The 72089-nt window shown below is 43.0% G+C and overlaps 2 protein-coding genes across 3 annotated transcripts; both read right to left on the bottom strand.

The window, feature by feature from the left end:
* Positions 1–31863: 31863 nt before the first annotated feature.
* LOC106566037 (potassium voltage-gated channel subfamily A member 2) lies at positions 31864–40139 on the bottom strand. Its single transcript, XM_014133843.3, has 2 exons — positions 38964–40139; positions 31864–38120 (listed from the first exon to the last, which is right to left on the bottom strand). The coding sequence occupies exon 2, from the start codon at positions 37979–37981 to the stop codon at positions 36497–36499; it is 1485 nt and encodes a 494-aa protein (XP_013989318.1). The 5' UTR covers positions 37982–38120; positions 38964–40139; the 3' UTR covers positions 31864–36496.
* A 6659-nt stretch (positions 40140–46798) lies between these two features.
* LOC106566038 (potassium voltage-gated channel subfamily A member 3) lies at positions 46799–58142 on the bottom strand. 2 transcript variants are annotated; one of them, XM_045691886.2, is made up of 3 exons: positions 55516–58142; positions 49853–49956; positions 46799–49671 (listed from the first exon to the last, which is right to left on the bottom strand). In XM_045691886.2, the coding sequence occupies exon 1, from the start codon at positions 58024–58026 to the stop codon at positions 56476–56478; it is 1551 nt and encodes a 516-aa protein (XP_045547842.1). In that variant the 5' UTR covers positions 58027–58142; the 3' UTR covers positions 46799–49671; positions 49853–49956; positions 55516–56475. The 2 variants fall into 2 exon arrangements, with proteins under 2 accessions (XP_045547842.1, XP_045547841.1); XM_045691885.2 differs by having other exon boundaries at positions 55531–58142.
* Between the last annotated feature and the right edge of the window lie 13947 nt (positions 58143–72089).

Below are 72089 nucleotides of genomic sequence, written 5' to 3'. Positions count from 1 at the left end.
AGGTGCTGAAAAGCTGCATGTTCTGGACAACAGAGGGACAGACGGACACTCCTGTCCTGTTCTTATTGTTGTGATAGGTATTCTATCACCCCACTGACTGAACACATCCCACCTAAGGCAGGTATGGTGTAATTTCAATGGTATGTCTCACATGTGCAGTGTTTGCAGTGTTTTGCAGTGTTTGCAGTGATACACTGTCTCACAGTTTGTGTTGCTAACTCCCTGTGTTCAATAAAATTATCAAATCAAATCCAATTTTATTTCTCACATGCACAGAATAAACTGGTGCAGACTTTACTATGAAATTCTTGCTTAAATATAGTTACACAAGAGGAGTAAAATAAAATATACAAGAATGGAGATATTTCCATGGAGAACCAGACCAATGTGCAGGCGTATGAGGTAGATATGTGCATGAAGGCAGGGTAAAGTGACTAGGCAGCAGGATAGATAATAATAAGGTATTTGAGGTAGATATGTACACGAAGGCAGGGTAAAGTGACTAGGCATCAGGATAGATGATAAGAGTAAAATAAAGAACATAGTAGCAGGAGCATATGATGAGTAAAAGTGTGTGTGTGTGTGTGTGTGTGTGTGTGTGTGTGTGTGTGTGTGTGTGTGTGTGTGTGTGTGTGTGTGCGTGCGCGTGCGCGTGCGCGTGCGTGTGTGTGTGTGTGTGTGTGTGTAATGTTTGTATGCATGTGAGTTGATTTTGTGTGGGAGTGTCAATGTAGTGTGTGTGAGTGAGTGTTTATATGGTGAGTATAAAAAGTATTTTGAGTGTGCGTAGAGTCAGTGCAAGATAGAGTCAGTGCAAGATAGAGTCAGTGCAGATGGTTTGGGTAACATTCATTGACTATTTCTGTTTGAGGTGGCAGGTAGCCTAGTGGTTAGAGTGTTGGTCTAGTAACTGAAAGGTTGCAAGATCAAATCCCCAAGCTGACAAGGTAAAAAGCTGTCTTTGTGCACCAAAACAAGGCAGTTTACCCAAAAGAGCAAAAAAAAGTTAATAAAAACAATATGGGAATGAGGTAGGTAGTTGGATGAGCTATTTACAGATGGGCTGTGTATAGCTGCGGCGATCGGTAAGCTGCTCAGACTCCTGATGCTTAAAGTTAGTGAGGGAGATAAAAGTCTCGAACTTCAGCAATTTTTGCAATTCATTCCAGTCATTGGCAGCAGAGAACTGGAAGGAAAGGCGGCCGAAGGAGGTGTTGGCTTTGGGGATGACCAGTGAGACATACCTGCTGGAGCGCGTGCTATGGGTGGGTGTTGCTATGGTGACCAGTGAACTGAGATAAGGCAAAGACTTATAGATGACCTGGAGCCAGTGGGTTTGGTGACAAATATGTAGCGAGAGCCAGCCGACGAGAACATACAGGTTGCAGTGGTGGGTGGTATATGGAGCTTTGGTGACAAAACGGATGGCACTGTGATAGACTGCATCCAATTTGCTGAGTAGAGTGTTGGAGGCTATTTTGTAAACGACATCGCTGAAGTCGAAGATAGTCAGTTTTACGAGGGTATGTTTGACAGCGTGAGTGAAGGAGGCTCTGTTGCGAAATAGGAAGCCGATTCCAAATTTCATTTTGGATGGAGATGTTTAATATGAGTCTGGAAGGAGAGTTTACAGTCTAGCCAGACAGCTAGGTATTTGTAGTTGTCCACATATTCTCAGTCAGAACCGTCCAGAGTAGTGATGCTAGTCGGCGGGCGGGTGCGGGCAGTGATCGGTTGAAGAGCATGCATTTAGTTTTACTAGCATTTAAGAGCAGTTGGAGGCCACGGAAGAAGAATTGTATGGCATTGAAGCTCGTTTGGAGGTTTGTTAAAAACCTCTTACATCTAGATGTTCCGCTAGCGGAACACCGCTCCAATATCCAATGATAGGGCGTGGCGCGAATTACAAATTCCTCAAAAATCCCAAAACTTCAATTTTTCAAACATATGACTATTTTACACCATTTTAAAGACAATACTCTCCTTTATCTAACCACATTGTCCGATTTCAAAAAGGCTTTACAACGAAAGCAAAACATTAGATTATGTCAGGAGAGTATCCTGCCAAAAATAATCACACAGCCATTTTCAAAGCAAGCATATATGTCACATAAACCAAAACTACAGCTAAATGCAGCACTAACCTTTGATGATCTTCATCAGATGACACTCCTAGGACATTATGTTATACAATACATGCATATTTTGTTCAATCAAGTTCATATTTATATCAAAAACCAGCTCTTTACATTAGCATGTGATGTTCAGAACTAGCATACCCACCGAAAACTTCCGGTGAATTTATTAAATTACTCATGATAAACGTTGACAAAATACATAACAATTATTTTAAGAATTATAGATACAGAACTCCTTTCGGCGAAAGCACATTTTGCAATATTCTGAGTACATAGCTCGGCCATCACAGGCTAGCTAATTTGACACCCACCAAGTTTGGGGCTCACTAAACTCAGAATTACTATTAGAAAAATTGGATTACCTTTGCTGTTCTTTGTCAGAATGCACTCCCAGGACTCCTACTTCAACATCAAATGTTGTTTTGGTTCCAAATAATCCATAGTTATATCCAAATACCTCAGTTTTGTTCGTGCGTTCAGGTCACTATCCGAAGGGTAACGCGCGAGCACATTTCGTGACAAAAAAATTCAAAATATTCCAGTACCTTACTTAAAAGCATGTCAAACGCTGTTTAAAATCAATTTTTATGCTATTTTTCTCGTAAAATAGCGATAATATTCCAACCGGGCGACGTTGTATTCATTCAAAGGCTGAAAGAAAAACATGGAGAAGTCTCGTGAACGCGCATCTTACTCTCACTTTCCCCAGGCTGACCACTTACAAACTCTGCTGCTGTATTTTGCCCAGAGACAGCAGACACCCCATTCCACTTTCTGGCGGCTTTAGAGAGCCAATGGAAGCCTTAGAAAGTGTCACGTTACAGCACAGATGCTGTATTTTCGATAGAGATGCAACAGAAGGACAACAAATTGTCAGACAGGGCACTTCCTCTATGGAATCTTCTCAGGTTTTGGTCTGCCATATGAGTTCTGTTATACTCACAGACACCATTCAAACAGTTTTAGAAACTTTAGAGTGTTTTGAGTGTTTTAGAAACTTGTGAGTGTTTTCTATCCAAATCTACTAATTATATGCATATTCTCATTTCTGGGCAATAGTAGTAACCAGTTTAAATCGGGTACATTTTTTATCCGGCCGTGAAAATACTGCCCCCTAGCCCCAACAGGTTAACAGAGTCGAAATCCTTTGTCAGGTCGATGAAGACAGCTGCACAGTACTGTCTTTTATCGATGGCGGTTATGATATTGTTTAGTACCTTGAGCGTGGCTGAGGTACACCCGTGACCAGCTCGAAAACTGGATTGCATGGCAGAGAAGGTACGTGGGATTCAAAATGATCAGTGATCTGTTTGTTAACTTGGCTTTCGAAGACTTTAGAAAGCCAGGGCAGGATGGATATAGGTCTGTAACAGTTTGGGTCTGGAGTGTCACCCCCTTTGAAGAGGGGGATGACCGCGGCAGCTTTCCAATCTTTAGGAATCTCGCACGATACTAAAGAGAGGTTGAACAGACTAGTAATAGGGGTTGCAACAATGGCCGTGGATAATTTTAGAAAGAGAGGGTCCAGATTGTCTAGCCCAGCTGGTTTGTACGGGTCCAGGTTTTGCAGCTCTTTCAGAACATCAGCTATCTGGATTAGGGTGAAGGAGAAGCTGTGGAGGCTTGGGCAAGTTGCTGTGGGGGGTGCGGAGCTGTTGGTCGGGGTTGGGGTAGCTAGGAGGAAAGCATGGCCAGCCATAGAGAAATGCTTATTGAAATTCTCGATTATCGTGGATTTATCGGTGGTGACAGTGTTTCCTAGCCTCAGTGCAGTGGGGAGCTGGGAGGAGGTGCTCCTATTCTCCATGGACTTTACAGTGTCCCAAAACATTTTGGAGTTAGAGCTACAGGATGAAAATTTCTGTTTGAAAAATCGAGCCTTAGCTTTCCTAACTGACTGTGTGTTTTGGTTCCTGAGTTCTCTGAAAAGTTGCATATCGCGGGGAGTATTCAATGCTAGATCAGTACGCCACAGGTGCTAAACAAATCAAAATATATTTTATATTCGAGATTCTTCAAATAGACACCCTTTGCCTTGATGACAGCTTTGCACACTACTGGCATTCTCTCAACCAGCATCACCTGGAATGCTTTTCCAACAGTCTTGAAAGAGTTTCCACATATGTTGAGCACTTGTTGGCTGCTTTTCCTTCACCCTGCAGTCCGACTTATTCCAAACCATCTCAATTTGGTTGAGGTTTGTTGGATTGTGGAGGCCAGGTCATCTGATGCAGCACTCCATCACTCTTCTTCTTGGTAAAATAGCCCTTACACAGCCTGGAGGTGTGATGAGTCTTTGTCCTGTTGAAAACAAATGATAGTCCCACTAAGCCAAAACCAGATGGGATGTCGTATTGCTGCAGAAGGCTGTGGTAGCCCTGCTGGTTAAGTGTGTCTTGAATTATAAATAAATCCCAGACAGTGTCACCAGCAAAGCACCATAACACCTCCTCCTCCATGCTTAACGGTGGGAAATACACATGCAGAGATCATCCGTTCACCTACACCGCGTCTCAAAGACATGGCGGTTGGAACCAAAAATCTCCAATTTGTACTCTAGACAAAAGGACACATTTCCACCAGTCTAATGTCCATTGCTTGTGTTTCTTGGCCCTAGCAAGTCTCTTCTTCCTATTGGTGTCCATTAGTAGTGTTAGCTTTGCAGCAATTCGACAATTAAGCCTGATTCACACAGTCTCATATGAACAGTTGATGTTGAGATGTGTCTGTTACTTTAACTCTGTGATGCATTTATATGGGCTGCAATTTCCGAAGCTGGTAACTCTAATGAACTTATCCTATGCTGCAGAGGTAACTCTTGGTCTTCCATTCCTGTGGCGGTCCTCATGAGAGGCAATTTCGTCATAGTGCTTGATGGTTTTTGCAAGGGCATTGGAAGAAACGTTCAAAGTTCTTGAAATTTTCCAGATTGACTGACCTTCGTGTCTTAAAGTAATGATGGACTGTCGTTTCTCTTTGCTTATTTGAGCTGTTATTGCCATAATATGGACTTGGTATTTTACCAAATAGGGCTATCTTCTGTATACCCCTCTTACCTTGTCACAACACAACTGATTGGCTTAAACGTATTATTAATTTTTTTTACTTATTGTATACATCATGTTGCTGCTACCGTCTCCTATGACCAAAAATAACTTCTGGACATCAGACAAGCGATTACTCACCACGGACTGGAAGAAACCTTTTCCTCTAATGAGTCTGATGAGAAGGATATCCTGCTTTCACTGGAACAGGCCCAGATCCACACCTTTTGCGTGAAGAAAAGACCCCGGAAAAGGGGACGCAGGTCGGGCATCCTTCTGAGAAGCCGGAGGCGAGCGAGTAAACTCCCAATGACTTCCATTCTCCTTGCTAACGTGCAATCGATAAAAATTAAATTGATGACCTATTATTAAGATTATCCTACCAACGGGACATTGAAAACTGTAACATCTTATGTTTCACCGAGGCGTGGCTGAATGAGGAAACGGACAATATAGAGCTAGCAGGATTTTCCATGCACTGGCAGAACAGAGACGCTACCTCTGGTATGATGAGGTGGGGGTGTGTGTATTTTTGTCAATAACAGCTGGTGTGCGATGTCTAATATTAAGAAGTCTTGAGGTATTGCTCGCCTGAGATAGAGTACCTTATCTTTTTAAGGTATAGGGGGCAGTATTTTCATTTTAGGATGAAAAGCGTGCCCAGAGTAAACTGCCTAATACTCGGGCCCAGAGTCAAATATGTGCATATTATTAGTAGATTTGGATAGAAAACACTCTGAAGTTTCTAAAACTGTTTGAATGATGTCTGTGAGTATAACAGAACTCATATGGCAGGCAAAAACCTGAGAACAATCCAACCAGGAAGTGGGAAATCTGAGAATTGTAGTTCTTCTTTTGAATCCCTATCGAAACTACAGTGTCTGTGGGGTCACGTTGCACTTCCTAAGGCTTCCATTGGCTGTCAACAGCCTTTAGAAACGTGTTACATCATTCTCCTGTTACTGGGCAGAGAATAGTAGCTCAGTCAATGAGTGGACTGCCTATGGACAAAGGGCTTGGGTATGCGCGAGCCCACGAGTGTGCCGTTCCTTCTTTTTCTCCTGGAATGAATACGCTATTGTCCGGTTGGAATATTATCGATGTTTTATGCTAAAAAGACCCTAAGGATTGATTGTAAACAACGTTTGACATGTTTCTACGACCGGTAATGGAACATTTTGACTTTTCATGTCCTGATTTACGCTCGCGCATTATGCCTTTCGATAGTGATCTGAACGCACAAAGAAAACGGAGGTATTTGGACATAAATATGGAGTATTTCGAACAAAACAAACATTTCTTGTGAAAGTAGGAGTCCTCGGAGTGCATTCTGACGAAGATCAGCAAAGGTAAGAGAATATTTATAATACTAATTCAGAGTTTTGTTGATGCCAGAACTTGGCGGGTAGCTGTATAGCTTGCTTCGTTGGCTGAGCTATGAACTCAGAATATTGAACAATGTGCTTTCTCCGTAAAGTCATTTTGAAATCTGACAAAGCGGTTGCGTCAAGGAGTAGTGTATCTATAATTCTTTCAATAACTGTTGTCAATTTTATCAACGTTTATGATGAGTATTTTTGTAAATTGATGTGCACATTCACTGGAAGTTTTGGTGGGAATACATTTTCTGAACATCACGTGCCAATGTAAAAGGCTGTTTTTGGATATAAATATGAACTTTATCGAGCAAAACATACATGTATTGTATAACAGGAAGTCCTATGAGTGCCATCTGATGAAGATCATCAAAGGTTAGTTAATATTTTAGCTGTACTTTTGGTTTTTGTGATGCATGTCCTTGCTTGGAAAATGGCTGTGTGGTTTTTCTTGTGAAGTTTATGTCCTAACATAATCTAATTTTATGCTTTCGCCGTAAAGCCTTTTTGAAATCGGACAATGTGGTTAGATTAACGAGAGTCTTATCTTTAAAATTGTGTAAAATAGTTGATTGTTTGAGAAAATGAAATTATGAGATTTTTGCTGTTTTGTATTTCGCGCCATGCTATTTCACTGGCTGTTGAATAGTGTGTACCGCAGGTGGGACGGTAGCGTCCCACGTAGCCCTGAGAAGTTATGATAAGTTTTCAACCACACTATCTACCAAGAGAGTTCTCATCTGTACTATTCGAAGCCATCTATTTACCACCACACTAAGACCGCTCTCAACCAACTCTATAAGGCCAAAAGAAAAAAAGAAAATGCTCACCCAGAAGCAGCGTTCCTAGTGGCCAGGGACTTTAATGCAGGCAAACTTAAATCAGTTTTACACATTTTTACCAGCATGTCACATGTGCAACCAGGGAAAAAGAAAATCCTAGACTACCTTTACTCCACACACAGAGATGCAAACAAAGCTCTCCCCCGCCCTCCATTTGGCAACTCTGACCACAAATCTAACCCCCTGATTCCTGCTTACATTCAAAAACTAAAGCAGGAAGTACCAGTGACTCGCTCAATACAGAAGTTGTCAGATGATCCGGATGCTACACTACAGGACTGTTTTGCTAGCACAGACTAGAATATGTTCCGGGATTCATCCAATGGCATTGAGGAATACACAACCTATGTCATCGGCTTCAACAATAAGTGCATCGATGACGTCGTCCCCACAGTGACTGTATGTACATATCCCAACCAGAAGCCATGGATTACAGGCAATATCCGCATCGAGCTAAAGGCTAGAGCTGCCGAGCAAGAGACTAATCCTGACGGTTATAAGAAATCCCACTATGCCCTCTGATTCACATTTTAGTAATTTAGCAGACGCTCTTATCCAGAGCGACTTACAGTATTGAATGCATACATTTCATTTCATACATTTTTTTTTTACTATTATTATATTTTTTTCTTCTGTGCTGGCCCCCCGTGGGAATCAAACCCACAACCCTGGTGTTGCAAACACCATGCGCTACCAACTGAGCTACAAGGAAGGCCATGAACCACTAAACACGCAAAGGGTCAATACAGGACGAAGATCGAATCGTACTACACCAGGTCTGATGCTCGTCAGACCTCGTGGCAGGGCTTGCAAACCATTACAGACTACAAATGGAAGCACAGCTGTGAGATGCCCAGTGACACGAGCCTACCAGACGAGCTAAACTGCTTCTATGCTAGCTTTGAAGCAAATAACACCAAAACATCCATGAGAGCACCAGCTGTTCCGGGAGTCTGTGTGATCACACTCTCCACAGACGATGTGAGTAAGAGCTTTAAACAGGTCAGCATTCACAAGACCGCAGGTCCAGACAGATTACCAGGACGTGTAATCCGAGCATGCGCTGACCAACTGGCAAGTGTCTTCACTGAATTTTTCAACCTCTCCCTGTCCGAGTCTGTAACACCGACATATTTTAAGCAGACCACCATAGTCCCTGTGCGCAAGAAAACATAAGTAACCTGCCTAAATGACTACCGAAATGTAGCACTCACGTCTGTAGCCATGAAGTGCTTTGAAAGTCTGGTCATGGCTCACATCAACACCATTATCCCAGAAACCCTAGACCCACTCCAATCTGCATACCGCCCCAACAGATCCACAGATGATGCAATCTCTATTGCACTTCACACTGCCCTTTCCCACCTGAACAAAAGGAACACCTATGTGAGAATGCTATTCATTGACTACAGCTCAGTGTTCAACACCATAGTGCCCTCAAAGCTCATCAATAAGCTAAGGACCCTGGGACTAAACAGCTCCCTCTGCGACTGTATCCTGGACTTCCTGACGGGCCGCCCCCAGGTGGTAAGGGTAGGTAACAACACATCTGCCACGCTGATCCTCAAAACAGAGGCCCCTCAGGGGTGCGTGCTCAGCCCCCTCCTGTACGCCCTGTTCACTCATGTCTGCGCAGCCATGCACGACTCCAACACCATCATGAAGTTTGCCGATGACACAACAGTGGTACTGTAGACCTGATCAAAGACAACGACGAGACAGCCTATAAGTAGGAGGTCAGAGACCTTGCCGTGTAGTGCCAGGACAACAACCTCTCCCTCAATGTGATCAAGACAAAGAAGATGATCGTGGACTACAGGAAAAAGAGGACCGAGCACGCCCCCATTCTTATCAACGGGGCTGTAGGTTGAGAGCTTCAAGTTCCTTGGTGTCCACATCACCAACAAACTAACATGGTCCAAGCACACCAAGACAGTCGTGAAGAGGGCACGAAAAAAACCTATTCCCCCTCAGGAGACTGAAAAGATTTGGCATGGGTCCTCAGATCCTCAAAAGGTTCTACAGCTGCACCATCGAAAGCATCCTGACCGACTGCATCACTGCCTAGTATGGCAAATGCTCGGCCTCCGACTGCAAGGTACTACAGATAATGTTAACTTTCACTGCTATGCGGATGACACACAGCTGTACATTTCAATGAAACATGGTGAAGCCCCAAAATTGCCCTCGCTAGAAGCCTGTGTCTCAGACATAAGGAAGTGGATGGCTGCAAACTTTCTACGTTTAAACTCGGACAAAACAGAGATGCTTGTTCTAGGTCCCAAGAAACAAAGAGATCTTCTGTTGAATCTGACAATTAATCTTGATGGTTGTACAGTCGTCTCAAATAAAACTGTGAAGGACCTCGGCGTTACTCTGGACACCGATCTCTCTTTTGACGAACATATCAAGACTGTTTCAAGGACAGCTTTTTTCCATCTACGTAACATTGCAAAAATCTGAAACTTTCTGTCCAAAAATGATGCAGAAAAATGTATCCATGCTTTTGTTACTTCTAGGTTAGACTACTGTAATGCTCTACTTTCCGGCTACCTGGATAAAGCACTAAATAAACTTCAGTTAGTGCTAAATACGGCTGCTAGAATCCTGACTAGAACCAAAAAAATTTATCATATTACTCCAGTGCTAGCCTCCCTACACTGGCATCCTGTTAACCTGTTGTGGTATAGGGGGCAGTATTTTCACGGCCGGATAAAAAACGTACCTGATTTAATCTGGTTACTACTCCTGCCCAGAAACTAGAATATGTATATAATTAGTAGATTTGGATGGAAAACACTCTAAAGTTTCTAAAACTGTTTGAATGGTGTCTGTGAGTATAACAGAACTCATATGGCAGGCCAAAACCTGAGAAGATTCCATACAGGAAGTGCCCTGTCTGACGATTTGTTGTCATTCTGTTGCATCTCTATCGAAAATACAGCATCTGTGCTGTAACGTGACACTTTCTAAGGCTTCCATTGACTCTCTAAAGCCGCCAGAAAGTGGAATGGGGTGTCTGCTGTCTCTGGGTAAAGTACAGCAGCTCTGTTTGTGAGTGGTCAGCCTGGGGACAGTGAGACTGAGATGCGCGTTCACGAGACTTCTCCATGTTTTTCTTTCAGTCTTTGAATGAATAGAACGTTGCCCGGTTGGAATATTATCGCTATTTTACGAGAAAAGTAGCATAAAAATTGATTTTAAACAGCGTTTGACAAGCTTCTAAGTACGGTAATGGAATATTTAGAATTTTTTTTGTCACGAAATGCGCTCGCGCGTTACCCTTCGGATAGTGACCTGAACGCACGAACAAAACGGCGGTATTTGGATATAACTATGGATTATTTGGAACCAAAACAACATTTGTTGTGGAAGTAGAAGTCCTGAGAGTGCATTCTGACGAAGAACAGCAAAGGTAATCCAATTTTTCTAATACTAATTCTGAGTTTAGGTTGTCCCAAACTTGGTGGGTGTCAAATTAGCTAGCCGTGATGGCCGAGCTATGTACTATATTGCAAAATGTGCTTTCGCCGAAAAGCTATTTTAAAATCGGACATAGCGATTGCATAAAGGAGTTCTGTATCTATAATTCTTAAAATAATTGTTATGTATTTTGTCAACGTTTATCGTGAGTTATTTAGTAAATTCACCGGAAGTTTTCGGTGGGTATGCTAGTTCTGAACATCACATGCTAATGTAAAAAGCTGTTTTTTTATATAAATATGAACTTGATTGAACAAAACATGCATGTATTGTATAACATAATGTCCTAGGAGTGTCATCTGATGAAGATCATCAAAGGTTAGTGCTATATTTAGCTGTGGTTTTGGTTTATGTTACATATATGCTTGCTTTGAAAATGGCTGTGTGATTATTTGTGTCTATGTACTTTCCTAACATAATCTAATGTTTTGCTTTCGCTGTAAAGCCTTTTTGAAATCGGACAATGTGGTTAGATTAACGAGAGTCTTATCTTTAAAATGGTGTAAAATAGTTGATTGTTTGAGAAAATTGAATTGTGGTATTTTAGTTGGTTTTGTATTTCGCGCCATGCGATGCCATTGGCTGTTGGCTAGGGGTTCCGCAGGCGGAACGGGGTTCCGCTAGCGGAACGTCTGTCCTCAACAGGTTAACAGCTTCTACCCCCAAGCCATAAGACGCCTGAACATCTAATCAAATGGCTACCCAGACTACTTGCATTGCCCCCTGTTACAGTATCAATCAATAATGACAAACCTCTTGGCATTGACAACTTAGATGGAAATCTACTGAGGATGGTAGCTGACTCTATAGCCACTCCTATCTGCAATATATTTAATCTGAGCCTAGAGGAAATTCTTTGTCCTCAGGCCTGGATGGAAGCCAAAGTCATTCCGTTACCCAAGAGTGGTAAAGTTTCCTGTAATGGTTCTAACACCAGACATATCAGCTTTCTGCCAGCTCTTAGAAAAATGCTGGAAAAAATTGTGTTTGACTAAATTCAGTGCTACCTCTCTGTAAACAAATTCTCAACAGACTTTCAGCATACTTATAGAGAAGGGCACTCAACATGTACTGCACTGACTCAAATGACAGATGATTGGTTGAAAAAAATTGCTAATAAGATGATTGTGGGAGCTGTACTGTTAGATTTCAGTGCAGCCTGTGATATTATTGACCATAAGAAAATGTATTTGATATGAGTTTTCAATCCATATCGTGGATTCAGAGCTATCTGTCTAATATAATTCAGAGGGTTTTCTTTAATGGAAGTTTCTCTAATGTCAAACATGTTAAGTGTGTTGTACCACAGGACAGCTCTCTAGGCCCTCTACTCTTTTCTATTTTTACCAATGACCTGCCACTGGCATTAACCCTTTTAATGCCAGTCAAAAATGACCCGCCACTATGTTTAACAGCAGAGAAAACCCCCATAGTTAACTTTTTGCAACTTTAAATTTGATTACTTTCCTATAGTGACCCCAACATTAGAAAAAGTTAAACATCGCCTATGTTCATATTTCCATGAACGCTGTACACCACCAGGGTACAAAGACTGTTTTAGGGTCATTTTTGACCCGACAGTTTTAAAATACTTTACACACCACAAAAACCACAAAGACACACACACACGCACACGCACACGCACACGCACGCACGCACACACATGCACGCACACACGCACACACACACACACACACACACACACACACACACACACACACACACACACACACACACACACACACACACACACACACACACACACACACACACACACAAATGAGAAATTGAGATTGTGTGCTACTGATTGAACTCAGACAAAACTAAAACTTTCTTGTGCATGTGCAGCATCTCCCCTCCACGACCCATTACATTACATTACATTTAAGTCATTTAGCAGACACTCTTATCCAGAGCGACTTACAAATTGGTGCATTCACCTTATGATATCCAGTGGAACAACCACTTTACAATAGTGCATCTAAATCTTTTAGGGGGGGGGGGGGGGGTCAGAAGGATTACTTTATCCTATCCTAGGTATTCCTTAAAGAGGTGGGGTTTCAGGTGTCTCCGGAAGGTGGTGATTGACTCCGCTGTCCTGGCGTCGTGAGGGAGCTTGTTCCACCATTGGGGTGTCAGAGCAGCGAACAGTTTTGACTGGGCTGAGCGGGAACTGTGCTTCCTCAGAGGTAGGGGGGCCAGCAGGCCAGAGGTGGATGAACGCAGTGCCCTTGTCTGGGTGTAGGGCCTGATCAGAGCCTGAAGGTATGGAGGTGCCGTTCCCTTCACAGCTCCGTAGGCAATCACCATGGTCTTGTAGCGGATGCGAGCTTCAACTGGAAGCCAGTGGAGAGAGCGGAGGAGCGGGGTGACGTGAGAGAACTTGGGAAGGTTGAACACCAGACGGGCTGCGGCGTTCTGGATGAGTTGTAGGGGTTTAATGGCACAGGCAGGGAGCCCAGCCAACAGCGAGTTGCAGTAATCCAGACGGGAGATGACAAGTGCCTGGATTAGGACCTGCGCCGCTTCCTGTGTGAGGCAGGGTCGTACTCTGCGAATGTTGTAGAGCATGAACCTACAGGATCGGGTCACCGCCTTGATGTCAGTGGAGAACAACAGGGTGTTGTCCAGGATCGCGCCAAGGTTCTTAGCACTCTGGGAGGAGGACACAAGGGAGTTGTCAACCGTGATGGCGAGATCATGGAACGGGCAGTCCTTCCCCGGGAGGAAGAGCAGCTCCGTCTTGCCGAGGTTCAGCTTGAGGTGGTGATCCGTCATCCTCACTGATATGTCTGACAGAGATGCAGAGATGCGATTCGCCGCCTGGTTATCAGAAGGGGGAAAGGAGAAGATTCATTGTGTGTCGTCTGCATAGCAATGATAGGAGAGACCATGTGAGGATATGACAGAGCCAAGTGACTTGGTGTATAGCGAGAATAGGAGAGGGCCTAGAACAGAGCCCTGGGGGACACCAGTGGTGAGAGCGCATGGTGCGGAGACAGATTCTCGCCACGCCACCTGGTAGGAGCGACCTGTCAGGTAGGACGCAATCCAAGCGTGGGCCGCGCCGGAGATGCCCAACTCGGAGAGGGTGGAGAGGAGGGTCTGATGGTTCACAGTATCAAAGGCAGCAGATAGGTCTAGAAGGATGAGAGCAGAGGAGAGAGAGTTAGCTTTAGCAGTGCGGAGAGCCTCCGTGACACAGAGAAGAGCAGTCTCAGTTGAATGCCCAGTCTTGAAACCTGACTGATTAGGATCAAGAAGGTCATTCTGAGAGAGATAGCAGGAGAGCTGGCCAAGGACGGCACGTTCAAGAGTTTTGGAGAGAAAAGAAAGAAGGGATACTGGTCTGTAGTTGTTGACATCGGAGGGATCGAGTGTAGGTTTTTTCAGAAGGGGTGCAACTCTCGCTCTCTTGAAGACGGAAGGGACGTAGCCAGCGGTCAAGGATGAGTTGATGAGCGAGGTGAGGAAGGGGAGAAGGTCTCCGGAAATGGTCTGGAGAAGAGAGGAGGGGATAGGGTCAAGTGGGCAGGTTGTTGGGCGGCCGGCCGTCACAAGACGCGAGATTTCATCTGGAGAGAGAGGGGAGAAAGAGGTCAAAGCACAGGGTAGGGCAGTGTGAGCAGGACCAGCGGTGTCGTTTGACTTAGCAAACGAGGATCGGATATCGTCAACCTTCTTTTCAAAATGGTTGACGAAGTCATCCGCAGAGAGGGAGGAGGGGGGGGGAGGGGGAGGAGGATTCAGGAGGGAGGAGAAGGTAGCAAAGAGCTTCCTAGGGTTAGAGGCAGATGCTTAGAATTTAGAGTGGTAGAAAGTGGCTTTAGCAGCAGAGACAGAAGAGGAGAATGTAGAGAGGACACATGACTCAAGACCCCACACATGACTCAAGTTCACAGACAAAATAAAAACAATTTCATACAAAATAAGGATGTATTGAAAGCTTTGTTTACTAATGGGGAATGCAGTCAGAGGCTATAAAGGTGCTGCAGATGACAGTCCCCCCAGTTCTCTTTGCTGAAGCCATGAGTGCGCGTTTCAGTGCCCAACAGGTTGTAGATCTGATTTTTTCAGATGTCCAGGAGGAACAAGAGAACAATGATTTATAAGAGGAGGAGGTATCTCAAGAAGAAGATGGGGAAGAATACAACCCAGAACGCGATGCATCGTCTTCAGATGAAGAAGAAATCCCCCAAGCTGAAAGAGAGACATTTTTGTCAAAGAACAGCAAAATAACATGGTCCTTGTCACCATATGACAATCAGGGCAGGATGGCAGCACAAAATGTCATAAGGATGACCCCAGGGCCCACAAGACATGCAGTTGCCCAGGCCCAGGACATTGCCTCAACATTCTACATGTTCATCACACCAGCCATAAAAAACATCATCCTGGAGTAAATATGGAGACAACTGGAAAAGGATGGATGAGTTTGACCTGCGTGCCTACATACGGCTGCTAATCTTAACCGGTGTGTATAGGTCCCGAGGCGAGGCTACACGTAGCCTCTGGGATGCAGAGAATGGAAGGGTGATTTTCCGTGCCACGATGAAACTGAAAGTCTTTCACACTTTCTCAAGAATGCTACGATTTGATAACCGTGAGTCAAGACCTGCAAGAATCGTGAGAGACAAGGTGGTGGCCATAAGAGAGGTCTGGAAGAAGTGGGTGGAGCATCTGCCATACCTCTAGAACCCTGGGCTTGAAGTAACAGTGGATGAGCAACTGGTTCCATTCAGAGGTACATTTTTAATTTCATAACTGTAATGTAAGTGATTTTCACTGTTAATTGTATTATGTATTGCTGTAATATCATTGATTTATGTGATTGTTTTCTGTGACACTGATACTAATTACTGATAGTAATCTCTTTTGTCAAAAGGTCGTTGTCCTTTCCAGCAGTATATGCCCAGCAAGCCAGCAAAGTATGGTATCAAGATATGGGTGGCCTGTGATGCATAATCCAGCTATGCTTGGAAGATGCAAGTCTACACAGGGAAGCCGACCAGTGGAGGCCCAGAGAAGAACCAGGGGAGGAGGGTGGTGCTTGATGTGACAGATGGACTGAGGGGGCACAGTGTCACGTGTGACAATTTCTTCACCTCTTACGAACTCAGCCAGCAGCTCCTGAAGAGGAAGATCACCAGTTAGAAAGAACAAGCCTGAGCTCCCCCTGCACTCCTCGCAACAAGGGGGAGAGTGGCCTTCTCATCAAAGTTTGCCTTCACCCCCACCACCTCCCAAAGAAGAACAAGAATGTGGTCCTCCTGAGCACACTGCACAAAATGGCTGAGATCAGTGATCGTGAGGACAGGAAGCCAGCCATCATCCTGGACTACAACCACAACAAAGGAGGCATGGACAACCTGGACAAGGTGATTGGAACTTACAGCTGCTGGAGGATGACTGCCCGCTGGCCCCTGGTCATCTTCCATAACATCATTGATGTGTCCTCATACAATGCCATTGTGATATGGAACAAGATCAACACTAGCTGGATACCTGATAAGCGGAACAAGAGGAGGGTGTTCCTGGAGCAGCTGGGAAAGGCACTTGTAACCACACACATTCAAAGAAGGGAGCGCCTCCCCTGCCCAGCAACCTCTGCAGCGCTTGTGGAAGCTGTTCAGGGAGCTGAATCTTGTCCTGATCCACCCGAGGCTGCTGCTGGGGCAGGCAAGAGGAGGAGATGCCAATTCTGCCTCCCAAAGAAGGACTGTAAAACAAAGACTATGTGCTGCACATGTGAGAAATACATCTGCAAGGTCCATTCACACACACTTGCATACTGTCCTACATGTGCTAATTACAGTTGATTGATTTATGATCTTCATGTTGCCAAAAAAGTTCAAGACTGTTGTTTCCCTTCAATAAATGCATTCAAAACTACTTTCTGCACATTTCTGCTACTTTCTTAGGCTATACAAGTGATATCTCTTGCTAAAAAAATTATGTTTACACCTATGCAGTACCTTTAGCAACAATAATAATAATAATAACCCTCTACTTTAGTAAAGAAAACAATTATGACAGGTGTGTTGTAATAAAAATGATTGGTGTCCACTGATTAAAGGCAGTCTTTCTGTATTGTGAAAAGAGAAAACCCAGATATTCACAAAGTTTGTGATGAATGACAGGTTGTTTCTTCATGCAAAATAGATTTGGGACAAGGGGAGTATACAGAATGTTAAGACTACACAAGGGTTAAACAAAGCATGTGTGTCCACGTATACTGGTCATTCAACCATATTCAACCACATCAGCAACCACAGCTAATGATGTCTTTGAACGTTATTAATGTTTTCTTGGGCTTTTAATGAAACTTTTTTTAATGTTCTATGAACATGACTTTAAATAGAGCCAACCATAAGAAAACCGGTAGAAAACATCATGCTGAAGTACTGAAATTCCCACAGAAGAACATTGTTTCTAAATGTTCTCTGAAATATTTAAGAACATTCCTAATGTCAAAGCAGTTGGAGAACATTCCTAGAACATTACCAAAAATGTAATTAAATGTAACTGTGTTTGAACTTTTAGGAAACGTTTTGTAATGAAATACCAAGAAAATTATGTTTTTTTTGTCAAATTCCTTAAATGTGATGAGAATTTTCCAAAGCCAAGCAACTATCCTGCACCATTCTCAGAAAGTTGTGGGAAGGTTGTATGCAGAATTACCATAGGACAACCACACTCTCACCAAGATCTAAGAAAAATATGGTTCTCAGAACATTATGTGCTAGCTGGGCCCCCTCTGTTAATTCTCCTTCTCCATAGGCCACTTTAATGGTGGAATAGAATGAAACGTTATTGGAGATGACTCTCATTTGAAGCAACATTTTTCGTCATGTTCTTTAAGAAAGACCTGCATACATAATGAATGGATCGTTCCAGAAGATTGTCACACATTCTGTAAGTACTCCTCCTTCACAGACTCAGCACAAGTTGGCTGCTGTGTGGTGGCTGAGGGCTATTCTGGGCTCTACATTGATTCAATGCCTGGCTGGTACATTCTAAATAGCCATTAGAGTTGTGTAATTTGAACTTCCCCTGATCATACATTTTACATTTTAAATTTGTCCAGTCGTATATTTGAAAATTATATTTGTCCAATCGTTAATTTGTCAAATCACACACCCAAGATCCATTCATCAATATGGAGAGAAAAAAATATAGTATCAAGAAAGCTAGCTTTATTAAAAAATATATACAATACCTCCACTCAATCACACCTTTTTTCTCCAGGGATTTAGGGATTTATTGAGATAGGACAGTGAAGAGGAGACAGGAAAGGTAAGTGTCACGCCCTGACCTTAGAGCCTTATTCTCCGACGATGATCCACGGTCCGGAGTCCCTGGCGACAATCTATGGTCCGGTTCCTCAGGCGACAATCCACGGTCCAGTTCCAAGGAAGTGGGGGGAGCCTCAAGCGGAGCGGGGTCTGCGTCCCGCACCGGAGCCTCCACCGAGAGGAGATGCCCACCCGGACCCTCCCCTATAGGTTCAGGTTACGTTCACAAAAAGCAGAACAATTATTTTAAGAATTATAGATACAGAACTCCTCTATGCACTCGATATGTCCGATTTTAAAATAGGTTTTCGGTGAAAGCACATTTTGCAATATTCTCAGTAGATAGCCCGGCATCACAGGGCTAGCTATTTAGACACCCAGCAAGTTTAGCCTTCACCAAACTCCTATTTACTATTAGAAAAGTTTGATTACCTTTCCTGTTCTTCGTCAGAATGCACTCCCAGGACTTCTACTTCAATAACAAATGTTGGTTTGGTCCAAAATAATCCATAGTTATGTTCCAACAGCGGCGTTTTGTTCGTGCATTCTAGACACTATCCGAATGGTAAATAAGGGTCACGCGCACGGCACATTTCGTGACAAAAGATTTCTAAATATTTCATTACCGTACTTCGAAGCATGTCAACCGCTGTTTAAAATCAATTTTTATGCCATTTTTCTCGTAAAAAAGCGATAATATTCCGACCGGGAATCTGCAATTAGGTAAACAGACGAAAGAAAATATATCACTGGGTCGACTTGGGCACGCGCCTAATTCCTTTGTCCTCTGATCGGCCACTTGGCAAAGGCGATAACGTGTTTCAGCCAGAGGCTGCCTCGATATCGTTCAGCTTTTTCCCGGGCTCTGAGAGCCTATGGGAGCCGTAGGAAGTGTCACGTTACAGCTAAGATCCTGACTCTTCAATAAACAGAGACAAGAAGAACGACCACTTGTCAGACAGGCCACTTCCTGCATGAAATCTTCTCAGGTTTTTGCCTGCCATATGAGTTCTGTTATACTCACAGACACCATTCAAACAGTTTTAGAAACTTTAGGGTGTGTTCTATCCAAAGCCAATAATTATATGCATATTCTAGTTACTGGGCAGGAGTAGTAACCAGATTAAATCGGGTATGTTTTTTATCCGGCCGTGTCAATACTGCCCCCTAGCCCTAACAGGTTAATGTGCACATCAACTGACAAAAATACTCATCATAAACGTTGATAAAATTTACAACAGTTATTGAAAGGATTATAGATATGGTTCTCCTTAATCCAACCGCTGTGTCAGATTTTAAAATAACTTTACGGAGAAAGCACATTTTTCAATATTCTGAGTACATAGCTCAACCATCAAAGCAAGCTATACAGCTACCCGCCAAGTTCTGGGGTCAACTAAACTCAGAATTAGTATTATAAATATTCTCTTACCTTTGCTGATATTCGTCAGAATGCACTCCCAGGACTCCTACTTCCACAAGAAATGTTTGTTTTGTTCGAAATACTCCATATTTATGTCCAAATACCTCCATTTTGTTCGTGCGTTCAGATCAGTATCCAAAGGCATAATGCGCGAGCGTACATCCAGACACGAAAAGTCAAATAGTTCCATTACCGTTCGTAGAAACATGTCAGACGTTGTTTACAATCAATCGTTAGGGTCTTTTTAACATAAAACATCGATAATATTCCAACCAGACAATAGAGTATTCATTACAGAGGAAAAAGAATTTGCGGCGCGCCAAATGTGCCCGTGCAGTAAACAACTCACTGGTCCCAGGCAGTCCACTCATTGACTGAGCTCCTATTTTCTGCCCAGTAACAGGAGAAGGATGAAACACGTTTCTAAAGGCTGTTGACAGCCAATGGAAGCATTAGGAAGTGCAACGTGACCCCACAGACACTGTAGTTTCGATAGGGATTCAAAAGAAGAACTACAATTCTCAGATTTCCCACTTCCTGGTTGGATTGTTCTCAGGTTTTTGCCTGCCATATGAGTTCTGTTATACTAACAGACATCATTCAAACAGTTTTAGAAACTTCAGAGTGTTTTCTATCCAAATCTACTAATAATATGCAAATATTCGACTCTGGGCCAGAGTATTAGGCAGTTTACTCTGGGCACACTTTTCATCCGAAAATGAAAATACTGCCCCCTATACCTTAAAAAGTTAAGAACAAATTGCTATTTGCAATGACGGCCAACCCCAGCCAAACCCAGACGACACTGGGCCAATTGTGTGCCGCCCTATGGGACTTCCAATCACAGCCAGATGTGACACAGCCTGGATTCGAACCAGGGACTGTAGTGACACCTCTTGCCATTCTGGTGCCCAACAATCTCCCCCATCTCCGAGCCTCCGAGCCATCTCCCCATCTCCGAGCCATCTTAGGGCTAGATGACTATGAAATATTAACTCACAGAGGATATTTTAAGCCTCTGACATTCTTCCTCTTGTTGGAATGTTGGAAAATGGCTCCATACAACATCAATATCTTACAAGATGGAACCAAGCAGCACCCATCAAGGAGGCAAAGTACTGTTTCTACAGCCTGAAACCAGAGTGAAGGGATCGTGAACAAGGCCAGGTCAGCGACTGATTAGACTCATAATTAGCTATTTTCTTTGTGACTAAAATGTTTCTGTGGATGAAAGGTTAGTATTTACAGTATGAACAGTGTCATAATAAATGTATCACAATTAGAAAATGCAGCTTATGTTAAGCTTGCTAAATCCTCAATCTTAGACAAAAGGTAGAACCAGGTAGAACCCTTTTGGGTTCCCTGTAGATCGCACTGTGGAAAGGGTTTTACATGGAACCTAAACGGGTTATACCTGGAACCAAAACTGTTCTACCTGAAACCAAAACGTGTTCTTCAAAGGGTTCTCCTATGGGGACAGCCAAAGAACCCCTTTAGGTTCTAGCTAGCACCTTTTTTTAAACCCCAGGAGTGCCGATTAAAAGCTAAACAGCCTGGTCTTCTTTAAGTGCCCAGTTAAATAAAGGTAAAATGAATAAAATAAATAAACAAAAGTGAAGATTTTCAGCTACATGGAGTTTGAAATACTGAGGTTTAATTAATTTTGTGTTTGGGGTGAACTATGCCTTTAAATTATAATCCTATCAGCTGGTAGTGTGTACATATACAACAACAATTAATATAGCCTTCATCCAAACACCATCGTCTCCTCAACTGTCCAATCTTGTTCACCCAGCCCTCGTCGTCTTGATTTTTTCATAGTATCAGTATCAGCCAGGCACCATGCTGTTCTATCATATCATGCTGTGTGCTGTTGTGTGGGAGTTAGCTCCACAGTGTGTCTCTCTCTCTGTCTCGGTCTCTGTCTCTGTCTCTCTCTCTGTCTCTCTCTGTCTCTCTCTCTGTCTCTCTGTCTCTGTCTCTGTCTCTCTCTCTGTCTCTCTGTCTCTGTCTCTGTCTCTCTCTCTGTCTCTCTGTCTCTGTCTCTCTCTCTCTCTCTCTGTCTCTCTCTCTCTGTCTCTCTCTCTCTGTCTCCCTGTCTCTCTCTCTCTGTCTCTCTCTCTCTGTCTCCCTGTCTCTCTGTCTCTGTCTCTCTCTCTGTCTCTCTCTCTGTCTCTCTCTCTCTCTCTCTCTCTCTCTCTCTCTCTCTCTCTCTCTCTCTCTCTCTCTCTCTCTCTCTCTCTCTCTCTCTCTCTCTCTCTCTCTCTCTCTCTCTCTCTCTCTCCTGTTGAACCTGACAGGTTGACTTTCCCACCGGAGGGAACCACCACATGGCTGACTGAGCTTCATCCTCCCCATTTGTCACCTCCTCACAGGGCGGTGTGTGTGTGTGTGTGTGTGTGTGTGTGTGTGTGTGTGTGTGTGTGTGTGTGTGTGTGTGTTCCACAACACAGTCTCAGCCACCCAATGTGTTGTGATCTGCAGTCCACGTACATGCAAGACGAAATGTCTAAGCCAATAAGGAGAAGTTACAGTGTAAGGTACATCCTCTAAAGGCCAGTAATGTTTTCAGTTTTGGTTTCACCTTGAATGAGAAGACACGCCTCCATGAGCATGACAAGGGGGAAAAGTTTGTGCACAGTTTGTCTAAAGATCGGGTAACACCTCATTTTAAAGGGTTCTTATTATAGTGTAAATACATACGTAACTACACTGTAACAAGTATTGTAATGATTTGTAATAATACGTAGTTATACTGCAATAACAACATGTAATTGATGGTAATTGCAGTCTATCATTTCTGACGTTTGACAATGAAAGCTTGTTACCATGCTTGTTACAAATGTTTAAAGTTTCAAATAGCATCCCAACCATATATCCCAACGCACCATATTTCAGCCAGCACATGTCAGCCTGCACAAACCATGTAGTAAGTGGTAGCCAATCTAAAATAGACCACCTCAATGACACAAGTCTGCAGTAAAGGGCTCTGGAGTCTGATGCACAGGCCCAATGGCAAAAACAAGTTCACAAACAGTTTACAGAAGATAAAAAATACTTAAAATTGTTAAATCAATTAACGGTGCATTTGAAAATGGGTCAATTACTTTAACCATCAAATTTTTGTTGTTGTTGATACATTAAGAAACAGTTATGATAAAAAATGTGAGTCATTCATGCTTGCCAAATTGCAAGCCTATTAAGCTTGTTTGAATAACGGTTTATAAATGCACTTAAAGTGTTCACAAGACAAACTCTTATTCCATCATGTAACATTGCAAGGGTTTCACTGTTGAAGAACATTCTGACTTTGGATGGGATGCATTGGTGCGATTATTTATTTATCCCCAAAATTAAGGCATAATGTCAAGATCTACCCATCTGCGCAACACACTCAAAATAACGAAGACCTTGAACGGGCCCAAATTTCTTGACATCGACATCATGTGACAGTGCTCAAAAAAGGCCAGTGTGCAAAATCCAGACATGCGAGATTACTGCGAAAGAAACAAAGTGTTGTAGACAAGACAAAAACGTCAACACAGGAGATAGAAAGTAAGTTTTCCATGCAATTTGATTTTAATTCTGCTGGACTATTTAGTATAGGTAGTTAGCTAGCTAGAAAGCATTTGTCAGCTAGATAGCCTAGTGTTAGCTAGCTAGTTTACTGTAGCTAGCTAATGTTAGCTTCTCTAGTATTTTTGTTTTGTTAGGCCTACCATCTACAGAATAGACTTTCCATGTAATCTGTTGAGTCTTTTTGGATTAGCTAACCTTGACAAGCTGGCTACTGAAAGATGGAAAATAGCTATGCTATGGTCGCTACTCTCTAGCTAACCAGCTAGCTAACGTTAGCTGGGCTCAATGATCTAATCTTCCCTGAACCTTGTCCTCAGGGTATCAGTACCCCAAGGGTATTAGTACCCCAAGGGTATTACGTAAGACACACTCAGCATGTTAGCTAGCTAGCTACTTTTGTCAACACACAATGAGAATGTTTCAATGTAGCTAAACACTAGCTAATTTATTAGTGTTAGTAAGCACTATTATTGCTAGCTGGATAACACCACAACTAGCAGGCCTTAACTTTAGAAATCATGATGATAATATCTTGTATAGGGTAATTTAAATTGGCATAGCTACATTCTTCGTCTCTACTACAGATTCCTACACGGTCTCAGACTCCAGGATGGGCAAACATTCTTACAAGAAAGAAAGAGATGAAGACAGAGAGTTGTCGATTTCCATTGTTAGGGAAGAAAAAGCAAATCCCTTTTTTTTCTTTTTTTAAAATTAGCTATCTAGGCTACTACTCACCACCATTGGAAGAGTTATTTTTGTGTTATTGACTAGGCCTATATCTTTGTTAAATCTAATTAAATTATTTATTTAACAATAAAAATCCTTGTAATTTTATATGAAATTGTCACATCCTGACCAGCAGAGGGAGTAGTTGTTTAGTATTGTGGTCAGGACATTTTTTTGTCATTTAGCAGACGCTCTTATCCAGAGCGACTTACAGTAGTGAATGCATACATTTCATAAATTGTTTTCCACCCGTACTGGTCCCCCGTGGGAATCGAACCCACAACCGTGGTGTTGCAAACACCATGCTCTACCAACTGAGCCACACGGGACCCAGGGATGTGGCAGAAGTACTGGGTATGTGTTTGTCTAGTATTTCTGTTTCTATGTTGGTCTGTGTGGCTCCCGATCAGGGACAGCTGGTTATCGTTGTTCCTGATTGGGAGTCATATTTTAGGAGTGTGTTTGTCACCTGGTTTTTGTGGGTTGTTTTATTTCACACTGCTGTATGTAAGTACATAGCCTGTGAAACTGTCTAGTTGTTCATGTTTATTGTTTCCCCGTGTATGCTTTATTCTAAAGTAATTAAAAGATGAGCATTCATATCCCGGCTGCGATTTGGTCTATTCAACACGGCTACACCTGTGACAGAAATGTAAGGTATTTTTACATGTTGCAATAAAGTTCACTGAAGAAGAAGCTCATCTTTTGTTTGTAGGTATTTTCACTTAGTAATGAGTAGTAAGCAATTATACAGAAGTTGCTCATAGGTAACTATGAAGTTACAGTTAACTTTCAATAGATACATTCTGTGTTTCAACTAGTGACAACCTTGTACTTATGCAGATATTACAAATATGTACAATGTTTTTAGTCATTTTTTTATGTGGTGCATTAGTGTATTTTCTCACATGTATGGCCCTTTCAGAAGCTGACAATTAGATTGTCAAGATAAGTAACACACTTTGTAGTTACACAATTATTACAAGTAAGTACCCCTCAAGATACATTTCATTTTAACTAGCTACATCCTGTGTAACAACTAGTATTTACATTGTAGTTGCAGATTTTACATGTACTCTGTGGTGTACTTGTGTAGCTATCCTCCCACTCGAGGATGACACCCGTATGGTAGACCCCAGTCAGTGAGATTGACCTATATCTGATCTGTTTTTGTAAACTCAACCATGTTAACCCAGATGGTACACTTTGGGAGGAAAGTGCTAGCAACAACATTGAGTGGAAATTTTGAAGAGTGTGCATTCATGTGTAGGTAATTAGAGCATACGTAATCTCGGGAAACACCCAGCACATCTGTCCACAAGAGATTACATCCTTTTGATAGCTATTACTGAATCGGATGCAGCTGAGAAGAAACTAAACACTAAATTGTTGAATTTAGTGTAAACTTGCCCATTTGTAACAAGCATGTTAACAAGCATTCGCTGTTACACCTCTGTAATTACAGACTGCAATTACCACCAATTACATGTTGTTATACAGTGTAACTATGAGTTATTACAATGAACTAAAATGCTTGTTACAGTGTAATTACACATGCAATTATACTATAATAAGGACCCGTTAAAATGAAGCATTACCAAAGTTTGCATACAGTGTACTAGCTACAGAGATGGGGCCGCACGGTTAGTCCAGAGGTAAAATGTTTGTAATTTAGTACATTCATCTTAAGATAGCTAGGTGTGACAACCACATATCACAGTCATAGTAAGTACATTTTCCCCCAACAAGCTATCTGCAAAGTTAGATCTAGTAAGGGGAAAAAGTCAAGTGTAGGTATTCAATCTCAAAAATGCTGGGGGGAGGGGGGAATCAGATGTTGAGGTAGGGTGTCAGATGTATTCGGAAGATGGGCAGGGACTCTGCTGTCCTAGCTTCAGGGGGAAAATGGGCAGGGACTCTGCTGTCCTAGCTTCAGGGGGAAGATGAGCAGGGACTCTGCTGTCCTAGCTTCAGGGCGAAGATGGGCAGGGACTCTGCTTCCCTAGCTTCAGGGGGAAAATGGGAAGGGACTCTGCTGTCCTAGCTTCAGGGGGAAGATGGGCAGGGACTCTGCTGTCCTAGCTTCAGGGGGAAGATGGGCAGGGACTCTGCTGTCCTAGCTTCAGGGGGAAGATGGGAAGGGACTCTGCTGTCCTAGCTTCAGGGGGAAGATGGGTAGGGACTCTGCTTCCCTAGCTTCAGGGGGAAAATGGGCAGGGACTCTGCTGTCCTAGCTTCAGGGGGAAGATGGGTAGGGACTCTGCTTCCCTAGCTTCAGGGGGAAAATGGGAAGGGACTCTGCTGTCCTAGCTTCAGGGGGAAGATGGGCAGGGACTCTGCTGTCCTAGCTTCAGGGGGAAGATGGGCAGGGACTCTGCTGTCCTAGCTTCAGGGGGAAGATGGGCAGGGACTCTGCTGTCCTAGCTTCAGGGGGAAGATGGGAAGGGACTCTGCTGTCCTAGCTTCAGGGGGGAAATGGGAAGGGACTCTGCTGTCCTAGCTTCAGGGGGAAAATGGGCAGGGACTCTGCTGTCCTAGCTTCAGGGGGAAAATGGGAAGGGACTCTGCTGTCCTAGCTTCAGGGGGAAAATGGGAAGGGACTCTGCTGTCCTAGCTTCAGGGGGAAGATGGGCAGGGACTCTGCTGTCCTAGCTTCAGGGGGAAGATGGGCAGGGACTCTGCTGTCCTAGCTTCAGGGGGAAGATGGGCAGGGACTCTGCTGTCCTAGCTTCAGGGGGAAAATGGGAAGGGACTCTTCTGTCCTAGCTTCAGGACGATGCTGATTCCCTCATTGGCGTGCCAGGACAGACAAAAGCTTGTGGTTGTGGCCCCCCCCCCCCCCCCCCCCCCACATTGACTCTACCGTATTTTTTGAAACTGCACTGTCGGTTACGGGCTCGTAAGTAAGCATTTCACTGTAAGGTCTGTTGTATTCGGCGCATGTGACTAATACAATTTTATTTCATTTTATTTGACTGGGCTGCCTTCCCACCCCTGCGGGGTGGAAGGGCCAAGAGACAAGAGATGGCAGAATGGACTGCTCGGGTTGAGCGTAGTCTGAAGGTAGGGAGAGGCAGATTCTCTTGCTGCTCCGTGGGCAAGTACCATGATCTTGTATTGGATGCAAGCTTCGACTGGAAGCCAATGGAGCGGGTGACATGGGAGAGCTTGATAAGGTTGAACACCAGGCAGGCTGCAGCGTTCTGGATAAGTTGCATGGGTTTGATGGCAACATCAGGGAGCCCAGCCAACAGCGAGTTGCAGTTGTCCAGACGCAAGCCTGGATTAGGACCTGAGCTGCTTCCTGTGTGAGGTACGGTCTTACTCTACAGATGTTGTTGAGCATGAACCTGCAGTATTGAGTCACTGCTTTGATGTTTGCAGAGAACGGCAGGGTGTTGTTCAGGGAGGGTCACGCCAAGGTTCTTTGCACTCTGGGAGGGGGACACTGTGAAGTCAACCGTGATGGAGAGGACTTGGAGGAAGAGCAGCTGCATCTTGTCGAGGTTGAGCTTGAGGTAGTGGGCCGACATCCAAGCTAAGATATCTGCCAGGCACACAGAGATGTGTGTTGCCACCTGTATGTCAGAAGGGGGGAAGGAGAAATGTAGTTGAATGTCATCCGCATCGCAATGATAGGAGAGACCATGTGAGGATATGAGACCTTACAGTGAAATGCCTCCCTGTGGCTCAGTTGGTAGAGCATGGTGTTTGCAATGCCAGGATTGTGGGTTCGATTCCCACGGGGAGCCAGTACGAAAAAAATTAAATAATAATAATGTATGAAATGAATTGAAATGTATGCATTCACTACTGTAAGTCGCTCTGGATAAGAGCGTCTGCTAAATGACTAACATGACAGAGCCAAGTGACTTGGTGTATAGAGAGAAGAGGAGAGAGCCTAGAACCAAGCCCTGGGGGACACCAGTAGTGAGAGTATGTGGTGCAGACACAGATCCTCTCCACTCCACTGGTAGGAACGGCCTGCCAGGTAGGATGCAATCCGACAGTGTGCAGAGCCTGAGACACCCAGCCCTGAAAGGTTGGAGAGGAGTATCAAAGTAAATGTGATGATATGGTGTGTGGTCCTCCTTTTACAACTTGGGAAACCATGCAGTTTGTTAGGCTACTGATTAAATAAGTTACAGGGTGGGGAAAGTGCACGGTGATCTTGATGCTCCTTTCCAATAAATATTGAGGGTCTTATTCTGGTCACATGAAGACCGTTTTACAAATAAAAATATTCTAATCTCGTCAGGTAGATTAGCCTAGCTGTACAGCCTACCCTGACTGTATCTGCAAGCTGTTGGCTAGAGCGCACGTGCCAAGACCAGAGTAGGAAACAGTTTATGTGACAAAACCATCAGTAGAGTTGAAAATGTGATGGAAACACTGAGCTTTAGATTTTTATTTGGTACATGAACATTTTTGCGAAAAGAAAATTATTTGTGCACTGCGTCATCAAGCACTGATTTTTATCCACAACAAGTCCGTTTGGTGGAAAACACACCATTTGCATATTTTCTTCATGCAGATTCTAGAATATGCACATGAAAATCTTTCACCAATTGGATGGAAACCTAGATACTGCCATACACACACACTGCACATAAATACAGTACATGCACACACTGGTAGACACACACTGCATAAGCATACACACTCACGATTATGCCTGACACTAGGGCAAAGCATAAGCGTGACCACCTGCCCCAGTCGTGTGATCTCCTATCCTGGGGAGAGATGCCAGAGAGCACAGGCTGTTTCACCACACCTCAATCTGCTCCCCTCCCACCTGTCTCTCCCTGCTCTCCTTTCCCTGTCTCCCCTGCTCCCTTCCCACCTGTCTCTCCCTGCTCTCCTTTCCCTGTCTCCCCTGCTCCCTTCCCACCTGTCTCTCCCTGCCCTACTCTCCTTTCTCTGTCTCTCCCTGCCCTACTCTCATTGTCTCTCTATCTCTCCCGGTTCTGTTGTCCTATCTCTCTCTCTCCCTGCCTTTCCCCTCTCTCTCTCTGCCCTCCTCTTCCTCCTGTGTCTCCTTTTAGCCGTGGTGCAGAGCTGCACCACACTGCACTGTAACTAATGACTACAGCAGAGAGATGTATGTCTGCAGTTCCAATGCACAGTGCCGAGCAGTGCAGCACTAAAACGTTTTGTTTCATATAAAATGTGAATTTGGATCTTTTGTCACAGGTAGCCTTCATAAATGTCATGGCATATTAAAATACTTTGGTGACAGTAATCATTCTATAGAGGACATAGAAACCCACCATATACGGAATACAAATAGGAACGGGAGATAGAATATGAATAGACTATGACGGCACCCCAGATGTACAGCTGTGATTAATTGCCAGCTGGTTGCAGCAAACACCAGTTTCTCTCTAAATTGACGTGGCAGAATTCACAAGCCTGACAAATGCTCTCTATCTCGCTCCTATTTTTCCCATGAAAGAGAAAGAGTCCTGGAAACGGATGAATGCAAATATCAACTAGAGTCTGTCTCAGCCTCCTCCCTAATTACCATGAGATGGTGGACTGGGACACGAGTGTCAAAGAAAGTCCACGGTGAAGGATTCCTTAAAGAATATACACCTCCTCTTTCTCCTCCCTCTCTCACACTCTGCTCCTGCTCGTGTCTCTCTCTCCAACACTCCCTTATCTCTCTCTCCCATATATCTTGCTCCCTCTCCTACCCCCTCCCTCTCGCTTTCCCCCCATCTCTCTCTCCAACAAAAACGCTATTAATAGTACATTCCCTGCTCTCTCTCTCTCTCTCTTTCTCTCTCTCTCTCTCTCTCTCTCTCTATCTCTAGCTCTCTGCACTTAAAGATGCAGTCCGAGATCTTATGCACTTACAAATTTGTAACATATTGTACGATTTTTTTGGTGGGGCGGCGACTCATACAAAATGGATGACGTACTACACAATTGTGCACAATTTTCGGGGACCCATTTTGGTTCGTGAACACTACTTTGAAAACCACAGGCTGAAATTATACAAAGCTTTGGATCATCACTTTAAAGGATGAAGCAACCAAAGATGCCAGGAGGCATTTTAAATGTCCTCCACACAGCTGAGGGCTACAAAGACTCGCGCTGAATGTACTAAGAATAACAACAAAACGCTCTTTGATCGATTCACAGCACTTTGTATAGACACAGACAGCTAGCAATGGTTCTGCTAAAATTATCCTTCAAATCGATGAGCAAACTAATTCCTTGTTAGATGTTGAATACAATATTCAATTATTCCCTCTCTCAACCATGAAATATACAAACCATCATTCTCACTGAGAGCCATTACACATTTGCATGCATATCTAATTCAATTGATGGCATAAATATAATAAAATACTTATTGAGTTATCATCTTTATTTTTAATTCATTTTGTGTCTATCATTTATGTCCACGTTTTGGGGTGTATTCACTTGATTTCATTTAGATTTTGTCATTGTTTTATCAAAGACTGCAGATAAAATTGCGCTAATTCTGGTGCAATGCATCAAATACCAGAATTCATGTTCAAATTGCAGATGGCCAATGACAAATAAACAAAATAATATCAATAACAACATTCAGTGCCTTCAGAAAATATTTCACACCTCTTGACTTTTTCCACATTTTGTTGTGTTGCAGCCTGAATTTAAAATTGATTAAATTGAGATTTTGTGTCACTGGCCTACACACAATACCCCATAAAGGTCAAAATAAATAGCTCAATAAGTCACATAATAAGTTGTTTGGACTCACTCTGTGTGCAATAATAGTTTAACATTATTTTTGAATGACTACCTCATCTCTGTACCCCTCACATACAATTATATTTAAGGTCCCTCAGTTAAGCATTGAATTTCAAACACAGATTCAACTGCAAAGACCAGAGAGGTTTTTCCAATGCCTCGCAAAGAAGGGCACCTATTGGCAGATGGGTAAAAAAAAATAGACATTGAATATCCCTTTGAGCACAGTGAAGTCATTAATTACACTTCAAATGGTGTATCGATACATCCAGTCACTACAAAGATCCAGGAGTCCTTCCTAACTCAGTTGCCAGAGAGGAAGGAAACCGCTCAGGGATTTTACCATGAGGCCAATGGTGACTTGTTTAATGGCTGTGATAGGAGAAAACTGAGGATGGATCAACAACATTGTAATTATGCCACAATGCTAACCTAAATGACAGACTGAAAAGAAGGAAGCCTGTGGCAAAAAAAATTAACTTTATGTCCTAAATACAAAGTGTTGTGTTTGGGGAAATACAACACATCACTGAGTACCACTCTTTATATTTTCAAGCATGGTGGTGGCTGCATCATGTTATGGGTATGCTTGTTATCGGCAAGAACTATGGAGTTTTTTTAGGATAAAAAGAAATGGAATAGAGCTAAGCACAGGCAAAATCCTAGAGGAAAACTTGGTTCAGTCTTCTTTCCAACAGACACTGGGAGACAAGTTCACCTTTCAGCAGGACAACAACCTAAAACACAAGGCCAAATATACACTGGAGTTACTTACCAAGACAACATTGAATGTTCCTGAGTGGCCTAGATATAGTTTTGACTTAGATTGGCTTGAAAATCTATGGCAAGACTTAAAAATGGCTGTCTGGCAATGATCAACAACCAACTTGAAAGAGCTTGAACAATTTAAAAAATGACAATGTGCAAATATCGTACAATTCAGGTGTACAAAGCTCTTAGAGACTTACCCAGAAATATTCACAGCTGTAATTGGTGCCAAAGTTGATTCTAACATGTATTGACTCAGGGGTGTGAATACTTATGTATATTATATATTTCTGTATTTTATTATCAATAAATGTGCAACATTTCTAAAAACCTCTTTTCACTTTGTCATTATGGGGTATTGTGTGTAGATGGGTGATGAAATGTATATTTTTTTGTACAGGGGAAAAAGGCCTCTCACACAGTAAAAACACACAAAACACAGTTTGGTTGAATTATTATTTTCTTCGTTATTTATATGACTTTGTTATCATGGTTATGGTCATTTTGAAGGATTATATGCATTTTAGTTTGACATGTTTTTCTTGTCCACAGATTGTCTTTTTGCTCCTGTAGTGTGCTGATCACACTCATTTAAATCCAGACTTCGCTTAGCATTATAGTACATTGTCCATGTTTTGGGGGCTCCATAATCCATTGTTGTTATGTACAGTATTTTCCTCACATTTCTTTTCATAGAAAAAAAATCTGGTCCATTGTACCAAAGTTGATAGTTGCAGTCAGGGCAGGCCACCATGTGTGGGAGTGTTGAAGGTGAAGGTGCTATACTGTACCAGACATACTGTAGCTGTGTTTCTACGGTGTCATTCACTTTCAGACCACAGAAACACACTCTCTTGTTCTGACATACACATGCATAAACAGTCGATTGAATAGCTACTACTTGTGTAGCTACTTGAATGTTTACTTTGTTGGTGATGTAAACCATACAGTGCAGTACAAAGCTTTCACTGTGACCCAAATTCAATAAATTACAGATAAAAGGAAAATCAAACTGCTTTTTCACTCAGAAAGTTTATGCTGTATTTTCAGGACAGGTCAGGTGTTGCTTTACACTCATATTCAATGACAATGTTGGTGAGAGGAACAGCTTGCGGGATGTATTCACTTTCAACCCAGTTACTTACGACCTCCAATTCAGCATTTTTTTATAACACACAGCGCAGTTTTCCTTTATTTTTATTGATTGAATTAATTGGGGCCTGTGCTTTGCTGTAAAAGGGGAGGGGCACTCATCATCGCTTACAATACTCAGATTAAAATTCAAACCAACCCAGAATCTGCAGAGAAACAAAAACACAATTCTGAAACTACTCTACTTTTCTGTATTTCTGTGTTTTTCCATATTCATGGTTTGTTTGAACCTTGTGTTTATATTTCCAATCTACAGTTCATCTCTGCATAGACTTTTGAAAGCATTTTCTGTTGGGTGTCCTTCTGACTGTGCTTTAGCTGGTGAAACCCTCTGTACACTTTGAGTTGTAATGGTCTAGTGATGCTTACTATAAAGCAAAAGATAGATTTTCGATTTTTGCGACACTCCGTTTTGGGAATATATAAACATTTCACATAGTAAATGTGCACATTGATAAAAATGGGTATACTCCATAGATGGTTGTGCTTAGAGCATCTAGTAAACAAACTGTTGATACTCAACTACAATGTTTCTATTTTGATATGTTGCTAAATTTGAGTGTGTTGAATCAGAATGTGCCCAATTCAAACAAAAATAGGTAAGCATGCTATCTCATGATGTGTTTTGGGAAGATCTGTCCATTGTAAAAAGCAAATAGAAAAATTATTTTAAAAAATACAAAGCATTTGCATGCATAGACTATGACTTGTTTTGGTCATACTGTGAGCAGTTTTGTCTTACTATGCACACATGCATGAATGGCTGTCACTTTAATGCAGCTGTACAACCAAGCTAAGATCTTGACATTCAGAGGTGGGCTCTACACACACACTTACACACACGCACACACACACGCACGCACGCACGCACGCACGCACGCACACACACACACACACACACACACACACACACACACACACACACACACACACACACACACACACACACACACACACACACACACACACACACACATACACACACACACCACATAATGGTGTACCTATCCACATCATGCATGGTTGATGTATATGATGTGTGTTTTGGACAGCGTGGTGCATTGGTATTAGATGAGAAGTGTTACTGCTAGAATAAGGTTGAACATAATAACATCATGTTATAGTAATGCAAGTGGAAGCATCAACAAGCAGGGTTCCAGACCCAGATTATTTTTCAATTCAAGTTCCTTTCCAACACATTTCATCTCTCCAAAATAAGTAGCGATTGCAGTTGCACAAGGTACTGCCAATTGAAGACACAAGAGAGGAAAGGAACATGGTGAGGACAGAGGGAGGGACCGGGAGCTAAGAACCTCACCTCTGTCCATCTAGCGTGAATGAACACTGCGGCAATGGTGGCAGACATTTAGGCCTAAAACGTAAATGAGAAGACAGACCAGACACATTAGAGTCAAAGCTAACATCCTTGTGGCTATGCCAACAAATATTGACCAAAAGGTAAATTAGACGCAATCCATTTCACCATTTTGTTAGCGCTGGCTAAACATCCTCAGCTTTTCTAGTACTCTCCTGTGTCCTGAAGTTCACTATGAAAAGATGTAGAAAGACAGGAGACTCAGCAATGTCATGAGAGACCTAGAACTCTGTAGTTCAGAGTTGCTACGCGGCTACATACTTCAGCCGTTGGCAATATAAACCATCTCTCCTTCGAGTATGATAATATTTAGATAATGCTCATATTTTCTTATTGAGGGATGCAACTACCATAGATATATTACTGTACCTCCACTTCTCCTGTGAACTCGCTAGTGTATTAGGCATGCATGTCTTTGGCACACTGTCCAACAGACAGTCCCTGAAATGGGGCTACACCATCAGTGCTGAAAATAAACAAGTGTCATTGTTCATATCATAAAACAAACATAGCAACGATCTGCATATCATCAAGGATTATCGGATTAACGCTATCATCTCCATCATGGTCATCCTCATCTCTAAATCGTCAGCTGAATGTAAATTCCCCTTCTTATACGTCCCAGATTGCTTTGTTATCACAGATTAAAGTATGTAAGTAGATATTGAGATAAATATAGGTATCTTATTAAATAGTTTTCATAGGCATCTTTGATCTTCAATTCATGCTTCTAGGAATGTATTGAGGTCATGCAACACTAGGAAAGCAGCATTCATTAAGCCTACTTGTTTTAAAGGCAGTTTAGGGAGGAAACATACTTTTATACATGTCCCTTTAGTCGTCCCAATGGTTCATCATGAAGACACAATGGACCCAGTTGAACAAGGCAGCCGTGAGTCGAGTCTGTCTGTAACTGAGATTAACGCTGCAACTACACTGTATGGGTGCTGTAATTAATTAACTAATGCATTTTACCTCAAATTACAGCACAGCTGCAATGTCGGTGGTATGTAAACACCTCTCTATGTTTTCAGCTCAGCGGTGTGGCAACAAGACTATGACAATGAACTCTACATGGAATGTTACATTTAGGTCAAATGTCAGGAATACAATATCCTCCAAGCTATAGGGCTGGTTTGGGGCATGGTATCCTTTCAGACACCATTGTAACCTACATATGTTAGATAATAACCTCTCGACATCCCTTCATATGTATGATAGAAGGTTATAGAGGGCAAGACAATAAACAGTGTCTTTGGAGCAATGCTAGTTGTGAGTGAGAATACTCATTCAGATAAGAACTCCATGCAACAATCAACTGGCTACAGTTACTACCTACAGTACCTATCTAGCTACAGTAACGGTTACAGTCACAACTACTTACCTATCTATATGAGTTAAGTGGTAAATAAGTACAAATGAAAGAGGAAGAGACATTCACTTTGTCCTCAGAGCTGCAGTAAGACAGGTTCAGGTGAGTGGAGGAGGGAAGCTTGCATTGCCATGTACAGTAAACACATAAACGATGTAAGACTAGAGCAGTGAAAAGTCAAGGCCTTTTGTCAGTCATTCATCAGATACTGATGTTCCTGAAGAAAAGATGTGAAACCATCATAAGCTTATGGAGCTGATGGATGTCCTACATCCCTTAAATATTGTGAATTACAACTACAGTACCACACTCCTCGTGTGTCTCAGGCTCAGGCCATGACAGGCCTCAGCCACTGGGCAAAAACGGGTTGAATCAACGTTGTTTCCACATCACTTCAACCCAAATATTCAATGTAATGACGTCTTCAATGTAATGGAATTTCATATTTTTTTCACCCAAATTTGAACCTAAATCCAATGACATGATGACATGTTTTGTTGATTTCATGTTGAATTCACGTTAGCTGACAACCAAATGTAAATCAAAAATAGACTTTGAACTGATGTCTGTGCCCAGTGGGCAGCAACGGAGCATGCCCGTCTTATGTTCACACGTTCTGTAATCTCCAAGTAGTTCACCACAGGACGGGTTTGTTTAGTTTGCTCCAGGAATCAGCATTTTGTAGCACGCAAACAGGAAGCAAAGTGTACCTTTGACGATGGAGGGAGACCAGGGTAGCGGCAGGCACAGGGGGGCTGAAGCAGGATTGGTGGTGGGGTTATTCTGGAAGCGATAAATCACCTTTTTTAGCTACATTTCTCCTCTTTTTTGTACTACCGTTGTGAGCAGGTAATTTTACTATTGGAATAGTCACACTGACAAAGCCAACTCCATGCAGACATCAACACGCAGAATTTTGATTATAAGATTTTAAGTCTGACAGAAGGTCAGTTTGAGGGCAAGGTGTGAGGCGCTAACAGTGGGAGTTAGCAGTGGGAGTTAGGGGAGGAGTGAGCACATAGTTTCTGGTGTTTTTCATCATAAAGAAATGATGAGTACAGTTATACGTCCTGAATCTATTGCCTTGAGATTCCAGCAGCACATGTGAAATGGGAGGCTACACACCTGCCCCATCCTTTGACCTCTCAACCTCACTGAGAGGACAATGCCAGCTGGCTACACATCTGTGAGCATTTTGGTGATGTTGACATAGTTTGTGTTGGCCAGCGTGGTGCAGTTGGCTTGAGTCTTGAGGTTCTCTTCTGGGAGGTCCTCAATACTGTTGTTCACCCCTTCCTGGATCTCCATGTAGTCTGATTTACTGATGGTGGAGCCGCTCCGGCTCTTCTTCAGCTCTTCATTAGAGTCCTCTTTGGCGACTGGGCCTAGGCACTGAGCCTGCTCCTCGCCCTCCGTCTCACGGTGGTAGAAGTAGTTGAAGTTGGAAACGATGACAGGCACGGGCAAGGCAATTGTCAGCACACCTGCAATGGCGCAGAGGGAGCCAACAATCTTGCCACCAATGGTGGTTGGGACCATGTCGCCATAACCTACTGTCGTCATGGAGACAACAGCCCACCAGAAGGCGTCAGGGATGCTTTCGAACTGTGACTCGGGTTCATCAGCTTCCGCAAAGTAGACGGCACTGGAGAACAGTATGACTCCAATAAAGAGGAAGAAGATCAGCAGACCCAGCTCCCTCATACTAGCCTTCAGGGTCTGGCCCAGGATCTGGAGTCCCTTGGAGTGTCGCGACAGCTTGAAGATTCGGAAGACTCGCACTAGACGGATGACCCTGAGAATAGCCAGGGACATGGCTTGCTGACCGGCCTGGCCATCCTCTGGTTTCTCAGCCAGCTCTGTGGCCAGCGTGATGAAGTAGGGGATAATGGCAACAACGTCAATGATGTTCATGACGTTACCAAAGAAGCCTGATTTGCTGGGGCAGGCAAAGAGGCGCACCAGGAACTCAAATGAGAACCAGATGATGCAGAGCGTCTCCAGGATGAAGAATGGGTCAGTGAAGTAGGTGGACGTGAAGTAGATTGTGGTGTTGGTGTTGGTGTCAAAGACACTGTGCGGTTCGTCATCGTCGTTGCGGAAGATGGGCAGGGTTTCCAGGCAGAAGCTTACGATAGAGATGAGGATGACCATGACGGAGATGATAGCGATAATCCTAGCGGGTCCTGAGCTCTCTGGGTACTCAAACAGCAGCCACACTTGTCTCTGAAACTCATTGTCAGGAAGCGGCCTCTCTTCCTCCTTGACGAAACCCTCATCCTCTCTGAACAGCTCAATGGCTTCATCCCCCAACTCATAGAAACGTATCTCCTCTGAGAAAATATCAAGGGTCACATTGGCCGGCCGCCGTAGCCTCCCTCCTGACTGGTAAAAATAGAGAATGGCATCAAAGCTGGTTCGGCTGCGGTCGAAGAAGTACTCGTTCCTCAGTGGGTCGAAGTACCGCATCCTCTTTTTGGGGTCCCCTAGCAGAGTATCGGGGAACTGGGAGAGGGTTTTGAGCTGTGTCTCAAAACGCAGTCCAGAGATGTTGATGACCACTCTCTCGCAGCACTCATGGTCAGCGTCAGGGTCATACTCAGCCGGGTTCCCCGGGTGCGCTGCCGCCTCATCAGAGGGGTCACCAGTGGCTACAGTCATTCTGCGGGGGGAACAGGACGCCTGCACTTTTCAGTGGGGCTGGGCCCTGCAGCCTGGAAACTGTAGGGAGGGGGATGGAGAAGAGGGAGGGGGTTCAATGCCGTAAAGACCGGTTGGCTCACCTCATGGATGGATCTGTCTGGAAGGGACAGAGACCAGAGAGAATTTAAATAATATAACATAAGCAATTAATTTGATAGCATTTGTGTTATTCTGTTTGTCTGTCCTCTCAAGCCATATATTATACTGTAACGGAACAATGGCATAAAAGTTACGAAAATGTACTTCTGTAGGCTACAACCAAAGTATTCAGCTTTCTAAAACATACATGAACTACTATAAATGTGGAGAAACTTAGTGTATGCCCAGAGCTCAAAGATCCAACTAGTTTCCAACTAGCATAGCTACAGTTTATGAATTGGAGCATGAGCTCCTTATAATCTGCTGCAATGGATAATATCCATTCACCTTCTGCAGTGAAATCATGCATGAACGTACCTTTGCAATATAGGAACCAAATCTATACAGATTGCCCCTTCTCTAGCTTATAATATAAAACCAATAACTGAATAGTGAAAAAAGTATGCACTCTTTTTTTCTGTTCCAAGAAGCCCTCGATGTCACTTTTTCATCATTCACTTTAAGGTAGTTTTGTTGGAGCATTTTAGACTGGTCTCAAATGGTGACTGTCTATGAAATATTCAAAAACATCCCTAAATTATTAACCGGCAGTAGGAAAAACGTTTCAAGAGAAGAATCTTCTGTCTCTGCCCTCTACACCATCTCTTGCATCTTCCGTAAAAGAGGCATAGTTTTGTTAAGCACTATTCAGTTGATAAATACTCAGAAGCTAATAATAATACGGGCTATTTTGTTCAATGGTCATCTACTGTCTCCCCTTTACTGCATAGGTCTAGTATACTTTTCTGAATGAAAGTCGTGTAGGTTATAGCAGACGTTTTCAACACCATAGGCTACATACCAGCATTCACCTTGTTGAAAACGGGGTGTTAGTTGCTGTTCCCATTGGTCACTTGGTATCAGGAATAAATAGCCAGTGGCCAAAAATCCCTCTGGTGCTAATCCCTCCGGTGATTTAGATCCTGAGAAGAAGAAACGAATCTATTTCCTATTCGGGACCGTTAATACGATCATCATGTTGTCTGCAGCATCACCACTCGCGCGCACCGGCGTTGGAGAGGTACAGAATGCGGGTGTGTCCTCGCCTCCCCCTCCCCGTCTTCGTTCCTCGCTCAGGTTGTCGTAGGATGGCGATTGACACAAAAAGGAGGGGATAGGGTTCCGACCTGGAGGAATGGTACTTCTGGTAATAGCCAAAGGTGCTAAGATCGGCAGAATTCTATGCATCCAGTGTCCTTAGCCGCTATGACGTTGCCCGCATCAGACAGCCGCAAAGGTAACTGTCCTCATACGGTGCTCAGTGGCAACATCTGCAAAAATAAAAGCAAGCAGGGGAGGTGGCGGGGAGGCGTATTACAACGTGTGATATTACAAAAAAAAGTAAATTAGTAGGCCCACAAGATGCAGACGAACACAGAGATGGGTAGTGAGTTAGACTAACGGGTTAACATTGTGCTGATGGATAACGTTTTAGTTACCAGGCAGGAAAAAATAATATGCTGCAATCATGACTCGTCACAATAACCCTAGTCAACTACATGTGTCGTATTAAAAAGTAATCGTGACAAATAAATTAAAAGTCATGCGTGGGCTAATTGACAAATGCTCAGTTAAAAAAATCACATTATTTTCTCCATAATTTATTGTATATAGAATACAACAGTTTGTAAAATGCAGAATGCTCATGCAAGGGGATATGTCTGTGGTTGTCTACAGTTTAATGAATAGAGAGCATTCAAGCCATGCAGCCTCCTTATACATTGTAAAGAGAACAGAATCTCCCGACATTGACTTGAAATGACAAGCATGAAGAATCACCCTGGACTGAGAGACAGATTATGCAATTCCTCAGTGATGCATATCCCGAATCATTGGCATCTGCATCACTTTCTCTGTTCTCTGCTTAGTTGGGGGTAAGGCATGCTTTAATTACCCTAGGTCTCAGTCCTTCTAATGATCAGTACAGCCATTACCCCGGTGTAGCCGTATCTACAAAGCTTAGTCAAACCTGCAGTCGGGCACTGCTATGCATACAAAGAGACAGGGGATGGAGAATGGGCGAGAAAACGCGCTCTCTCCACCCGCGCTGTGTAGCCTACCACTACTCACCTTATCTGCAGCGCAGGATATTTAAAGGGAACGCATCTTTTTATTTAACTAGGCAAGTCAGTTAAGAACAAATTCTTATTTAGAATGATGGCCTACCGGGGAACAGTGGGTTAACTGCCTTGTTCAGGGGCAGAACGACAGATTTTTACCTTATCAGCTCGGGGATTTGATCCAGCAACCTTTCAGTTACTGGCGCAAGGCTCTAACCACTAGGCTACCTGCCGCCCAGTCTTGGCCTTTATTAATAGCTAATAATTGTATATTCATGTGAAATGTAAGCTATCATTCACTATACACAGTTAACAGTGTTAACTACGTAACTATGTAAATGTGTAACTTACAACTTTAATTATGCAGTAACACTGTAGGCTGCTATTTTGTTATCTGACATAGGCCTGGTGTCATAATGTCATGCATAACTTCAAAGTGCTTCGGTTATTAAAGTGATCCCCAGAAATGATTATGTCATATGAAACTGTGACACTTTCCAAACGAGGGAGATAACTAGGGGAGTGGTTTCATAATTGTTGGATGATTTCTAAATGCCAATGGCACAGCAATTTAGAGTTTTGTTCGGTTCTGCATCCTCATATTGTCATCAATAGGGACATCCAAAATATATTTCTTACATTTTAAAAGACATACAGTTGTACTATTTTAAGGAAAGACTGCTACTGTACATGTAACATGAGCTACATCATATCGATTCAATTAAATAATAAAAAAACAAAAAACATTCTCATCTGGGGTGATTCTCCAGTCATCAGAAGGCAGTTAACATGTATGGCCACAGCTTAAACAGGCAGAAAACAACACAGGTACCCCTCCTCTCACCAGTCACAACACTGCATCACTCACAGACCCAGCCACTGTGAAGGACTCCCACTAACAGGACACTATACTTTGACTCACTGTGCAAGGATTTAATCAGGGACTTCTAGATACCTTTAATAGGATTTCCTATGAAATTACGAGTTACATGGCAGATGTTTGGCAATGGTTTTGTCACTCTACATGTCTTTAGTTTTCTTTGAGAGAGTGCAGAGAGTTTGTCTTTAGTTGTCTTTGAGAGAGTGCAGAGAGTTTGTCTTTAGTTTTCTTTGAGAAAGTGCAGAGAATGTGTCTTTAGTTGTCTTTGAGAGAGTGCAGAGAGTTTGTCTTTTGTTTTCTTGAGAAGGTGCAGAGAGTTTGTCTTTGGTTTGTTCAATTTCACAGCCTGGTAAACTCTCTGACTCTGGTACTGCCCCATTTGGATGGTGACTCATAGAAAGTTATAATCTGCTTTCTTTCACCATTCGCAGCTCACAAATACACTTTACATGTTGTCAAGTGAAAAGTGAATGAAAACTGCCTACATTACTTGATACATTGTAAACTACTGTAGGTGGTATAAGTCGTTTGTAGGTGGTACTGAGCATTATTATTGTGTGACTTTGAGAGTTCGTTAAGTCAAAAGCGATACCAAAATACAATAGAATTATGTTTTTTCATATTTTACAAAACAATTAATGATGTAGTCAGGGGGAGGGGGATCAATAGTGAATGCCATTCTGGCCAAAAGGAGCAATGAGAGAAAGTGCAAGGAGAGCAGCAATGACCTGAACGACCTGCTTTGTCAAAGGTTGGGAGGGGAATCCCCTGCAAGAGGAGGAGGTGGAGGGATAGGTGAAGGAGCAAGCTGGTGATTTGTGTGAGACTTGGCTTCATCAAGGTTACTACTGGCAGCAGCCCCTATAGAAGGAGCGGGACTGTCAAGGCTGCCCCTGCAGCTCTGTACCGTCTGCCACACATGCGCACACCTTTCCCACTGTCCCTTAATGGCTTTCCCAGGTTCTCCCTAACAGCACAGACATTATTTATGAGCTAGGGGCCCGTTACAAAGCCTGTTAATGCAGTCTTATGAAGCTCAGTTCACGTTGCATTAGCTGTCTACCCACTGGGCACACACTGGTTGAATCAACATTGTTTCCACGTAATTTCAATGAAATTACTTTCAACCAACATGGACTAGACGTTGAATTGACTTCTGTGCCCAGTGGGTACTTAAATTAAATGTGAAGGCCCTAGTGCTCTAAGTCAGGGGTGTCAAACATATGGGCCGAGGGGGTCCAATCTGGCCCGTGGTGGTTTGAGTAAAAAATAAAACAATAATAATAATTATATATGCATTTCTTTTTACAATATTTTGTGTTGGGGTGGGGACGATCTCAATATACTTTAAAATGACAAAACTAAATTGAAACTGTATAGAAATAGTAATGCACCTACATCCATATAGTTTCTATCAGGAATCAAGGTAAGACCCAGATGCAGACTGTCGAAGTAACAATGTTTATTGTAGAGACAGGGGCAGGCAAAGACAGGTCAAGGCAGGCAGGGGTCGAAAATCCAGGGTAGGGCAAAGGCACAGGATGGCAGGCGGACTCAGGGTCAGGGACAGGCAGGGTTCAATAATCCAGAGGTGGAGCAAAGGTACAGGACGGCAGGCAGGCTCAGGGTCATGCAGAGGGGTCAGGCGGGCGGGTACAGGGTCAGGACAGGCAAAGGTCAAAACTGGGAGGACTAGCAAAGAGAGGCTGGGAAACGATAGGAGCTGACAGGAAAAACGCTGGTAAGTTTGAATGAACAAGACGAACTGGCAACAAACATACAGAGAACACAGGTATAAATACACAGGGGATAATTGGGAAGATGAGCAGCACCTGGAGGGGGGTGGAGACAAGCACAAGGACAGGTGAAACAGATCAGGGCGTGACAGTTTCTTGTTAAGTTTAGGCATTAACTCAGATTTTTTAAGGCTAGGATTAAGTTTAGGCATTAACACAACATTCTTAAGGTTAGGCATTAACTCCGAATGGTTAAGATAAGGGTAAAGATTTGGGATAGGCTTAAAACAAAAATGCCAAAAACAACTTTCTGTCACTGAAATTGAACATGCAAGCTTTTGAACCAGATGCAGATGCTCACTCCCATCCGACACCCTCCATCCACAATGCCCTAGCAAAACTGAAACCTACTTGAAGGTAACAGTGCTCACGCCATCAGACATGGATGGACGACAAACACTGAATTGTATCACGGGTGACCTGACTGGTTTCTTGACTGTGTCCAACTCGCAGGGAGCATAATGGGTAGGGGACTATTTTTTGCTAATTTTGACAGCAAGGAAATATAACACCTTTTCAGTGCAGCCCTCCGGACCACGTTGAAGACCTAATGCAACCCCCGGGCAAAATGAGTTTGGTGTGCGTTTCAATCAGGTGGTGGTGGGGGTGAAGGCTAAGGGCTGATGACAATGAATGGCATCTGAGGGGTATGGATTGTGTGTCACTCCACACCCGTCCACATCTCCTGATCAGTCAATACCACCAGGCCATATGAAGGAGAGCTGAGAAAAGCTTGATGAGTGGTGAAACTAAGGCTTTGTATCTTATGGGTTCCTTTTCTTAGATACTGTCTGGTAGCTCAACCCATTTTTCAGACCTTTGTTCCATTGACATATAGTGCTGTGGTACGGCAGTACAGTATACGGTGTAGTTAGTGACTTTGGTTTGGTATCAACTCGTGTTTGTGCTTGATGCATCTGTTCCCTGTCATTTACATACAGCTTGTGTTAGCATAATTAGACTTATTGAATATGCAGTACAAGTTTGTCTCTCTCACCCTGAGTAGCGTTGCAATTCTCTGGAGGGCTGTCTATTTGTGTGGAGGGTAGCAGAGAGCAGGGAGCTGTGTGTTCCAGGCAGAGGACTATTGACACTGCAATGCACCATCGCACGCTTGATAGCCTCTTGTTATAAGACGGCACCTCATCACTGCCCACTCTGAGGAGCTTAACAGCACACACGCGCAATCTATACATGCTTAAACACACTTACACACCACATGCTTACACACACAAACACACACACACACGTCAGATCACCATTTTGGCCTGTATAAATAATCAACAAACATTACTGTCCATAATTCAAAGTGATAATCACAGTAACTGGTTAATGAAGTACTAAATACATACTTTAAAATCCTTACATTTACACTGATACAAGGACAATGATGATTCAAAGAGAGATTCAAGGACACCTTCATTCAAAGAAATACCAACTTCTATGACATAAATAGCTTCTCAGCCAAGATCAGGTAGAGCATCCAGTAAGGACCCAGTGGAGAGGGGCAGATTATATCTAGATATTATGCACTTCCCTGCATTTGTTAAATGTTGCATGAAAATGTATTTTCTTGCTGCTGGATAAGGTTATGTAATTTCATCTTGTGAACAATAACTACGTTAGAGTTACAATACCCTCATTAGAGTTAAAATACCCTCATTAGAGAGGTTACAAGGTACCCTCATTAGAGTTAGCAGATAGCCCTCATTAGAGATACAATGCCCTCATTAGACGTACACCACCCTCATTGGTGTTACAATACCCTCATTAGTGTTACAATACCCTCATTAGTGTTACAATACCCTCATTAGTGTTACAATACCCTCATTAGTGTTACAATACCCTCATTAGTGTTACAATACCCTCATTAGTGTTACAATACCCTCATTAGAGTTACAATACCCTCATTAGTGTTACAATACCCTCATTAGTGTTACAATTCCCTCATTAGTGTTACAATACCCTCATTAGTGTCTGTCCATCTTGTAAATCTTCATTCATTCTAATGGACTGGGACTGAAATGACCTTCCTGTAGTCGGTATACCCTCAACAGATAAGATCAACATCCTTTTCCTTAGGACAGCTAGAGATTGTCCACCCCAAGGCAGAACGTTTTTTTACAATACATTTTCAATGAGACTGAATTAATCTTCCTCCCCTTGGGATATCAGTATTGTGTTGGACAGAGAGAGACTATTACTGGGCAGTATCTTGTGGTCCCATGAGGAGTAGAGCTAGGGGACGTGCTGTACATATCATACAGGATACTGAAGGAAAACAAGGTAGCCTGAGCCTATGCATACTGCAGAGTGCTACTAGACATGCGGCGCTGGTAATGTAGACATCCTAGGTGAACAGACTCCTCAAAGAGACCCAAGGTTAAGTACTGTACTAGTCAGACATTTTAGAAGTACCCTCTGGTCTGTCCTTGTGTGGTGTCCCTGTGTGGTATGCACCTTTTCAATTCATAGACTGTCCATACTTTCTATACACACTAATATATAAATATTTATATTCTGGCCTCTGACATTGCTCGTTCGGATATTTCGTAATTTCGAAAAGGAAAAGACAATTGGGAGGGCAGGGCTGCATTATGTGTGCATTGTTTTGTGTTGCTAGGTATACTGCAATGTTGGAGCTAGAAACACAAACACTCCGCTGCACCTGTGATAATATCTGCAAATATGTGTACGTGACCAATAAACTTTGATTTGGTGTAGGGTGCGAGGACAGGAGGGGGAGATCCAGAGCGAGCCAGTCATACTGCAGCCTGGACCACGTACAGCCACAGCAGTGCGGGCAGCATGAAGAGAGAGAGCACGGAGCAGACGGTGGAGCAGAGCCAGAACACCAGGAGAAAGAAGCACAAGGGCATTCATATCACTGCAGCAGCAGCCTCCCTCGTGGCCTGACTAGTTCACCTCAGATACACCACTATAGACCAACATGCTCCCAGTACGGACAGATTGTATTAAAAATTATGTATTTTATCCAGCAGAAGTTGGAAAGATCAAAGGTTACAGTCCATTCCAATGTGACATTTGACTGAAAGGCCAAATCCAAAACATTAGCATTTCTGACAACCACGCAAACAGTGAAACAAATTAAGACACCAACCAGTATACTAACCTTTTGTTGCAGGGAACCATTATCTATGAGCTCATGTGAGTTTAGTTTGGCTCTGCTGCACTGCATGACTCAGGCCCTTCAGACTGTCTGCTTCCTCCAGTCAGTGAGAAGCAGGGTTGAATCAATGCTACTGATAAGATGTAGGATCTTAATATTGTCTCTGCAAAATAATCCTGGATTTGAACATTTAGTCCATACTGTTGCTTGATCGATGGTTAGGTCTATTAGCTGGTCAAAGTGAGGCTCCTTGAAAAGTGGAATACTGTTAATATATGGTAAGCCTGTGCGTTAGTGCGGGTTTTCAGTGAATTTATGTAAATCACGAAGCTCCTCTGCATTTCCTGCTGTGCAGAAAGAATTCTCAGCAACAAAAGAGTGATCAAATTTAGATCCTACATTTGTACAGGGGATTCCCTGTGTGCCATGAGGGAACTTAAATGTGTGTTGCTGGGGCCTGGGCCAGAAACAACTGGCTATCCCTTACCTCTTACCTCTTAGCCCCTAACCCTTGGTTTTTGTCCCAATTTAGTGCCATCACACCTGATTCACTAAATAACCAATTGATCTTTCACACCTTGACTAACTGAATCAGGTGTTTCCCACCAGATTAAATTATGACTGTTAAATTATAACGGTTTTAGTAACATGATTATATACTGCACAGCCAGTGTGTTTAATAACACTATTGTTGCTACATCCAAACCTGAAATGCCTCTGCCATTGGACAGTGTTGTGCTTAGTCTTATATTGTTGCTATGGTGACTGCCCCTAGGGTTTCATCAAGCAGAAGTAGGAGGCTCTGTGATCAGTCCTGGAGAGTCTCTCTCTCCTCTCCTCTGGGATATTAGAGGTAAAGTCAAAGCACAGTGACACAGGACTTTGCATGTCCTTGTAGAGGTTGATGCATTCTACAGTGTCCTCTAAAGTACTAAAACATTCAGTTCAATGAAAAAGGCCTTGTAATACCTTAAGGCTTTGCTAGACTTTATTGATAGGTAGAAATTACAACACATTCAGAAAGTTCTGCAACTGTGTAATTTATACTTGTTAATGAAAGTTATATGAGTCTTTTTTCCCCTCTAAATGATCAATTCATGTATTAATACATTTTCTTTGAATATCTCTGGTATCCTTGGTCTCATTCGCGCTTCTTAGACTGATCGGATAGCGGATCATCTTTACACATACGGCCAAAGAGCAGGACAATAGAAATGAAACACTTGAGAGTAAAACCCTTTCTTTAATAACTGGCTTTTGGTATTTATATCCCTTGGGAGAAAAGGATATGTGTACAATACCCATGATATGGTCTGTGGGCCTTCCTTAGTCTTGACTCAAAGTGTTGAATGAACGCAGAGTCATGATCCAGAAGAGTGAATTTTATAAATATCCCCCAGTCTGCCATTAGACGTCCTCTGAAGAGTAGATGGATGGTTTTCCATTTGTATCGAGTAATAATAGCAATATGTCTGAAGCATACTATATTTCTGTCCGCAGCCCTATAGCTTTTTATAAACTTTTTAGGGCTAAGACAGGAAGTGTTACAGATATACACAATCATCAGTACAGTTGGTGAAGTTAGTAGTACTATAAATGAACTCTCTCTCTCCCCAGAATGGACTGCATGTCAGCTGCATCCCCTGTATCATTATAGTTTGCTGCTACTGATTCACTCCTTTCATGTGGCGGATGTCTGCCTGAGAGTAGAGGGGGATGCCTGGGGTCTCCTTGCCTCCTCTGGATGAGCATGACTTACACACACACACACACACACACACACACACACACACACACACACACGTCTGCTTACAACGAGAGCCCCTACCGAGCCACAGAGAAGACCAGCCCGCTGTGAGAGGCTGACAACACAGAGGGGCTTGGCTTCCTTAAGTGCAGCTAAACCATGATATGGATGGTGTGTGTGTGTGTGTGTGTGTGTGTGTGTGTGTGTGTGTGTGTGTGTGTGTGTGTGTGTGTGTGTGTGTGTGTGTGTGTGTGTGTGTGTGTGTGTGTGTTCTTCCTCCAACACAGTGGCAACAGAGAGAGTGCCTCTCCTGAGAAGGGTCTCTCCTGAGAAGGGTCTCTCAGCACTCTGATGCTGAGAGTTCCAGAGTGCAGTCAGCCAGGCGTACTGTACCAGCTGAGACGATCTACATTTTACAGCTGGGCATCTCTCAAACGTACATATATACTGTCTGTGCTAATGTTCAGATTCACACATACATACTGTCACACACTTTTCCAGTCACACACACACACACACACACGTAATGTACAGTATGTACAGTAATTATGTTCAGTTGACTAAATAGAAATGGAATCACATGCCTCACCTAATGTATTAAACATACAGTAGAAAAAAATTACATTTTTCTTCCTGAGGTGCACTGAACTGCAGCTTGAGGTGTTCCACATAAGCATTCAAATTGAGCTCCACTGACAAGTGATTTATAGCTCAGGGTAAGTCACAGACATGTTTTCATTTTCCCAAACATAGAAATACTGAAGTGGGGAGAAATGAAGAGTGGACCCTATTTCCAGAGAGAACAAAGCCACTCAGCACTTCTGATAAGCCACCTGCACCTGTGACGTCATTGTATTATATTGTATTGGGAAAAGAGGATGACAGAGGAAAGAGGAGAGAAGAGAGTGGAGGAGGAAGGGAAAGAGAGGAGGATGCAATCATGTGTGTGTGCTTGTGTGTTTGTGTGATAAATACATTTCCCCAATGACATTCATTCTTCAGATAAACAATCCTAACTTGTTACACTGCAATATTTTCACTGAACAGGCAAAAGCTTACTGAATTGATGACACATGTATGTGCTTACATTTGTCTGGGACAACGACAACACACCATGAATACATTGTGATGCTGAAAAACATGATCTCAGTCCTCTACTCCACTGGGGACGGCCATGGACCAACGAAAGGCCCGATGGGGACTGGGGATGGCCATGGACCAACCGCAGGCCTGATGGGGACTGGGGACGGCCAGGGACCAACCGCAGGCCTAATGGGGACGGGGGGCGGCCATGGACCAACCGCAGGCCTGATGGGGACTGGGGACGACCATGGACCAACCGCAGGCCTGATGGGGACGGCCATGGACCAACCGCAGGCCTGATGGGGACTGGGGACGGCCATGGACCAACCGCAGGCCTGATGGGGACTGGGGACGACCATGGACCAACCGCAGGCCTGATGGGGACGGCCATGGACCAACCGCAGGCCTGATGGGGACTGGGGACGGCCATGGACCAACCGCAGGCCTGATGGGGACTGGGGAGTTATGATGGGCCACATACACAGTGTGACTTCTTGCACTGGCATCTCTGGGATTGTATTCCAGATCTAAGACACTAGAAAGAGAGCGAGAGAGAGCGAGAAATCAGCACAGAGTACAACACATAATATTTTTCTCTGATAGACAGTCCATGGGAGGTGTGTTGAGGTCTTAGCTGAAGGCACTGTGTCCATGGCACCTTGCCTCTGGGGTCTCTCTCTAGCCCAGTACAGTATGTGTGTGAGATGGTGGAGCCATAGAGATCCTCTATATCTTGATGTATTTCAGTTGGTGGGGTGTTGTGCTGCTGGAGCTTGAGGCCATTGGTATGAGTCAGGGTATTTCTCCTCTAGGCCTGTGGAGGTAAGAGATTAATGTACTACATTTTTTATTTTATTTTTGTGAAACTCAGGCAGTTTTTATGACTATGTAATATGTACAAGACAAGAAGCTTTCATGCTTTTACATCTTTCAATGACATGCAGACATAATCCATCACATAACAAAAGGAAGAATAACAGAGAGATGTACACTACCTTTCAGGTGCATGTGTTCTGCTGCAGCAGTGTTGGTTGGGCGATGCTTGTTGGCAGGTTGAGATGAGGTTATCTGATCTAGCCAAGTGAAAATATCCATCCGACTAGGGGGAAATTACATGTGATTTAGGATTGTCATAAATAATTTCATATTCTGCCATTATTAGTTCATTCATATTTCATTTCATTATGCATGTTTGATATCATAACGTGCACTTTATACAATAAAAAAAGTCTAGACATATCATAATGTTGAACATAACCCGCTTGTATCCTCCCTGTCCTACATATGTTATCTCACTTGAGGGCAGCACTGAACTTTGTTTTGGGCATAGACTTTTCAGAGTAGTGGTGGGTAAATTTATAAGGACATAAAAAGAGATCTGTGAAGCTAATTCTGCCCTAGCCCATTTAACTACCAATTAATTAGACTCCTACGATTTTCTCCCACATTCAGCACTATCACTTACAAATGACAAATGGTTTCTCAACTAGGATAATGTATTTTTCAGATATAGTTAGGCCCTAACATGCCTATTTACATTTGAACTAAATCTAAATTATGCGTAACTGATTTAATGTAGGTGAATTGGGTCTGATTAGCCTTGATGGAAGGGAACGGTGCAGCGTGGCTATGATTAATCCTAAAAGAGACGGAAAAGCAGAACAGCGCTGGGACACCACGCTGCGGGAGGCAGTGCTAGTACTGTGGAAGTGACCAGCCATACAGCTCCAAGCCCTGCGCGGGTGAAAAACAAATCAATATTTCGTTGACTTTACAGCGTGCAAGCACTGTCCTTCCCACATTTTAACTTCCAAAAGACTTATGAAGACCTCAATAATAGTATTTTAAAGATGAATTATTTATCAGAATAATCAGGCTACTCATCTTCGTTGTTGTTTTAAGTGATTAATTGTCAGACATGGATAATAATCGTACTAAAAAATAAAATAACATTAATAATTATACGAATATTAATAAATGCTATTCTTATTAATTGTATTTATGTGTTTATGTATCTATATATTTATTATTGACATTTGCTATGTTTTCGTTTATTATTTATTGGCCATACATTATATGCATGTTGTTGTCTGTCGCATGGGTTGTCTATGTCCAATGCCGGCTCCTATTTTTGGCATAGCCTTTGTGTTTGTTTTGAGAGGGACAGTTCACAGCCGCGTGAGGAGAACAAGAGACAATAGTTTGGCTTGACGTCAGCCCCAGTTGGCATGCCAACTCAGAGAGATATCAAGCATAAGCCTCTAGTAATGACAAGGAATTGTGATGAGCGATTGCATTTTCTTCAGATAATAAAATATAGGTATATAATAAATAGCTAAGATTTAGAACGGGCTGTTGAAATATTGATATATTACTGCGTTTTGATGTTATGTTGATCCCATTTTTGCATTAACACAACCCAAAACATTTTAAGTGATGTATTTATTAATTTATTGTGGCTATCATTGATTTGATGTCTTGGATATAGGCTACAGAAAAAACTGCCTCCATTCTGTAAAGTTTAATGTTACCAGTCAAAAGTTTGGACACACCTACTCATTCAAGGGTTTTTCTTTATTTTACTATTTTCTACGTTGTGGAATAATAGTGAAGACATCAAAACTATGAAATAACACTTATGGAGTCATGTATTATGGAAAATCAAAATTAAACAAATCAAAAAATATTTTATATTTGAGATTCTTCAAAGTGGTCACCTTTTGCCTTGATGACAGCTTTGCACACTCTTGGCACTCTCTCAACCAGATTCATGAGGAATGCTTTTCCAACAGTCTTGAAGGAGTTCCCCCGTATGCATACCATTTATTTGGGCTGCAATTTGAGGTGCAGTTAACTCTAATGAACTTATCCTCTGCAGCAGAGGTAACACTGGGTCTTCCTTTCCTGTGGCGTTCCTCGTGAGAGCCAGTTTCATCATAGTGCTTAATTGTTTTTGCCACTGCACTTGAAGAAACTTCAAAGTTCTTGACATTTTCCAGATTGACTGATCTTCATGTCTTAAAGCAATGATGGACTGTAATTTTTCTTTGCTTATTTGAGCTGTTCTTGCCGTAATATGGACTTGGTCTTTTACCAAATAGGACTATCTTCTGTATACCTTCCCTACCTTGTCACAACACAACTGATTGGCTCAAAAGCATTAATAAGGAAAGAAATTCCACAAATGTACTTTTAATAAGGCACACCTGTTAATTGAAATACATTCCAGGTGACTACCTCATGAAGCTGGTTGAGAGAATACCAAGTGTGAAAGCTGTCATCAAGGCAAAGGGTGGCTACTTTGAAGAATCTCAAATATAAAATATATTTTGATATGTCTAACACTTTTTTTGGTTACTACATGATTCCATTTGTGTTATTTCATAGTGTTGATGTCTTCACTACTATTCTACAATGTAGAAAAGGTTTTACTGCTAACCTACAAAGCACTGCAGGGGCTTGCTCCTATCTATCTTTCAGATTTGGTCCTGCCGTACATACCTACACGTACACTACGGTCACAAGACGCAGGCCTCCTTACTGTCCCTAGAATTTCTAAGCAAACAGCTGGAGGCAGGGCTTTCTCCTAAAGAGCTCCATTTTTATGGAATGGTCTGCCTACCCATGTGAGAGACGCAGACTCGGTCTCAACCTTTAAGTCTTTATTGAAGACTCATCTCTTCAGTAGGTCATATGATTGAGTGTAGTCTGGCCCAGGAGTGTGAAGGTGAACGGAAAGGCACTGGAGCAACGAACCGCCCTTGCTGTCTGCATGGCCGGTTCCCCTCTCTCCACTGGGATTCTCTGCCTCTAACCCTATTACAGGGGCTGAGTCACTGGCTAACTGGTGCTCTTCCATGCCATCCCTAGGAGGCGTCACTTGAATGGGTTGAGTCACTGACGTGATCTTCCTGTCTGGGTTGCCCCCCTCGGATTGTGCCATGGCGGAGGTCTTTGTGGGCTATACTCGGCCTTGTCTCAGGATGGTAAGTTGGTGGATGAACATATCCCTCTCGTGGTGTGGGGGCGGTGCTTTGGCAAAGTGGGTGGGGTTATATCCTGCCGGTTTGGCCCTGTCCAGGGGTATTGTTGGATGGGGCCAAAGTTTCTCCCGACCCCTCCTGTCTCAGCCTCCAGTATTTATGCTGCAGTAGTTTATGTGTCGGGGGACTAGGGTCAGTCTGTTATATCTGCAGTATTTCTCCTGTCTTATCCTGTTGGGGCTAGGGGGCAATATTTGCACGGCCGGATAAAAAACGTACCCGATTTAAACTGGTTACTACTCTTGCCCAGAAACGAGAATATGCATATAATTAGTAGATATGGATAGAAAACACTCTAGTTTATAAAACTCTTTGAATGGTGTCTGTGAGTATAACAGAACTCATATGGCAGGCCAAAACCTGAGAAGATTCCATACAGGAAGTGCCCTGTCTGACAATTTGTTCTCCTTCTGTGGCATCTCTATCGAAAATACAGCATCTCTGCTGTAACGTGACATTTTCTAAGGCTTCCATTGGCTCTCAGAAGGCGCCAGAAAGTGGAATGACGTCTCTCCTGTCTCTGGGCGAAAAACAGCAGGAGATTTTGTGAGTGGTCAGGCTGGGAACAGTGACACTGGAGATGCGAGTTCATGTGAATTCTCCATTTTTTTCTTTCAGCCTTTGAATGAATACAACGTTGCCTGGTTGGAATATTATCGCTATTTTACGAGAAAAATAGCATAAAAATGAATTTAAACAGCGTTTGACATGCTTTGAAGTACGGTAATGGAATATTTTGAAAAATTTTGTCACGAAATGCACTCGCGCGTCACTCTTCGGATACTGACCTGAACGCATGAACAAAACAGAGCTATTTGAATATAACTATGGATTATTTGGAACCAAAACAACATTTGTTGTTGAAGTAGAAGTCCTGGGAGTGCATTCTGACGAAGAACAGCAAAGGTAATACAATTTTTCTTATAGTAAATCTGACTTTGGTGAGGGCCAAACTTGGTGGGTGTCAAATTAGCTAGCCGTGATACTCGGGCTATGTACTCAGAATATTGCAAAATGTGCTTTCGCCGAAAAGCTATGTTAAAATCTGACACCGCGATTGCATAAAGGAGTTCTGTATCTATAATTCTTAAAATAATTGTTATGTATTTTGTGAACGTTAATCGTGAGTAATTTAGTAAATTCACCGGAAGTTTGTGGTGGGTATGCTAGTTCTGAACATCACAAGCTAATGTAAAAAGCTGTTTTTTGATATAAATATGAACTTGATTGAACAAAACATGCATGTATTGTATAACATAATGTCCTAGGAGTGTCATCTGATGAAGTTCATCAAAGGTTAGTGCTGCATTTAGCTGTGGTTTTGGTTTTTGTGACATTATATGCTTGCTTTGGAAATGGCTGTGTGATTATTTTTGGCAGGGTACTCTCCTGACATAATCTAATGTTTTGCTTTCGCTGTGAAGCCTTTTTGAAATCGGACAATGTGGTTAGATTAACGAGAGTCTTGTCTTTAAAATGGTGTAAAAGAGTCATATGTTTGAGAAATTGAAGTTATAGCATTTTTGAGGTATTTGTAGCATGAGGACTGCAGATGTGGCCAGGGCAATGTCCGTACAGTGAGAGGCCTAAAATAGCGCTACTGGGAGACAGGACAGACAGCTGATGGTCCTCGCAGTGGCAGACCACGTGTAACAACACCTGCACAGGATCGGTACATCCGAACATCACACCTGCGGGACAGGTACAGGATGGCAACAACAGGTCCTCACCAGACATCACCGGCAACAACGTTGCCTATGGGCACAAACCCACTGTTGCTGGCCAGACAGGACTGGCAAAAGGTGCTCTTCACTGACGAGTCGCGGCTTTGTCTCACCAGGAGTGATGGTCGGATTCGCGTTTATCGTCGAAGGAATGAGCGTTACACCGAGGCCTGTACTCTGGAGCGGGATCGATTTGGAGGTGGATGGTCCGTCATGGTCTGTGGCGGTGTGTCACAGCATCATTGGACTGAGCTTGTTGTCATTGCAGGCAATCTCATCGCTGTGCGTTACAGGGAAGACATCCTCCTCCCTCATGTGGTACCCTTTCTGCAGGCTCATCCTGACTTGACCCTCCAGCATGACAATGCCACCAGCCATACTGCTTGTTCTGTGTGTGATTTCCTGCAAGACAGGAATATCAGTGTTCTGCCATGGCCATCGAAGAGCCCGGATCTCAATCCCATTGAGCACGTTTGGGGCCTGTTGGATCGGAAGGTGAGATCTAGGGCCATTCCCCCCAGAAATGTCCGGGAACTTGCAGGTGCCTTGGTGGAAGAGTGGGGTAACATCTCACAGCAAGGACTGGCAAGTCTGGTGCAGTCCACGAGGAGTAGATGCACTGCAGTAGTTAATGCAGCTGGCGGCCATACAGACCGTTACTTTTGATTTTGACCACCCCCCCTCTTTGTTCAGGGACACATTATTCAATTTCTGTTAGTCACATGTCTGTGGAACTTGTTCAGTTTATGTCTCAGTTGTTTAATCTTGTTATGCTCATACAAATATTTACTCATGTTAAATTTGCTGAAAATAAACGCAGTTGACAGTGAGTGGAAATTATTTTTTTTGCAGATTTTTTAAACGGTTGTTTCATTAGGTCTACATGTTTACCATATTAAGACTCACGGAGGGCTCTGCTCTCTCTTTCAAGGCGGGCTGCTCATCCATCTGGAGGGTTTCTGTGAAAACGCAGAGCGATACCATGGTAACATTAACGGGGTTACCCAGGAAACTGTAGTCGTCATGGAGACTGCATCACAAGGCTCAGCGGCATCCAGGAGGCGGGACTTTGCTGTTCTTCTTTCTTCCATCCACGCGCATTATATGCAATGTGTCCATGTCTTCATCATTGTGCTCACACTATCCTCCATGATGGAAATAGTCTTGAAGTCATGTTTTGTAGGAAAATAAATTCCATGTAGTCCTGACGATGTCTTTGGATGGAATTATGACTAGATCCATTAATTACCAATAATTACTACCACTGTCAATTGTAGGCTATACAATTATTCTAGCCCATTTAACGGGTAATGAGACATTCAAATTACATGGAGATATTTTATCAAAGACATTCCCGAGTCTTGGTAATTTCATTTTCTTATTTTATTTGGTATTGGCTGTAACGCTAAAAGCCTGCTCTCGTAGGCTATGATACTGTATGTCCATGATATTTCCATTACGCATATGTTGCCCATTCAAGCATAGCCTATGTTTGTCATCATCCGATGTAAGCAACATCCTACAGACATTGTAGATTATATTGTATTGCTATTAATGACAAGACTGAACACTGATAAGCCAACGAACGTTTCCCTTTAAAAAACACAACGACAACACTGTTTCGATTCGGGAATAAATATGCAACACTTACAACCTACCGAACTACCGAACATCAACACCTGTTTTGGACTCAAGGACGAATTGTAAGATTACAGTACGTTTTGCAACCTCTGTGGCACACTAGCACACTCCACTTGACAGATATGTACCGACACATCACGATTAGTTTAGCTATCATAGAAAAAAATAGTAGTCGTAACTCTATATCTCCATCATATAAAATGAAAGCATTTACACGTCCGTGAATATCTTTTTGATGTTCACGCAGTTTTGGTTATTCTCATTGGTGAAGTTGGGCTGTTTATACCCACTGTTGATGCCCTCCTCTATAACCATATATTCTGACTTGCTCAGAGATGACGTGCTACGAGTCCTTTTCAGCCCCTCTGTGGCTGAGGGTAGGTGCTCGCAGCTGCTGACGTGCAAGTACTGTGCGTGCTCTTCTCCATCAGTCTCCCTATGGTAAAAGTAATTGAAGTTGGAGACAATAACTGGCACAGGGAGAGCAATAGTCAACACTCCGGCAATAGCACACAATGACCCAACAATTTTGCCACCAATTGTCACAGGGTGCATGTCTCCATATCCGACAGTAGTCATGGTGACCACAGCCCACCAGAACGCATCTGGGATGCTTGTGAAACTGGAGGATGGGTCATCGGCTTCGGCAAAATAAACAGCACTGGAGAAAAGGATAACTCCAATGAAAAGAAAAAATATCAGCAGTCCAAGCTCCCTCATGCTGGCCTTTAGCGTCTGCCCTAAGATCTGTAGGCCCTTAGAGTGCCTGGAGAGCTTGAAGATGCGAAAGACTCTCACGAGCCTTATCACTCTGAGAATGGCCAGGGACATGGCTTGTTGACCGTTACCCTGCTTCTCAGCCAGTTCTGTCCCCAAAGTGATGAAGTAGGGAAATATGGCGACAATGTCGATGATGTTCATGATATTTTTTGAGAACGTGGATTTGCTGGGGCACGCGAAGAACCTGACCAGCAACTCAAAAGAGAACCAGATTATGCAAAGTGTCTCTATCACAAAGAAAGGGTCGGTGAATGGATTTGCGTGGTAGGAGGCCGTCCCATTGACTGTAGGTGCTAACGGGATAGGTTCCCGGTCATCCCGAAACTCAGGCAAGGTCTCTAAACAGAATATAACAATTGATATTAAAATGACAAGCACTGAGACGATAGCTATTCCCCTAGCTGGCCCAGAGCTTTCAGGGTATTCAAACAAAAGCCAAACCTGCTTTTGGAATTCATTATTGGGTAAAATACGTTCCTCTTCTTTTATGAATCCTTCGTCCTCTCGGAATTTTTCCATAGCCTCTTCCCCGAGTTGATAGAAATTGATCTCCTCAGAGAAGATGTCAATGGGCACGTTAACAGGTCTCCGTATGCGCCCTCCTGACTGGTAATAATAGAGAATGGCATCAAAGCTGGGTCGGTTTCTGTCGAAGAAGTACTCGTTCCTCAGTGGGTCAAAGTAACGCATTCTCTTTCTGGGGTCCCCGAGCAACGTTTTCGGAAACTGGTTGAAAGTTTTGAGTTGAGTTTCGAAGCGTAAACCTGAAATGTTGATAACCACCCTCTCGCAGCAATCGCGTCCACGCTCTCGCTCATATCGATCCACGGACAGGTGGCTCGAAAGCGCCACTGACTCCTCCAACATGTTCTCGACTGTCATGACGCCCTTCTCCGTCTCGAAGTAACCGTGGTTCTCAACGTTGTTGCCTCTGTGTCTCACCGAGCGGGGTGAGTCGATTAGGTTAAAGTGGTCATCCATACAGGTGGTATGGAGAGGGCAGAGTGCGCCGCGCCTCCTCTAGCCAAACCCCCCATACACGCAGAGCAGACGCTCAAGCGACGCGACTTCCCTCCCCTCTCATCATCTCCGCTCGTTGCCACTGTGAAGTGTTTCCGCCCCACGAAGCACACACTGGGGTTAATAAACACAGGTCTATTCCCGCCCACGGCGCGCATATCTGACACACTTCCACCCAGTTGGAACTTAAACACATAGACACCAGCAGGCGCACGCCATCTCCATTTGTTTCCATTTGAGTCATTTATCATATTTACAGGAGCAATTAGGTTGAAGTGCCTTGCTAAAGGAGACATCGACAGATTATTCACCTAGGATTCGAAACAACCTTTCGGTTACTGGCCCAACGCTCTTAACCGCTTGGCTACCTGCACACCTTGTCAATGAAACGGAAACAGCAAATATGATGAAGGGATAACTGCAAATTCCCAAAATATATTGGGTTCCTATGGTTATCACATTTGATATTGTTTTGTTTTGTACACTTTGTACAAAATAATAAAACGCAGAACTACAGGATGTTTCTTAACATAACTCTTTATTAACTAGCTACAACTACATGTTAGCCTATCTCCAACCACGATCAACTGCCCATGACCTAACCGTCTGGGTGGTCTTAACCAATCACCGCACAGTATGATACGGCGGTAAAATGCATCCAATTATAATTCAGTATGTATTCACATATGAATATTACATCCCCCTTCTTTTAAACAAAATACAAATGTTTTACATATTCTAAGCTTTTCTTTTGGATACATGCTCTGTAGTTTGAACTCAAGGTAAGTAACCATTTATATTGCATAATACACCAACTGAATCAACATAGACTCTGAAACAATGATCCAACTTTTCAAACAAGGGATTCTCAGCAACTCAGCTTTCACTGTAGAAATGACATCTTAACATTTGAAACAAATACAATACCAAAGCATGTCAAGTGAACTTTCAATAACAAGTTTACAGTCTGGAACGCTTTTAGGGCAGCGATCCGCCTACACCCTTTGACATTTCACAGGTCGAGGACAGCTCTGGGCTTGACCTCTCTTCCTGACCTTGTGCGATATGATGTTGAGCATGCTTCTGTGTCAGTCAACAGCTCTTGTGGTGTTGCAGGTAAGTGTGGTGTATGTTGTGCCGTGTGTGTGTTTAGTCCATCACGTTCTCTTTCAGGGGAACAGTTCATCTCATCAGTGTGTTGTTCTTTTGTGTTCAGTAAGTGACGACGATTGCGGCGGTACACTGCTCCTTCTGCTGTGCGGACGTGATATGAACGTTCAGTGTCAGCTGGCTGGATGACGACTGCTGGTTTCCAGAGGCCATGCTCCTGGATTCTAACTGACTCTCCGTCGATCAGTGGTGGCAGTGGTCTAGCTGACCTGTCGTAGTATCGCTTTTGTTGTTGTTGTCTCTGTACACGTTTTTCATGCATTTCCTTGTAGCTGACAACCTCAGGTTGCAGCTGCTGGTTGGTGCTGGGAAGGGTTGAGCGAAGTCTGCGGCTCATCAACAGCTGGGCTGGTGATTTGAAGTTGTCAACTGGAGTGTTGCGGTATTCAAGGAGACTGAGGTAGGGGTCTCGCTTGTCTGCTTTTGCTTTGTCCATGTGTTGTAAATATCTCTCCCTTTTTCACCGATCCAGAGGAGCAGGTAGCTACATTTTTCCTCTTCTCCTCTTTCCTTCAGGGGACCCGTGAACATTAGCTCCACATGCTGTTTGTACTTACGCCATGCATCGGGTAAGTTTGTAGACTCCCAGTCCATTCGAGGTGAAGGAACTCCAGAAAAATCCATCTTTTAAGACCATCCCACTTCTGACACCATGTTTTGTTTTGTACACTTTGTACAAAATAATAAAACGCAGAACTACAGGATGTTTCTTAACATAACTCTTTATTAACTAGCTACAACTACATGTTAGCCTATCTCCAACCACGATCAACTGCCCATGACCTAACCGTCTGGGTGGTCTTAACCAATCACCGCACAGTATGATACGGCGGTAAAATGCATCCAATTATAATTCAGTATGTATTCACATATGAATATTACAGATATTTTCCCTGATTGAAAACATTATTACAAAACGGATTAACTATCACAAAACCCACTGTCTACTCCCTACCATCAAAATGTAGGCTAGTACAAAGAGGAAAAAATAAGTTTTCCTGTGCATTTCTACTGTCTAATATGATGAGAATTTCATTTAAATGACAGAACTGTCTATTACAAGGGGCTAGAAGTAATTTCTACATTAGATGTACTTGTTTTTGAAAATAGCCTACCATTCAGCCAAAAAAATGTTGCTCTCCATGGTGCTGAAGTTAGCCCACTCCGTTCAATCGACGGATTATACAAATATTACCCGCATGGACACAACATTTATCTCAGTGGCCTCTTAGCTCATAATGATTCATGAAGAATAATCAGATCAATCTCGTACTCATACCACATACACATTATACCACAATCACTGCATTTTTAGGCCTACATTTAGTCCTAATGAAATTAAGTTATACATGATTGCATATTACATATTATAATCAGACCTGCTTCACCAAATGTCACTAACAGTAGGCTACGCAGAATTTTGCCTTCTGTTTCTGTATAAAATGTGTCAGTAATATGTAGGCCTATTGTCCAGACTACCGTATGCAGTAATAATATTGCTTCAAATGAAGCCATTTCTAAGATGTAGCCTAAAGATGCTGCCAATATTAGGTATATTGTCAATGTTCCCATTTTATTAGAACACAGCAGGCATACAAATGTTAGATCTTAATTTGATCACCCTGTTGTTGCAGGACATTTCCAAGTGTAGGCTATTTGAGGTTTAAACGAGCTTATAAAGTTTGTAATTTATACTTAAAAAAATTGCCCTAACTTAAAATGTTACCGATAACAGGGGAGGTTAGCATGTCTTGGGGGGTATGATCTTTGACCCTCTGCAACTTCTCACTCATCATTATTCTCAATTCAATCAGGATTATCTATAATCATGTTAGCATCCACATAAACATAGAAGTGTTTAAACATGAAGCATATTATATTCTTATTTACAATAAAAGTGATTCCAAAATGACACAATACATTATTTACCATCCATTTCTATTGGGCACAAAATAATCTGAAACGCAAGCAAATGCTTGGCTCTGTCACGACTTCCGCCGAAGATGGTGCCTCTCCTTGTTCGGGCGGCGTTCGGTGGTCGACGTCACCAGCTTTCTAGCTGTCACCGATCTACGTTTATTTTTCCATTTGTTTTGTCTTGATTGTACACACCTGGTTCCCATTACGTTATAATTTATTCCCTATTTAACCCTCTGGTTCCCACATGGTTTTGTGCATGTTTGTTCTTTGTTTAGCGTTCAAGACTTCTGTGAGCTGGTGTGTTTTTCCCTGTGTGGAAATTAGTGTTGTTTCTTTTCGAGTAAAGTACGTCTTTTACTCAGTTCTGTGTCCTGCGCCTGACTCCGTCCTAACCGCTGCACACTGACACCTGACAGGCTCTTCGATGGCCAAAAACTGCAAATGCATTCAAGAAGTTTGTAGTGTCACAAGCTTGATGTAGTCATTGTTTGGAATATGGGACCACATAGGATACTACACTTTTGACAATTTTTTTATAAGAATCTTTAGGGGTGTCAATAATTTTGGCCTTAACCTTTTTGAGAAAAAAAGTATTACTTGAAAAATCTCTTTCTCTGAGCAATTGTATTAGTATAAAATAACATAATGTCCCATTTTATTTGGAGCATACAATATTTTAATTGTTTATTTTATAAGGTCATTTTTGCTCATTTTTATCAAAGGTGTCAATAATAACCTCACAGTATATCTCAAGAGCAGCACTAGTATTCTGCATGATATAAAATGGCCTCAATTAACATTTAATGTAAGTGTCTGAACTGAAGTGTCAACCTCTGTAGCAGCATGGGATTGATGAGGAAAATGCAAAATCAATATTCAATCTCAATACCTGCATTTCTTAGTAATGATGTCAAGGCTCATCAGAGGCATGGTTTTATGATCAGCTGCAACACATTGATCTGTCCAGACAAACTAATCTTTCACAAGAGATGGTAGGATGGAATTCCATCAAACCTGCAGTTCAGAGAAACCCTCACTGCTGAAAAATGGCATTAATCTTGCACCTCCACGTAGAAAACATCAACATTAGGCCTACTAATAATTGATTCACAAATGTGATTATATAATGGTTGAAACATAGCATAATCTACATTTTAATGAAAGGTTTCATTCTCAGAGTGCAGTAAATAGTGATTTTCTTGAGCGGGTGTTTCAGGCTTTGAGAGTTGTCTGCAGTTGGTGCCAGCTGAGGATCAAAGAAAAGCTACTATAGCGCAGCATTTTCCAATTGGAGGGTCAAAACCCCTGGAGGGATAATCAGTCTTCCTTGAATTTCCCAGTTGTATAAAAATGGTTTTGTCTATTTGGTCTAAATTCGAAACACTGCATTAGGACTTTGTGCATGTATAACTGTAATACTGAACCATGACATCGTTTATTTTAAACCAGTTTAAGGCTTTAACAGAGAAAGGCATAGTAAAAACTTAAATCCAAGATGGCGTAGCAGTCAGACGTCTTTGGCTTTGTCCTGTCGTGTCTCTTGTATATATCTTTTTAGATCTTTTTCTTCGCATATCTTTTAAAAATATTTTCCTAAACCTCAACTTCTAAATACTCTCCTGCAACCCGCCTCACCCAATGTGGCGTGGATCTGTTTTTTTCTAAAGTATTTCTATTTACTTCAGATCTGGAATCCCTCAACTGAAGCTAGCCAGCTAACTACCTACCAGCTATCAGTCAGCAAACCATTGCTAGTGGTCATCAGCTAACCTTTAGCTTGGAAAGCTCTCGCCAGTTCGAACAACGTGACTCAAACCAGAGCACAACGGACCTATTATTATTATTTTTTTCTTCTCCCCATTCCTCCCATTCCTACCGCAAACTCTGAACATTTTCATCTGGATCTTCGCAACTAGCTAACCGCAATCCCAGGTGACTACTCCTGGCTAGCGTTTCCATTCCGGAGCAAGCACCAATTAGCATGAAGCTAGCCCGGCCAGGGCTCCTGTGCTACCACCGAAGCCCACTCCTGGGCTACAATATCCGGACCCCTTCTACTGCCGGTATGGGGCACTGAACCCCGCCGATCCTTTACGACTGGAATACCGACATAATCTGCCCGAGGATTCCAACAGGCCCCTCAGGCGCGATGTCCGCTGAAGGCCCATTCTGCTAACCGCGGCCTACTAGCTACCTAGAGCTACTTGGAACCCTACTAATTCCACGACTGGTCTATCGACGTCACCGCACGAAGAGGCAAAAACAGACTTACCCCAATCGCGACCTCCCCCAAAGGCTAACTTGCTAGCCCCGGTCTGTTAACTGCTAGCTTGCTTGCCCCGGTCTGCTAACTGCTAGCTTGCCTGCCCCGGTCTGCTAACTGCTAGCCCCGGTCTGCCAACTGCTTGCTTACTAACCCGGTCTGCTACCTGTTAGCTTGCCAGCCCCGGTCTGCTAACTGCTAGCTTGTTTAGCCCCGGCCTACTAACTGTTAGCTTGTTAGCATCGGCCTGCTAACTGTCTGAATCGCCATGTCCCCAGTCAGCCCAACCACTCACTGGACCCATATGTTCACTTGGCTACACATGCCTCTCTCTAACATCAATATGCCTCGTCCATTACTGTCCTGGTTAGTGATTACTGTCTTATTTCACTGTAGAGCCTCTAGCCCTGCTCAGTATGCTTTAACCAACCATGTTGTTCCACCTCCTACATATCCGATGACATCACCTGGTTGAAACGTCTCTAGAGACTATATCTCTCTCATCATTACTCAATGCCTAGGTTTACCTCCAATGTACTCACATCCTACACTACCTTTGTCTCTAGACTATGCCTTGAATCTATGCTATCGTGCCAGAAACCTGCTCCTTTTACTCTCTGTTCCGAACGTGCTAGACGGCCAGTTCGTATAGTCTTTAGCCGTACCCTCATCCTACTTCTCCTCTGTTCCTCTGGTGATGTGGAGGTTAATCCAGGTCCTGCAGTGCCTAGCTCCACTCCCACTCCCCAGGTGCTCTCATTTGTTGACTTCTGTAACTGTAAAAGCCTTGGTTTCATGCGTGTTAACATTAGAAGCCTCCTCCCTAAGTTTGCTTTAGTCACTGCTTTAGCACACTCTGCCAACCCGGATGTCTTAGCCGTGTCTGAATCCTGGCTTAGGAAAACCACCAAAACCCTTAAATCTCCATCGCTAACTATAACATTTTCCGCAAAGATAGAACTGCCGAAGGGGGCTGTGTTGCAATCTACTGCAAAGATAGCCTGTAGAGTTCTGTATTACTATCCTGGTCTGTACCCAAACAATTCAAGCTTCTACTTCTAAAAATTCACCTTTCCAGAAACAAGTCTCTCACTGTTACCGCTTGCTATAGACCTCCCTCTGCCCCAGCTGTGCCCTCGATACCATATGTGAATTGATTGCCCCCCATCTATCTTCTGAGCTCGGGCTACAAGGTGACCTAAACTGGGACATGCTTAACACCCCGACCATCCTTCAATTTAAGCTTGATGCCCTCAATCTCACACAAATTATCAATGAACCTACCAGGTACAACCCCAAATCCGTAAACATGGGCACCCTCATAGATGTCATCCTAACTAACTCGCCCTCCAAATACACCTCTGCTGTTTTCAATCAAGATCTCAGCGATCACTGCCTCATTGCCTGCATCCGTAATGGGTCTGCGACCACCCCTCATCACTGTCAAACGCTCCCTAAAACACTTCTGCGAGCAGGCCTTTCTAATCGATCTGGCCGGGGTATCCTGGAATGACATTGACCTCATCCCGTCAGTAGATGATGCCTGGCTATTCTTTAAAAGTGCCTTCCTCACCATCTTAAATAAGCATGCCCCACTCAAAAAATGTAGAACTAGGAATAGATACAGTCCTTGGTTCACTCCAGACCTGTCTGCCATTGACCAGCACAAAATCATCCTGTGGCGTTCTGCATTAGCATCGAATAGCCCCCGTGATATGCAACTTTTCAGGGAAGTTAGTAACAAATATACACAGGCAGTTAGAAAAGCTGAGGCTAGCTTTTTCAAACAGAAATTTCCATCCTGTAGTACTAACTCAAAAAGGTTCTGGGACACTGTAAAGTCCATGGAGAATAAGAGCACCTCCTCCCAGGTGCCCACTGCTCTGAGGCTAGGAAACACTGTACCACCGATAAATCCACTAAAATTGAGAATTTCAATAAGCATTTCTCTACGGCTGGCCATGTTTTCCACCTGGCTACCCTACCCTGGTCAACTGCCCGGCACCCTCCACAGCAACCCGCCAATGCCCCCACCATTTCTCCTTCACCCAAATCCAGATAGCTGATGTTCTGAAAGAGCTGCAAAATCTGGACCCATACAAATCAGCCGGGCTAGACAATCTGGACCCTCTCTTTCTAAAATGATCTGCCGAAATTGTTGCAACTCCTATTACTAGCCTGTTCAACCTCTCTTTCGTATCGTCTGAGATTCCCAAAGGTTGGAAAGCTGCCGCGGTCATCCTCCTCTTCAAAAGGGGTAACACTCGAGACCCAAACTGCTACAGACCTATATCTATCCGACCCTGTCTTTCTAAGGTCTTCGAAAGCCAAGTTAAAAAAACAGATTACCGACCATTTCGAATCCCACCGTACCTTCTCCACTATGCAATCTGGTTTCAGAGCTGGCCATGGGTGCACCTCAGCCACGCTCAATGTCCTAAACGACATCATAAGCACCATCGATAAGAGACATTACTGTGCAGCCGTATTCATCGACCTGGCCAAGGCCTTCGACTCTGTCAATCACCACATTCTTATTGGCAGACTCGACAGTCTTGGTTTCTCAAATGATTGCCTCGCCTGGTTTACCAACTACTTCTCTGATAGAGTTCAGTGTGTCAAATTGGAGGGCCTGTTGTCCGGACCCCTGGCAGTCTCTATGGGTGTGCCACAGGGTTCAATTCTCAGGCCGACTCTCTTCTCTGTATACATCAATGATGTTGCTCTTGCTGCTGGTGATTCTCTGATCCACCACCACGCAGACGACACCATTCTGTATACTTCTGGCCCCTCTTTGGACAATGTGTTAACTAACCTCCAGATGAGCTTTAATGCCATACAACTCTCCTTCCGTGGCCTCCAACTGCTCTTAAATGCAAGTAAAACTAAATGCATGCTATTCAATCGATTACTGCCCGCACCTGCTCGCCCGTCCAGCTTCACTACTTTGGATGGCTCTGACTTAGAATACGTGGACAACTACAAATACCTGGGTGTCTGTTTGGACTGTAAACTCTCCTTCCAGACTCACATTAAGGGCATCTCCAATCCAAAATTAAATCTAGAATCGGCTTCCTATATTGCAACAAAGCATCCTTCACTCATGCTGCCAAACATACCCTCATAAAACTGACCATCCTACCGATCCTCGACTTTGGTGATGTCATCTATAAATTAGCCTCCAACACTCTACTCAACAAACTGGATGCAGGCTATCACAGTGCCATCCGTTTTGTCACCAAAGCCCCATACACTTCCCACCATTGCGACCTGTACGCTCTCGTTGGTTGGCCCTCGCTTCATACTCGTCGCCAAACCCACTGGCTACAGGTTATCTACAAGTCTCTGCTAGGTAAAGCCCCGCCTTATCTCAGCTCACTGGTCACCATAGCAGCACCCACTCGTAGCATGCGCTCCTGCAGGGATATCTCACTGGTCACCCCCAAAGCCAATTCCTCCTTTGGTCGTCTTTCCTTCCAGTTCTCCGCTGCCAATGACTGGAACGAACTGCAAAAATCTCTGAAGCTGGAGACCACTAGCTTTAAGCACCAGCTGTCAGAGCAGCTCACAGATCACTGCACCTGTACATAGCCCATCTGTTAACAGCCCATCTATCTACCTACCTCATCCCGATACTGTATTTATTTATTTATCTTGCTCCTTTGCACCCCAGCATCTCTACTTGCACATTCATCTTCTGCACATCTACCATTCCAGTGTTTAATTGCTATATTGTAATTACTTCGCCACCACGGCCTATTTATTGCCTTAACTTACCTCATTTGCACTCACTGTATATAGACTTTTTGTTTTATTTTGTTCTACTGTATTATTGACTGTATGTTTTGTTTATTCCATGTGTAACTCTGTGTTCTTGTATGTGTGAAATCGCTATGCTTTATCTTGGCCAGGTCGCAGTTGCAAATGAGGACTTGTTCTCAACAATCCTACCTGGTTAAATAAAGGTACAAAATAAATAAATAAATAAAAAAAGGACTAAATCCAAATATCTAGAGCAGTTATCCTGCTGATCACCACTTCATCCTAGGATCATGTTTATTGCCCCTTTGGCCTCAATGGCAACAACACATCATAAGCCTCTGTAAGATGAAAAGTGTTGAATTGGTGGCATGTTACATTTTGGTTGAGACAGTTATACCAAATTATTCTTAAAGGAAAAATGTTACTCATCACCTGGATTCGGTCTTATGTAGCAACATTTGAAGTTCTGTTTTTTACATTGGATAAAAGTAGAGACTCGGAGCTACAACATGATATATCATACACTGCATTTGAGGAAACAATTGGAAAGAAATTATGCTTCGAAAGTTGATCAACTTGTAAACTCACTTTTGAGAAAACCGTATTTCAATGTTTTGGTACTACTATTGGAGAGCCCTTCTTGGTCTATACCTATTCAGCAATGTTCACATCTTCTTAAGCCTTAGCCCCACCCATCTCTTTAAGGGTTAATCCGTGCGTTCTGCACTAACTTGCCAGCTACTTCCAAACATCTAAGCGAGAGAGAGAGAGAGAGAGAACAGCTCACTGAACATTACTCGTCCTAGCAGAGCTGGTTAGGCTGTTATGTTATCCAGAGCATTGGTGACTGCAACTGTGCTGTCGGATTGTCTGTTCGTAAATTCAGAGCGTTTCACGTTCAGAGCACTCACTGGACGCTCTGGCCAATAAGTAGGGTTGTTCCGAAAGCTCTGACCTCACAACGACAGTCAAGCACCCAAGCTAACTGGCTAACATTGGCTAGCTATTTCCAGACACATAATGAGAGAACACCCCACTCTGACCATTTTACTCCCCCTAGCAGAGCGGGTTAGGCAGTTTTCATGTTATCCAGAGCATTGGTGACTGTAACAGTGCTGCTGGCAACAATTGAATACGCTTTGTTGCCGACATTTACTGACACCAGTGATCAGCGTTCAAAAATGAATCAGTTATTCTGCGCTTTGGCACACTAAGACAAGAGTCTTTTGTTAAGAAATGTAGCTAGATAACTAGCTAGGTAAACAATGAATCCCAACGCATGACATAACATTAGTTAGCGAGCCAGCCAGCTAGTACTACACGATACATTTTTAAAAATGCAGCGTTTGACATGATGACCCAGACATACTGACCAGCTCAAATAGACAGATGCGAGCTATATGGCAGACCAATACAAACTCAACTCTCGGCATGTCCAGCCAACTCATTATCTCAGCCAATCATGGCTGGCGGGAAGGTTGTTCACTTTTTCTGTGACTAAGCCAACTAGGCTCATAATTTAACAATTGTATTAATATTTACAGATGGCATACAAGTTTGATATTAAGGCACATGGAAGTTCAAATGTTCGAGAAGGCATTTCTGCCAGAAAACGCATTTTGATCAAAAAATATTTTTTACATTCAAACAGCTCTCCTTTGAATTCATGACTTGCGACATACGCCTAGTTTCCTGAATCGTGTCACAAATAGTGAATAGCACTTTTCAAATCGTTCAAAGAAGTAATAGGCTCTTTGTGTTGAATGTGAGGGTGCTTTTCAATCACTTTAGCGTTGGATCAACAAAGTGACAGATACAGAAAAAATACCCTTTTAATTTTAACAGGGACTTTCTCTTCTGAATAGATTACCATGGTAACTGTGATACGTCTCTCTCTCCCCCCGCTCTCCCCCAACTCTCTCTTCAAATTGAAATTCACATCTTCAGCTCAGAGTAAATAGAATTTAAATGTGTAATTTCCAAGGGGCATTTGTGTAAGCACTAACCAGTGTGTATTTATCCCTATAGACATTGAGGGAGTCACTTATTAAACACAGAGAGACAAAACATACATTATTTTGTATGTTTTTTCTTGGTCAATTTTTTGGGGGGAAGCCTGGCTTCCCTTGATATCTATGAATAAACGTCACTACATACCCAGGATCTGATCTCACACTTTGACAAACATCATGTTTTCATTTTACTTTCCTGTTTTTGGAAATGGTTCCATGTTCGCTGGAGAGATTAGAAGGGCAAATTAAAGGGGAAGAAGATTCATTTATTCAGAAGCTCCGAGAGCATTTGATAGGCCTACTTTATATTCAGACAGCATTAATTACACCTGCCTAATGTCATTTTGGTGATGGTGTGTGCATAATATGTATCTTCACGCATGCTTTCCATGTGTTTTGTGTGAGTGTGCTCGAGAGAGAGAGAGAGAGAGAGCAGAGAGAGAGAGAGAGAGAGAGAGAAACCGTTCACACTCCATCCTCTTTTATAGGCTGGAATTCCCCAACGAGTACAACCAATATGAGAGTCAGTCAGGCTGCAAATCATGTTGGTTATTTGAACTGTTCCTTCACAAAAGAAACCCGCACTGCTGAAAAATTGTATTACTCTTGCACCTCCACATAGAAAACATCAACATTAGGCCTACTAATAATTGATTCACAAATGTGATTATATAATGGTTGAAACATAGCATAATCTACATCTTAATGAAAGGTTTCATTCTCAGAGTGCAGTAAATAGTGATTTTCTTGAGCGGGTGTTTCAGGCTTTGAGAGTTGTCTGCAGTTGGTGCCAGCTGAGGATCAAAGAAAAGCTACTATAGCGCAGCATTTTCCAATTGGAGGGTCAAAACCCCTGGAGGGATAATCAGTCTTCCTTGAATTTCCCAGTTGTATAAACATTGTTTTGTCTATCTGGTCAAATGTTTTCATTTGCCTTTCCTGTTTTTAGAAGTTTTTCCATGTTGGCTAGAGAGTCAGTCAAGTTGGTTCTTTAAATTGTTCCAGTCACAAACACCACCACAAGTGATCAACTCTCCCATCTAGAACAGGCCAGGGTTGTGAATGGATATGGACAACATTTTCAGTTATACCAATGCTCAATAAATATCACATATGTACAATAATAGTTAATAGACTTCCATATAAAGCCGCTTGGATGCATTTACCCCATTCTAACATAACCTAGGAGACCTGTTCTGCATTCAACTCTCAGGAGTCAAAGGCACTTTAAAATGTGCTACAAATTCATTTTGGTAATGAATTTGTATCTTTGGTAACGCTGAAATATAAAAAGACATTCCAAATTGCATTGTGTGATTGCCTCACGGCCTGGCAATGCAAAGCACACCAGGAATTATGACAATCTACTCGGAAACAAAACACTCTTATCTGCACTGGGGAATAAAGAGAATACTCCACTTCAGATAATCATACTTCTACTGCAGAACACCAGGCCAGATGACGTCTGTGTTCTTAGGTGCCTCTTTGATTAATGAGAAACATATTTGTTTTTTGTCTGATGCAGCTCGTGAGCACACAGTGGAATTAACAGAGCCAGAGAGAGCCCAGGGATCATTGATTAGTAATCAATTGGCTGTGTGTGGATGCAGCCACTTTCACACTGTCCATCTACTGTATACAGTATTGTTGGGTCAAGGTCATGATAAACATAGCATAACAAAGCTAATTTTACCAGACTACCATTTGGCAGGGAGAGAAAGCCACTAGGGGTAGTTCAGTCAAATTAGATCCATGCAGCAATTGCTCAATCACTATTGGCTAACTAATTACCTTAAGTAAAACTAATACTATACTCATATGATATTGTCTTAAAGGAATATGTTGAGAATAGATACAGACGAGTAAGTAAATGTATATAAACAGCCTATACATGATAATTCAACAAGTGAGGTTGTACAGTGAAGTGTTAAGTCAAACAATAGGAAACCTGTATGTTTATTTTCATTTGTTTGGAGGTCTGTCATCCTCAGTGAAATGTTCTTCTTCATTAATTAGTCCTTGCCACCATGGAAATGTGAAGAGCAACTGCTGCCTCGGCAACGTGCAAATCAAGCATGACACACATAACAAACAGCAGGGGGATTTACTGAAGCTATTTATCAACCTATACACTCTAATATCATGGGTAAATACACACACACACACACACACACACACACACACACACACACACACACACACACACACACACACACACACACACACACACACACACACACACACACACACACACACACACACACACACACACACACACAGCTCAGAGTCTGTGCATTTAAAATGCTACAGACAAACTTCTCTGCTTCCACAATAAGCCTCCTCTGTGAAGGTCACACATAGGTCATACATACAGGGATAGACATTTCCAACCAAACAGTTATTGTGTAATACATCATTTCAAATGGCTGCTATTGTGATCCTTTGACTCACAAGGTCATGAATAGAAGCTGAAACCCCATTTTAATAAGATATACTGTAACCCGACTTCCAGAGGAGTGACAGGATACACACTATGACTTACAACCCCAGAGAGGACATATCACATCTTACGACGCTATTACAAATGATACCCAAGCAAAGGTAACATGCAGTAGAGGAGGCGTGCAGGGGGTAGGTGATCCGACCTCCAGGATTACTTCTCCCCATTCTGCAGTAGAGGAGGCGTGCAGGGCAGGTGTTCCCTTACCCCCCATATGACATCCTGACAAGGTAATAGATTGGATGGGCTGAGCAGAAAGCCCCCTTCCTAACTAAATCACCGCGTTGGATTGGATGGGCTAAGCAGGTGTTCCCTCACCCCCCATATGACATCCTGTCAAGGTAATGGATTGGATGGGCTGAGCTTTAGGAGGATTCTTTCTCTTCACAGCTGGCTA

The sequence above is a fragment of the Salmo salar genome, chromosome 12 (assembly GCF_965601325.2).
Source record: "Salmo salar chromosome 12, fSalSal1, whole genome shotgun sequence".
Lineage (NCBI taxonomy): Eukaryota > Metazoa > Chordata > Actinopteri > Salmoniformes > Salmonidae > Salmo > Salmo salar.
The sequence above is the reverse complement of the archived record's forward strand: the minus strand, read 5'-3'. Positions and strand labels throughout refer to the sequence as shown.

Excerpts from the sequence above, each read along its gene's own strand:
- LOC106566038 (XM_045691886.2), bottom strand. The coding sequence starts at position 58,026 with ATGGATGACCACTTTAACCTAATCGACTCACCCCGCTCGGTGAGACAC.
- LOC106566037 (XM_014133843.3), bottom strand. The coding sequence starts at position 37,981 with ATGACTGTAGCCACTGGTGACCCCTCTGATGAGGCGGCAGCGCACCCG.